The sequence below is a fragment of the Hyaena hyaena genome, unplaced genomic scaffold, assembly GCF_003009895.1.
Source record: "Hyaena hyaena isolate Hyena2069 unplaced genomic scaffold, ASM300989v1 scaffold_158, whole genome shotgun sequence".
Taxonomy (NCBI): Eukaryota; Metazoa; Chordata; class Mammalia; order Carnivora; family Hyaenidae; genus Hyaena; species Hyaena hyaena.
The window spans coordinates 635,419-700,249 of NW_024080790.1; the positions used below are offsets into that span (position 1 = coordinate 635,419).

A 64,831-nucleotide genomic window follows, 5' to 3' on the forward strand; every position below is an offset into this window, starting at 1 on the left:
CTGTGTATCTGTACTGTGTTTTCAATAAAAGTAGTTTGGAAAAGTGTCATATTTGATGCCACTTTAAACTACAAGGATTTTTGTTGTTTTTGTTGTTGTTGTTATTGCTTCAGGCATAATCACAGGTACACTTTATTTTTCTTGCAAGAAAACAGGTGAATGCCATGAATTATCCAGAGAGAATTGCATTCTCCTGCAGGGCAGGAACCATGGCTGTTTTGTTCAAGGCATCCCCAATGCTCTATCTAGCATAGAGCTTGGCATACAGTGAGCACTTGATAAGTTTCGCTGGATGAATAAATGAATGCTTGAGTGAATGAATGAGAGCAATAGCATCCATTTCTGTGGGGCTGTTCCCAGGGGAGGTATGATGGAAGACACTCATTCTGAGGGTCCTCGATGGAAGCTGCAGGTGCAGGGATCAGAGACGTCTCTAGGGAGCAGCGGGAGGCAAAGGAAGTTTAAGGTTCTAGTTAGGGAGACTGACTGAGTCCCCATTCACTTTATTTAAGATTTATTTATTTTTGCAAGAGAGCGGGTGTAAGTGGGGAAAGGGCAAAGAGAGAGAGGGGGACAGATGATCGAAAGCAGGCTTTGTTCTGACAGCAGTGAGCTCATTGTGGGCTCAGACTCACAACCCATTAGATCATGACCTGAGCCAAAGTCAGATGCTCAACCAACTGAGCCACCTGGTGTCCTCCCCACCCCCCGCCACGTTCACTCAAACAGACTATCTTTTTTAGAACAGTTTTAGGTTCATAGTAAAATTAGGTTCATAGTAAAATTAAACAGAAAGTATAGAGAGTTATCATACAGTCCCCACCTAGCCTTCCCCCAGCCTCCCCACTGTCAGCATCACCCACCAGAGCAATACGTTTGTCATAGCTGATGAGCCTACACCAACACACCATGATCACTCAATGCCCATAGTTCACGTTAGGGTTCCCTCTTGTACATGTTATGGGTCTCGGCAAATGTGTATTGATAGGCACTCACGATTACGGTATCATTCAGAATAGTTTCACCGCTCTAAAAATCTTTTGTGCCCCACCTGTCTCTCCTTCCCTCCCGGTTATCCCTGGAAACAACTGATCTTTTTACTGTGTCCATAGTTTGCTTTTCCCAGAATGTCATGTAGTTGGAACCATGTAGTATGTAGCCTTTTCAAATTGACTTCTTTCACTTAATAACATACATTTAAGGTTCCTTCATGTCTTTTCATGGCTTGATAGCTCATTCCTTTTTTGTACTGAATAATATTCTGTTGTCTGGGTATACCACAGTTTATTTATCCATTCATCTACTGAAGGCCTTAGACTTCTTTCATGTGTCCAGTACCAGACTCTATATCTCTCAGACTCTAGGGGTATATACTAAGCTTTCTGAATGGTTCTATTCAGGCTAATCTAATTTAATATGGTAGTCAGAATAATGGCCCCAAAGATGTCTACATTCTAATTCCCAGAACCTGAGTGGAATTAGGGCTGATAATCAGCTAGCTGGATTTAAGGTAGGGAAATTATCCTGGGTTATCTGGGTAGGTCCAATAAAAAGGTCCTTAAAAGTAGAAACAAAAGGCAGAAGCCTCTTTGTCAGAATGATGAGATGTGATAGGAACTCAATGTGCTGATGCTATGAACCAAGCAATGTGGGGATGAAAAAGCAGGGGGCGGGGGGGGGCTCATTTCCCAAAGGAAGGGAACTTCGGTATCAGAAATGGGATTGGGAAGGATGCTGTGGAAAATAAGCAGAAGCTCTCCTGGTAGATACTTTTTTAATTTATGTAGATAGTTAGATGTAGCTATGGACACACACACACACACACACACACACACATATGCATACATGTAGACAAAAAAGAATAAATTGCACAGATTTTCTTTTATGGTAGGTAATTTTTTTATTTTTGCTTACCTGGATTTTTTTCTGTAATAAATAGCATTAGTGATAAATAAATAAATAATTTAAAAAGAAACTAGGCAGGGGTGCCTGGGTGGCTCAGTGGGTTAGGTGTCTGATTTCAGCTCAGGTCAGGAGCTCACAGTTTGTGAGTTTGAGCCCTGCATTGGGCTGCACACTGGCAGTGCCGAGCCTGCTTAGGATTCTCTCTCTCTCTCTTCCCCTCTCCAACTTGTGCATGCTCTCTCTCTCTCTTTCTCTGTCAAAATAAATAAATAAACTTAAAAAAAAAACTAGGCATACTTTTCCCAACAGCCCTTTGTTACTCTCCTGACATGAATCTGCCTTTCCTACTAAGGTCACAGGCAAGAGCTCTTTGGTTTGGATGGTTCAGAGCAACTTCCTCTGCCCAAAACATGGTGATCTTTCTATGTAATTGGGCTACTCACCCATATCCATACCACACCAGATGCCACCAGATGTACCGGCCTGCCCACTGAGGTCTGCCCCATTGTCATTGTTCCAAAGAAACCTGCCCCTATATAATGTCCCATTCCCAAGATCAAGGGAGACCTAGAGAGGCTTCCTGCACTGTACTTGGTCCTTTAATCCTTCCCAGAATTAAAGATACACATTTTAAAAAATGTTTTATTTATTTCTAGGAGAGAGAGAGACAGCGTGAGCAGGGGAGGGTCAGAGAGAGAGGGAGACACAGAATTGGAAACTGAGCTGGCTGTCAGCACAGAGCCTGACGCGGGGCTTGAACCCACGAACCGTGAGATCATGACTTAAGCGAAAGTCGGACGCTTAACCGACTAAGCCACCCAGGCGCCCCAAAGATACACATTTTTTTCAACAAGAGGAACACTATTTCTGGAGACAGGGCTTCTAGCTGTCTTTCTTCTTGCACCTGGTGCAAAGTGGGCATCCTAGGAGAACTGAAGGATGAATGGTACCCCCACCACTACTTTCGTACTGGTTTCTGTGCCCTGTCCCTTGTTGCTGGGACACATACCTAGAAGGTAGCCTAGAGTCTCTTGGTTATCTGGATCCTTGGTTATCTGCTGGTCAAACCTGGCATCACATTATACACAAGAGTCCCTTCTGAGGCCATGGAAAGCCTGTCCAGATGTCACAGTGTCTTCTTTCTCACTTCATAGCCATTCTCCCCTCTCCTCTCTGCACCCTGCTCTCATACCTCCACATCCCCTTTCCCAGTGTGTTGTCCACTCTAGTTTCCTCTAGGCCTTGACTGGAGGGATTGGGATTACTATCCTTAGGGATGACTCTTGGCCCTGCTGGGCCATTTCAAAGCAACTCAGGTCTCTTTTCCACTTCCACTGATTATGTCCATGGTCTATCTCCAAGCAGAAGGAGAATCCCAACCAGAGAAGGCGAAAGGTGGCCAGACTGTTTCCTTCCTCCACTCTTCTCCAGAGAAAGTCTTAGAACCCCAGAGGCATGGCAAATGGGGAAACAGAGAAGTGAGCATGGACTTCCCTTTCTCTCACACAGCAGTGATTTTTGGTCACTCTAAGTCTGGCCCAAAGTTCCTCCTCTGTTTAGAAGAGCTGGGATTTCCTGAGTGTTTAGGAGAGCCTCCCGTTTTCCTGGCAGGAAAGTACGGCTGAGGTACTCGCCTCCTGCTTTGTCTTTTTCCTCCCAGGCTGTTAGGTCAGGGGTCTGATAGACACCCAGCAGGATGCATGGGACGTGCTTAGTCAGTACCTGCAGACAGATGAGCGTGGCTATAGGAAAATAGTATGTGACTCTGTCCTTCCCCACAAAATGGGAAATGAAACCTCTCATGGCTGGGACTTTTACATCCACCATCTCTGGAACCCCAGTGGGCTCACAGCTCAGGATTCTAGTTGCTTCTTGCTTAGCTTCCTTGTGCTGGATCAACAGAACATCTATGTGAGGCTCCCATTCCCATCACTCAGAGTAGATGCCCTCTAGCCCAGCCCCTTCTTATGCAGTGAGCTCCAGCTTGGTGAAGCCTCTGGACTTCCTGGGACTAGTGAGAGGCATGTAGGTGTTTCATTAGTACCTCATGCTACAAACCAGCAGAGGTTTGGGAAAAGCCAAGTCTTGGACACGGAGGAAAGAGTCCACACACTCCAGGTCAGGCAGCCTCTCTCTCCCACATGCTTCAGGAGGAGACCAGGACCTCAAAGGCCCCTTCTACCAGAGCCTTGAGTAACTTGGCTTCTTCTCCACCCCAGGCTCTGGATTATGACAGGCAGTAAATGTAGGGCCAGGGGCCAGGAGCAGAAGGGGTGAGGCATCTCAGGCGTTTGACTGGGGTACAAGCATAAGATTCTAGAACAGAACATTCTAAGCCCTTCTGAACACTGGTGGTACCAAGGTTCTGCAACCAAATGAGCAGCCTGAAGAGAGTGGGGTATAGTCATAAATGTTCAGAGAGAGTGAGTTAGAGTGAGGCTTTCAATTTGGGGAATTAGGTAATGTCAAAGGTTAGAACAGGTAGCAGTCCTGGAAGGTACAGACAGAATGTGGGTGCGGAGAAGATTAGATAGGGTGGAAGGCCACCACCTTGTTGCCCAGCTTCTTTCCCACCACTTGGGGAGTATGGTGAGGAGCCCTCTCTGGTCCTCCTCATCCAGTCAGAGGAGGGGCTCCAGTCTGAGGCCTACTCAGCCTGGAGGGAGAGCAGCAAGGGGCCTCTGCAAGGATAGGGAGCTCTGTCCTTGGCTCTTCTCATTTATTTCCAACCTGTGCCCTGAAACCACCCTGTTGTCCACATCCATTGGCTTACATTAAGCAAGCCTAGGCCAGTTTTCTAGTCCTTTGGCTACAATTTTCATGGATTTTTGAGTCGGGTGTAAATCATACTTCTCTCATGTCTTTGCTGTGGAAATGAATGATAATGGCTGGAAAGAAGCAGTAGCTTCTGGAAGACAGATCCCAATCCACAGACTCTAGGTTTCAGAATTGAGTAATGATCAGTCATCAGCTCCCATCCACTAATCTTCCATTTATCCAGCCAGCCAGCCAACCATCTGTCCATCTATCTAATTATCTGGACCAACTCCCTTCCTTTTATCCTTCCCTCCCTGTATCCTTTCCTCACTTCCATGCTTTCTTTCCTATCTTCCAAGTAATATTTGTTTAGAATGTGTTATGTCCCAGGTTTCTCTGATGTCATGGACTTTTTCAAAGCATGAGAAGTTTCCCAGGAGAGAGCTTAGTCCTTCACTGAGCCCTGATCAGCTCCTATTTGCCCTTAGCGTCTCCCACATATGAAAGAACACTTCCTGGTCTGATGGTGCTGAGCCTCCCCACTTTGAGAAGCTCATAAGTGCAGGAAGCAGGGAGGAGAACCCACATCTTACATTTACATTTTGAATCTCCAAACCCCACTTTTATAAAGGGATGCTGTATCGTCTAAGATGCCTTGGTAACAGGAAGTGTTTTATTTCAGTGGTCTTCTTACTGGTCTCCCTGCTTCCAGGCTTTCCACACCCTGTTCTATGCTCCTTGCCGCCACCAGAGTAAACTTTTGCAGTGTCCCTGCCCTTGTCTCTCTCCTGGCTGAAGTTCTTCATTGGCTCCATGTCACCCATAAACCAAAGTTCAAGCTCCTTAATATAACCCAAGAAGATCTTCATGATCTGACCCCAGGTTTCTCTTTAGCCCCATGACCTTCCCACTCCTGTCATACTCTTTACACTCCAACACCATCAAACGGCACCCTGTGCTGTCTTATGCTCCCATACTTCTGAGTATGCTGATCCTTCTATCTGGAGCTTTTACCATTATTCCATTCTTTGTACTTCCTTTGGACAGTACACATTCTTCTATTGTTATGCTCATAACACTGTATTGTAATTTATTTGCTCAGGTCTGTCTTTCCTACCAGATTATAAGCCTCTAGAGTACAGACTGTGAGTTAGTCATCTTTGTGGCCCAGTCCCTGTACAGTGCCTGGTACCTAGGAGGTACGCCATATATATTTGTGGGATGAACACCTGCTTGGATGGATGATGGATGAGGGGAATCTTCTAAGAGAAATAGAGTAGTGTTGGGACAATATGGTTAAAGTGTCCATGCAACAGGCCCCTGGGAGAAGATGAGTGGCTTCTCCCTGAGAGCTCAGACCTTTGTGGAGAGGACTGAACTGCGGCTGAGGCCAGGCAAAATGTCTAAGCCAGAATGGGGAACTTTGGGGTGACATGACGACCTCCTGTGGGACTCACTTCCCATTTTTTCTAGATAAAACGCCCTTCGGGAGACAGCCAGCCAGAAGGTACCCGTGCTGCAGATGTGAGTGTGCAGGATGAAGGCTGCTGAGAGCGAGGTCCCGGATGTGCACTTCAGTGTAGATAAACAGAACATCTCCCTCTGGCCCCGAGGCAAGCACCAGCCTCCACTCAGAATCTACTTGGTGCTCTATGGTGTGCTGTTGGTGGGTCCTTCAACGCATGTTTTCTTCTTCTTCTGGCAGAGCCTCCTCCCAAGACGGGTCTTTCTCTGGTTCCGAGGAAATCTCTCACAATCCGGGCTGCAGTCATCATCCTGACGCTGGGCCTGGCCACCACCATCTTGCTGCAGGCAGCTCTCTGTAAGTCCTCACGTTCTATCTATCATCCAAGCCTGGTCCTTCTCCATGGTCAGCTGGCTCCCTCAACATCCAGACCTGCTGGCCAGTTGTATCTCCCACCTCTGGCTTTTCCATTTGTCTCATTTCCCCTCTTCCTGGGTGTAGTTTCAGGGTCCCCTGTTCCCAGTAAGATGAGCTGCTGCTCTCTGCTTCCCAATCCCAAGGAGGTTTTCCAGATTGAGATCAGCACTTGCATGCTTGGGCTCAAGGATATGCTCCTTTGTCCCGAGGAAACATTCATCCATTTCTTTATCCCATATCATCCCCACCCTCCCCCACCCCCCAAGCTGTGTAGCTCTTTTTGTATAGAGCCTTGTGGGAAGCTGCTAACAGTGAACAAAATGTTTCCTGACCCCACAAAAGAAGGACTTCCAACTGCATTCAGCCCCAACCGACTAGGTGGAGAGTCTGCCAATGAGCCAACAGGTCTCCTGGTTCACCACTCTCACGAGGACCCCTTCACACTTCCTTCATTCTTCTTCCCGTTCCTGCTGAGGTCATGTCAAGGGAGACATCCTACTTGTTCACTGTTTGTGTGACTTATCTTTCCTTCTCTTCTGCTCTGCCTAGCCCCTCATGTTCTCTGCTAGCAGAGCCTTTTTCCTCCCATCAGGTCTCCAGAAAGCAGGGCGGGGTCAACATCTGTCTTCTCCCTTCAAAGCATTGGGACATATTTGGTCTCAGACTTGGAGTCTCTGAGTAGAGTTTCCTCTTGGTTTGTTTTTGGTCTCCTCTCCCCCACCTGAGCCTGTAACCTCAGCAGTGTCATGGTGGGTGGGGTAAGGGAAGGGGAGAAACGGTTTTGTAATTCCTTCTTTCCATATTCTCTGGAGAAGTCACTTCCAGATTGGAATCCTGCATGCCTGGCCCCCATCATGGCCACAAAAGGCCTGTGGGTAGATGTGGGAAGGTGCTGCCCTAGTGGATGCCACTGTAGAGGCCTCTGAAAGGAGGAGCTGGGAATTAAGTGATGGAGCCCCTAGGAATGCAACAGGGAAGTAACTGAGGGCATCCTTTTATCAAATGTGCCCTGAACATGCAAAGCAAATTTAGGACTGGGTGCTAATCCCTGCTTCTGCTTGCCTATGAGGTCCTCCAATAGACGGCCTGTGTTTTATCAATCTGTGCGTTACCTGCATCTGCAAGAGCTCCCAGCAAGAACTAGGTGCCCATCACATGTTTGTTGAATGAATACATTATGAATGAAAGGAGAGCAACAGGTCTCTGCGTAGCTTAAGCCTATCCCTTCCTTTCCCTTCCTTTTATCACCCTGACAGCACTCCCGGTTCCTAGGAGTTCCCTTTCCCTGACCTCTTAACTTTTTCAAATTCAGATCCCTGGTTTATGCGTACAATATCAGATGTAAAGACCAATGCTCAGTTGCTGAAAGGCCGTGTGGACAACATCAGCGCTCTGGACTCTGAGATTAAGAGGAATAGAGGAGGCATGGAGGCAGCGGGCATTCAGGTCCAGAAGGTGAATGCCAGCCTGGATCACGTGCGTTCTCAGATCTGGAAGTTGGAAACCGGCGTGAAGGAAGCCAATGCACGGATCCAGATGTTAACAAGCAGTTGGGAGGCGGTCAATGACTTAAATACCCAAATTCCAGAGTTAAAAAGAAATTTGGATAAAGCCAGTTCTTTAAATGTCAAGGTCCGGGGACTCCAGACCAGTTTGGAGAATATCAGCAAGTTGCTCAAACAGCAAAGTAAGTGATTCAGAAAAGAACATTGCAAGCTGACCAGTGGCCTGTGGAGCCACAGGCATGAGGTGTTGGGCTGGCACATGTGGAGGGAAGGGGATGAGGAGCCAGGCAGGCATGGTTGGAAACTTAAGAAACGAGGGCTCAGCAGTGGGCTCCGAGGACTTAGGGGCTGTTCAAGAGAAAAGGGACCAGGGACCAGCATAGGATCTCACCCCAAGGCACAGAATATGAAGGCACTAGGGAGTCTCTCTGTCCTGGCCATTTATCCATTAAGTTCCATCCCTGGAGCCCAGGGTCTCAGCCACTTGTGATGGCCAACAGAGAATTGTGTCCTCTTAGTGGGAGGGACCGATTCTTGATCAATATCTCTAACTCTCCCCTATCTGAGCCCAGAGACTCTACTACTCTCAGCCAGACCTTCAGCATGTGAGACACTATCCCCATTTACTGCTGTCTTGGGGATCCTACTTGAGAACCAATCCCAGCCAACACCCAGAGGGAACAGGAATCCCAGTGTTCCCCTTTCACCCTTGTTCTCCAGATGACATTCTGCAGATGGTTTCTCAAGGCTGGAAGTACTTCAAGGGGAACTTTTATTACTTTTCCAAAGTCCCAAAGACCTGGTACAGTGCCCAGCAGTTCTGTATGTCCAGGGATTCACACCTGACCTCAGTGACCTCAGAGAGTGAACAGGTAAGTGCTGTTCCAATGGGCTCTAGGAAGGGGGTGTATTAATAGCTATATCAGGAAGGATGAGCAAGATTATGATGCAGTGACAAAAATCCCCAATACCAGGGACCCAACAATGAAGGATTACTTCTCAGTTGCACTACATGTCTAGCAAGGGCCTGCAAGGAGTTCTGCCCATGTGATCACTCAGGGACCTTGGCCAAAGGAGACTCCATCTCACTGTATGTGTCCACAGTTGCTGAAGCAGGGAAGGAGAACATGGCAAATGGTATGTTGGCTCTTAAGCTTCTGCCTGGCAATAACAGGTCTCACTTTTGCTCACATTTCATTGGCCAAAGCAAATGATGCAGTGGTCCCAGCTTCAGGGAGGGGAGGGAGGTAAAATCTTTCCATATGCCCAGGAAACAAAAACATTTAATAGCCGTAATAACACTACGGAACCCAAGAATTTCCTACCTAGTGAGCAGAATATTGAACAAGCCCCTCTCATCTGGGAGGTGGACTAGTAGAGCAGGTAAGAGTGTGTGCTCTGGAGTTGAGAGCCCTAACCCTGCTCCTAACTAGTCCCAGAGCCCTGGGTAGTTATTGAGCTTCATTAGATCAGCCTATTGATCAATGACACACACATGATAATAGTACCTGATTCAGAGAACAGCTGACTAGATGCATATACGTGCATGGTGCCTTGCACATACTAAGTGCTCACTCCATTTCAGTTATTAGTATCTGGGCCCTTCTCCTGGGGTCTCTGCTCTGGGGTTTAGCTGAGTCTTTCTTGTACTCCAGCATCTGCTTCCTGAGGGGCAGAAAGGCCTGAGACCTTGAGACCTGAGTCTGTTAGTTGTGGGACAAAGATAAATCAGACTTTGGAAGATGGACTCTGGGCAGGGACAGGAAGGGGCTTGAGAGAGGTCAGTGTGTGTGGTGTATCTGTGGGGCTGTCACTGAGGACAGGTGAAGAACACCCGGAGAGACAGATGTTCTACCTGTGCATTGTGGCAGGTGCCTCCCTCTTTCTCTTTCCCTACAGGAGTTTCTGTACAAGATGGCAGGTGGACTTTCCTACTGGATTGGCCTGACCAAAGCCGGGAGTGAGGGGGACTGGTACTGGGCAGATGATACTCCATTCAACAAGGTCCAGAGTGCAAGGTAAGCCCCAGAGCCTCCTTCTCAGCCTGACTTTCCTTGGCCAGGACCAGAGCCTGCAGGACAGAGTGACTGTGGTTCTGTCCTCAGGCAGTAGGATCACTGAACCGAGAGCTAGCTCACCTCTGCCACTAATTTCCTGTGGGACTAGGGACAAATCTGTGGCTTCTCCATGTTGTCTCAGGTTTGGTGTCATGGCCTTCTGCCCGTTCTCAGCAGGGCCCCTCTTCTACATCTCCGTCTTTGCGGTGTGGGTTTGTGTAGGGCCTTGAGAGCGGTGGGCTGGCTTGGCCCTAAGTTGGGAGAGTGATTTAAGGCTTTGAGGTTGACTTTTCACCAGTCGCCTTCCTCTCAGGCGTGGGTACAAAAACTTGTGATACTATTACTCAGGACCAAAGCTGGGATTGAAGTCACTCATTTCTTCATTGGATATAAGTTTTTCCTTGTTTTTTTCCTTTGGTAGGTTCTGGATTCCAGGTGAGCCCAATAATGCTGGGAACAATGAACACTGTGCCAATATAAAGATGTCCTCTCTTCAGTCATGGAATGATGCCTCCTGTGATAATAAGTTCCTTTTCATCTGCAAACGGCCCTACATCCCATCAGAACCATGACGGGACCGGTCCCAAGCTTGCACGTTGAGCTCCGATGCTTGTTGAACTAGAGGAAATGCCTTTCTTTCTTCCGTATTCCAGGGTGACTCTGCACCTTCACTTTTCTGGCTCTCAGAGGCATCCTGTTGTTCATCTGCTTTGGCTGGGAATCCTCTGACCCCACAGAAGCAGTTGGAGTAGAAGGGAGATCTTGGAAAAGGAGAGGAGGGCAGAGAGGATTTAAAAGTCCAAACTGCCTTAATAAGATGATCAGAACCTTGAGGTTCCCTTTCCCTTCCGAGAAGCCTCAGTTTTATCATATGCAAGTTGCTTCAGACCACCCAAGTGGTTTTCCTGATACTGATGTTCAGGGCTTTTCCACTTGATCCCCCAGAATTCCCAGTTGCCTGCTTAGGGGGCCGTGTTCTCGGTGGGAAGAGCTCGGCTCTTAGAGACCCTGTCCAGCCTGTGTTCCCATTGCTCTCTCCATCCATGCCCCCTGAGGTCTGAGTCCCTTCTTCTCTGAGATAGGAGCAACTGGTTCAGCTCAGGGGCCAGCATGGCAATGAGTCTCCTTTAGAGCTGGGCCAGCATCCATGCTCCTTCTCGCTCCCCTTCACTCAGCAAACTCCATGGCCCAGGTCTGTCTTCTACAGCCCTCTGCCTAGCCCCTCTATCTCACCTCCTGCATATCCTCTTTCACTTACATATCCCCTCTTCCTTTTAGGGACAGAGTTCACTGCAAGCTTCATTAGAATAAAATGCTGCCTGGGGAAAGCATGTTTTACCTCCATGAGCATGTTTTATTCCCGGCTGTACAGGTGAATGTGCCGGCAAGGGCATCTGCTCTGCCGGACATGGAGTTCTGGGGTATCCCCAGGAAACAGTTGGAGGCTCCAAAACGACAAGAGGTAGAGAAGATTCAGCTCTGGAAATGCCCCAGACTATGAGCAATACTTACCCCTGGTTTTTACTGAACTGAAGGAGGGTGGGGTCTGCAGTGCCATGTCCCTCTTGGTGGTCTTTCATCTCAGATGCTCAATGGACAGTCTCCTGTTGCCTGGCTTTAGTCCTGAAGGGGACACTTGACAATGTTTCCCTCTCTTCATGAAGACCCTGTTTGTGGATATCAGATCCAAAACCTGGTCCAGTGGCCGAGGCAGGGATCTAGTCAGGGGTGTACCCACCAGGAGCAGAGCAGAGAGGGAGAAGGAAGGAGGTGGTATAAGCACAGGGGTGGGCTCAACAGAGTGCCCTCCTCTCCTTCAGGTCCTCATTAGGGCTCTCAGTAAGGTCCTTGGGACAGGATGTTTTCCTTCAATGACTGTGACCAGCAGGTGGTGTTCTGAGTGCAAAGGAGTCAGGCAGGGACATTAGGAAGAAGCTTGAAGAGACATGGGACAAATGGGATTTTTAAAATATGGCAATGGCGGGGTATGTGGGTGGCTCAGTTGGTTAAGTGTCCAACTTCTGCTCAGGTCATGATCTCATAGTTTGTGAGTTCGAGCCCTACATTGGGCTCTGTGCTATCAGCCAGAGGATGCTTCGAATCCTCTGTCTGTCTCTCTCTATGCACCTCCCCTGCTCGTGCTCTTTCTCTTTCTCAAAAATAAATAGACATTAAAAAAATATGGCAATGAGGGTGCCTGTGTGGCTCCATCTATTAAGCGTCTGACTTGATCTCAGCTAAGGTCTTGATCCTAGGGTAATGAGTTCAACTCCCTCACTGGGCTCTGTGCTTGTCGTGAAGCCTACTTAAAAATAATAAAATAAAATAAAATAAAATAAAATAAAATAAAATAAAATAAAATAAAATAAATAAAATAAAATAGACATCGGAGGAGGGATAGGCAGTTGGTGATCATGTCCATGCAGGAGCGTTTGCAGGCCAGTCCCAGAGACTGCTGAAGTCTGAGGGGGTGAGTGTCTCCGGGCAGAGAAGATAGACAAGCCAATGGGCTGCTGCAGGCATGAAAGAATTCTTCTACATTTTCACTAAGAAACATTTTGTTGTTCGTACTCCTCATAATTCCAAGTAGCAAATTATGGGAGAATTTTATTTCTTCCCAGTGTTGGCCCTTCAGTCATAGCATGAGCTGATACAGAAATTAAATACAGGCTGCTTCTAGGAGCTATCCCACTGTGTTTCCGAATGTTTCGCTTTCCCACTTGACGTGTTTGTCCTGATCTCTGGGCTGCCACGTTGAGTAGTGTGTGACCCTGCTCCACATTCTGCCTTCCTCCCTCAGTGGCACTTATCACCAGGCCAGCTGATTCCGAGGCTTGTATCATAAGGCCTAAAATTTCATGTGCTGCTGTGACATCTTTGAGCCCCAAAGCCTAACTATGCATTCCCCTGCTCTTACCAGATATGTCCCCCTACCTGGCTAGTTCCTATATCCATCGGACCAGCTGCACTGCACCCAACTTTCAACCTAATGGATTCCACTAACCCACTCACCAACCTGGGAAACTATTCCAGCAAGACAGTCACATCCTCCTGCAGGAATCGGGGCCCCAGTATCTTTTTGTTACTGTAATGCCTGCCCACCGCAGTCCTTGCTGGTTCACTGTTCTCGCGGGCATAACCCCTGTGGGGCCCTGCATGGCATGTGGTGTCCTCCTCTCTAGACTGCGAGTATATGACCAATAAACTACTGCTCAGTGTTAAGTGTCATCCATTTGGTCATCATCCACTATTTAGGGCGGGAGATCCCTCCTCACTGCTATAGACGGAATGGTTGTGTGTCCTCAAAATTCATGTGTTAGAATTTTTAAAAAAAATTTCCCACTGATTTATTTTTTTTAATGCTTTATTTATTTCTGAGAGAGAGAGAGAGAGAGAGAGCAGGGGAGGGTCAGAGAGAGAGGGAGACACAGAATCTGAAAAAGACTCCAGGCTCTGAGCTAGCTGTTAGCACAAAGCCCATTGCGGGGCTTGAACCCACCAACTGTGAGATCATGACCTGAGCCGAAGTCAGACGCTTAACCGACTGAGCTACCCGGATGCCCCTTATGTGTTAGAATTCTAACCTCCAATGTGATAGTGTTAGGAGGTGGGACCTTTAGGAGGTAATTAGGTCATGAGGGCTCCACCTTCATGATGGGATTAGGGCCTGTATAAAAAGAGACACTAGCACTTGCTTTTCTTTCTCTGCCAGGTGAAGATACAATGAGGAGATGGCAGTCTGCCCACCAGGAAGAGAGCTCTCTGCAGGAACTGAATAGCCAGCAGCCTGACCTTGGACTTTTCAGCCTCCAGAACTGTGAGAAGTAGGTTTCCCTAGTGTAAGCCTCTTAGTCTATAGTATTCTTGTTACAGGAGCTTGAAATGACTGAGTCACTCACCACTGGGGTGAACGGGGCGGAGGGGGCGGGGCGGCGATCGGAACATGGCTGCTCAGGGATCTCTGCTTGGTCCTGGGTGAGGAGGTGAGCAGGACAATCTGACCACTTCTCTGGGACAGAACTTGGCTGTGGAAATACCCAGGGGATGGGGCAGCTAACAGGGAAGTCAGCTGGAAGGCCCTTGGTTAGAGAAGGGCTGACAGCCATCATGGGGCACCTGAAGAACAAGTGGTAAGCAGAAGCTATGAGGCAGAAACGTAAAGCACACATATGGAAGGATACGGAAGGATGTCTGGCAGGGGAAAGAGAAAGGCGCAGAGGAGAGAGTAGCTGAGATGCAGAGGGAGGGCAGCAGAGTGAAAGCCCAAGGACTCTGGCAGCTGAAGTTCCTTAGATCCAGCCCAGCCCAGCTCTCCTGATCCTCCCCGGTCCTGTGCATGTGGATCCTGTGACAAGACTTGCCCATGTCTACCCTGTTGCCTTTTTTTTTCCCAGATGGAAAAAGCCTAAGTCAGTGAGGAGTCTGTGCCTCATCTTGTAGCCAACCAGAATAGTGTTACCCCACAGCCTCCACACCTCATGAAGTGAGGATGGCTACTGCTTTGCCTTGTCTTGTGATCTTGGCTCAGTTGCCCCACATGCTGGGCTCACTTCTCCAGGGAGGTCACTTCATGGGTACCTGCCTTTCTGCTGGCGGTGGGGCCTCCCCCAGGAAATCCTGGCATCGGTAGTACTTTAGTCCCTATTTCAAGTGGAGGGTGGGCATCATCAGTACCTAGCTCTTCAGGTCACAGACACCATACTATTTCTTAAAAAAAAAAAGTTTATTTTTGAGAGAGAGGGTGGGGAGGGGCAGAGAGAGAAAGAGAGAATCTGAAGCAGGCTCTGCACTGTCAGCACAGAGCCCTCTGTGGGGCTCAAACTCACAAACCGTGAGATCATGAGCTGAGCTGAAATCAGGATTCAGACACTTAACCGGCAGCCACCCAGGTGCCCCAACACCATAATATTTCTAATGAAATTCTACGAATTTTTCCTTTGTCAGATGGAAAGTTGGGAGCCAAGAATGGATGAGAACTTTGTCACAGCAAGCTTATATATTTGTTTCATTATGGTAGTTTTTTTCCTGATTCAGTAGGCTAACATTCTGGACCTGTCCCCTCTCGATGTTATAATAAAGTACTCTTGAAATAGATACACTTTTGTATTTGGATATAAAAGAAGAGGAGAAAAAAAATTTTGACTTTTACTGATTGACTGATCTAGATCTTAAGAACAGATACATACTATTATATTTTATTTCTCTATTTTTATACTCCATCCATATCTGTCTGTATGTATGTTCATTCTATCCTCTGTCTACCTTTCTTTTTCTTTCTCTCTCTCTCCCTCCTCTCTTTCTTTCTTTCTTTCTTTCTTTCTTTCTTTCTTTCTTTCTTTCTTTCTTTCTTTTCTTTCTTTTATCTCCCTTACTCCCTCCTTCCTTCCTTTCTTTCCTTCTTTCTTTCTCTCTTCCCCTCCCTCCCTCCCTCCCTCCCTCCCTTCCTTCCTTCCTTCCTTCCTTCCTTCCTTCCTTCCTTCCTTCCTTCCTTCCTTCCTTCCTTCCTTCCTTCCTATCTCTGTCTCTCTCTTCAATTTTCTCTGCATTTACCATGCTTGTAATCCTTTCACAATGAGCAGCCTCCTGTTTAAGTAACTTCCTGTTTCAAGTCCTGTCTTCCCAAGTTAGCAGTAGAAGTTGCATGTGCAGCTGTCCTTGCAGAGAGGTGCAGGCATGTGGTCCGGGCCCCACTGAGCAGCTTCAGCCAGGAGAGACCTTAGATTTGGTCTTGCTGTTTGTCCAGGGTTCAGGCAGGGTTTGGTGTTGCTGTGCCTTAGAGGCACCTCCGTGATGTCAGAACATTCTTCCTGCCAGCCTCCCTTCTACAGTCTGCCTCTCTGCTCTCCTGAGATCCCATAAACTACCTGATATCTTTTTTTAAACAACTTTAAAAATAGAATAATTTAAGCTTTACAGAAAAATTGTGAAGGTAATACCTAGAGCTCTCAAATACTTCTGCCCATTTCCTTGATTATTATTATCTTACATTAACAGGGTACTTTCATCATAATTAGTGAACCAATATTGATACATTATTACTAAGTAATGTCCATACTTTATTCAGATGTCCACTGTTTTCCCTAGTGCCCTTTCTCTGTCCTGGGGTTTCATTTAGGGTCCCATATTACATTTAGTCATCCTGTCTTCTTAGGCTCCTCTTGGCTGTGATAGTTTCTCAGACTTTCCTTTTTTTTTTTATTATTAAAAAAATTTTTTTATGCTCAAGTTAGTTAACATACAGTATAGTCTTAGCTTCAAGAGTAGAGCCCACTGATTCATCTCTTACATATGACACCTAGTGTTCATCCCGAAAAGTACCCTCGTTAATGCCCATCACCCATTTAATCCCCCTATCCGCATCAACCCTCAGTTTGTTCTCTGTATTTAAGAGTCTCTAATGATTTACCTTCCTCTGTTTTAATCTTATTATTCCTTCCTTCCCTTATGTTCATCTGTTAAGTTTCTCAAATTCCCATATGAGTGAAACCATATAATCTCTGTCTTTCTATGACTGACTTATTTTGCTTAGCATAATGCCCTCCAGTTTCATTCACATTGTTGCAGATGGCAAGATTTCATTCTTTTTCATCGCTGAGTGGTATTTCAGTGTGTGTGTGTGTGTGTGTGTGTGAGTGTGTATACACCACATCTTCTTTATCCATTTGTCAGTTGATGGACATTTAGGCTCTTTCCATAATTTGGCTCTTGTTGAAAGCACTGCTATAGACATTGGAGTGCATGTGCCCCTTTGAATCAGCATTTTACTTTACGTAAATTCCTAATAGTGCAAATGCTGGGTTGTAGGGTAGTTCTTTTTTAATTTTTAGAGGAACTCTGTTTTACAGAGTGGCTGCACCAGTATGCATTCCTACCAACAGTGCAAAGGTTCCCCTTTCTCAACATCCTTGCCAAAACCTGTTGTTTCTTGTGTTGTTAATTTTAGCCATTCTCACAGATGTGAGGTGGTATCTCATTGCAGTTTTGATTTGTATTTCCCTGATGATGAGTGATGTCAAGCATCTTTTCATGTGCCTATTTGCCATTTGTATGTCTTCTTTGTTTTTTTTTTAATTTTTTTAATTTAATTTTATTTATTTTTCTATGTAATTGAGATTTTAAAAAATAGTTTATTGTCAAGTTAGTTTCTATATAATACCCAGTGCTCATCCCCACAAGTGCCCTCTTCCATGCCATTCACCCCCCTTCCCCTCCCCCCATACCCATCAGTCCTCAGTTTGTTGTCAGCATTCAAGAGTCTCTCATGGTTTGCCTCTCTCCCTCTCCCCCCCTACATCCCCCCTTCTTCTCCTCCACTGTCCTCAATTAAGTTCCTCCTAATCCTCCTATACGTGCAAGCATATGGTAGCTGTCCTTCTCTGCCTGACTTATTTTGCTCAGCATAACACTCTCAAGTTCCATCTACGTTGCTACACATGGCCAGATTTCATTCTTTCTTATTGCCATGTAGTATTCCATTGTATAGATAAACCACATCTTCTTGATCCATTTGTCAGTTGGTGGACACTTAGGCTCTTTCCATATTTTGGCTATTGTTGAGAGTGCTGCTATGAACATTGGGGGACATGTGCTTCTATGCATCATCGCTTCTGTATCCCTTGGGGAAGTTCTTAGCAGTGCTATTGCTAGGTCCTAGGGGAGTTCTATTGTTCATTTTTTGAGGAACCTCCACACTGTTTTCCAGAGGGGCTGCACCAGTTTCCATTCCCACCAACAGTGTAGGAGGGTGCCTTTTTCTCCACATCCTCGCCAGCATCTAGAGTCCTCTGATTTGCTCATTGTAGCCACTCTGACCGGCGTGAGGTGGTATCTCAGTATGGTTTTGATTTGTATTTCCCTGATGAGGAGGGATGCTGAGCATCGTTTCATGTGTCTGTTGACCATCTGGATGTCCTCTTTGGAGAAGTGTCTGTTCATATCTTCTGCCCATTTCTTCACTGGGTTGTTTGTTTTTAGGGTGTGGAGTTTGGTGAGTTCCTTACAGATTTTGGATACTAGCCCTTTATCTGATATGTCATTTGCAACTATCTTTTCCCATTCCGTCGGTTGCCTGTTCGTTTTGTGGATTGTTTCCTTTGACGTGCAGAAGCTTTTTATATCGATAGGTCCCAATAGTTCATTTTTGCTCTTGATTCCCTTGCCTTTGGGGATGTGTCAAGTAAGAAATTGCTGTGGTTGAGGTCAAGGAGGTTGTTTCCTGCTTTCTCCTCTAGGAATTTGATGGTTTCCTGTCTCACATTCAGGTCTTTTATCCATTTTGAGTTTATTTTTGTGCATGGTGTGAGAAAATAATCTAGTTTCATTCTTCTGCATGTTGCTGTCCAGTTCTCCCAGCACCATCTGTTAAAACAGCTGTCTTTTTTCCATTGGATACTCTTTCCTGTTTTGTCAAAGATTAGTTGGCTGTACATTTCTGGGTCCATTTCTTAGTTCTCTATTCTATTCTATCGGTCTGTGTGTCTGTTTTTGTGCCAATACCATACTGTCTTGATGATGACAGCTTTGTAGTAGAGGCTAAAGTCTGGGATGGTGATGCCTCCCGTTTTGGTTTTCTTATTCAATATTACTTTGGCTATTCGGGGTCTTTTGTGGTTCCATACAAATTTTAGGATAGTTTGTTCCAGTTTTGAGAAGAATGCTGGTGCAATTTTGATTGGGATTGCATTGAGTATGTAGAGTGCTTTGGGTAGTAATGACGTTTTAACTATATTTTTTCTTCCAATCCATGAGCATGGAATGTTTTTCCATTTCTTTGTGTCTTCTTCAATTTCCTTCATAAGTTTTCTATTTTTCATCATACAGATCCTTCTATATTTGGCTAGGTTTATTCCTAGTTATTTTATGTGTTTTTTGTGCAACTGTGAATGGGATCAGTTTCTTAATTTCTCTTTCTGTTGCTTCATTGTTGGTGTATAAAAATGCAACCGATTTCTGTACATTGATTTTGTATCCTGTAACTTTGCTGAGTTCATGGAAGAGTTCTAGTAGGCTTCTGGTGAAGTCTGTCTGGTTTTCTATGTAGAGTATCATGTTGTCTGCGAAAAGTGAGAGTTTGACTTCTTTGCCAATTCTGATGCCTTTTATTTCCTTTTGTTGTCTGATGGCTGATGCTAGGACTTCCAGCACTATGTTAAACAACAGTGGTGAGAGTGGACATCCCTGTCGTGTTCCTGATCTTAGGGGGAAAGCTCTCATATTTTCCCCATTGAGGATAATGTTAGCTGAGGGCTTCTCATAGATGGCTTTTATGATGTTTAAGTAAGTTCCTTCTATCCCTACTTTCTTGAGGGTCTTTATTAAGAAGATTTGCTGTATTTTGTCAAATGTTTTTTCTGCATCTATCGACAGGATCATATGGTTTTTATCTTTTCTTTTGTTGATGTGCTGTATCATATCGATTGATTTGTGAATATTGAATCAGCCCTGTAATCCAGGAATGAATCCCACTTGATCTTGATGGATACTTCTTTTTATGGGCTGTTGAATTTGATTTGCAAGTATCTCGTTGAGGATTTTTGCATCTGTATTCATCAAGGATACTGGCCTGTAGTTCTCTTTTTTTGCTGGGTCTCTGTCTGGCTTGGGAATCAAAGTGATGCTGGCTTCATAAAATGAGTCTGGAAGTTTTCCTTTGATTTTAATTTTTTGGAATAGCTTGAGAAGAATGGGTATTAATTCTGTTTTAAATGTCTGGTAGAATTCCCCAGGGAAGCCATCTGGCTCAGGGCTCTTATTTGTTGGGAGATTTTTGATAACTGATTCTATTTCTTCACTAGTTATGGGTCTGTTCAGATTTTCTATCTCTTCCCGTGTGAATTTGGGTAGTGAGTGTGTGTTTAGGAATTTGTCTATTTTTTCTAAGTTGTCCAATTTGTTGGCATATAATTTTTTATAGTATTCCCTGATAATTGCTTGTATTTCTGAGGGGTTGGTTGTAATAAGTCCATTTTCATTCATGATTTTGTCTATTTGTTTGCTCTCTCTCTTCTTTTTGAGAAGCCTGGCTAGAGGTTTGTCAAATTTTTTTTATTTTTTCAAAAAACCAACTCTTGGTTTCATGGATCTGTTCAATTGTTTCTTTGGTTTCTATATTGTTTATTTCTGCTCTGATTTTTATTATTTCTCTTCTCCTACTGTGTTTGGAGTGCTCTTGTTGTTCTGCCTCTAGTTCCTTTAGGTGAGCTGTTAGATTTTGTACTTGTGCTTTTTCTAATTTCTTGAAATAGGCCTGGAGTGCAATGTACTTTCCTCTTAGGACTTCCTTTGTTGCATCCCATAGAGTTTGGATTGTTGTGTTTTCATTTTCATTTGTTTCCATGTATTTTTAATTTCTTCTCTAATTGCCTGATTGGCCCATTCAGTCCTTAGTAGGGTGTTCTTTAACCTCCATGTTTTTGGAGGTTTTCCAGACTTCTTCCTGTGATTGATTTCAAGTTTCATAGCATTGTGATCTGAAAGTGTGCATGGTATGATCTCAATTCTTTTATATTTATTGAGGGCTGCTTTATGTCCCAGTATGTGATCTATCTTGGAGAATGTTCCATGCGCACTTGAGAAGGAAGTGAATTCAATGGCCTCAGGGTTTAGAGTTCTAAATATATCTGTCAGATCCATCTGGTCCAATGTGTCATTCAAGTCCATTGTTTCTTTAGTGATTTTCTGTCTAGTTGATCTATCCATTGTTGTAAGTGGAGTATTAAAGTCCCCTGCTATTAGCACATTCTTATCTATAAGCTTGTTTCTGTTTGTGATTAATTGTTTTAGATATTTAGGTGCTCCCATATTCGGTGCATAGACATTTATTATTGTTAGTTCTTCCTGATGGATAGACCCTGTAATTATTATATAATTCCCTTCTTCATCCCTTGTTACTGTCTTTACTTTAAAGTCCAGTTTGTCTGATATAAGTATAGCTACTCCAGCTTTCTTTTGACTTCTAGTAGCATGATACATATTTCTCAAACCCCTTACTTTTAATCTGAAGGTGTCCTCCAGTCTAAAATGCATTTCTTGTAGACAGCAAATAGATGGATTTTGTTTTTTTATCCATTCTGCTACCCTATGTCTTTTGATTGGAGCATTCAGCCCATTTACATTCAGTGTTATTATTGAAATATATGTGTTTAGAGTCATGTGTCATTTGTGGGATTCATGCTTATGGTGGTGTCTCAAGTATCTTGCATTCCTTGCAACATTTCCCTCAGAGAGTCCCCCTCAGGATTTCTTGTAGAGCTGGTTTAGTGGTGACAAATTCTTTCAATTTTTGTTTATTTGGAAAGAGTTTTATCTCTCCTTCTATTCTGAATGAGAGGCTTGCTGGATAACAGGATTCTTGGCTGCATATTTTTTCTGTTCATCACATTGAAGATTTCCTGCCATTCCTTTCTGGCCTGCCAAGTTTCAGTAGATAGGTCTGTAACCATTTAGATAGGTTTCCCTTTGTATGTTAGGGCCCTTTTCTCCCTAGCTGCTTTCAAAATTCTCTTTTTGTCTTTATATTTTGCCAATTTCACTATGATATGCCATGCAGAAGATCGATTCAAGTTACATCTGAGGTGAGTTCTCTGTGCTTCTTGAATTTCAACATCTACTTCCCTCCCCAGGTTGGGGAAGTTCTCTGCTATAATTGTTCAAGGGTTCCTTCAGCACATTTCCCTCTCTCTTCCTCTTCTGGGATTCCTATGATTCAGATATTGTTCTATTTGATTGTATCGCTGAGCTCTCGAACTCTTCTTTCGTGTTCCTGGATCAGTTTATCTCTCTTTTTCTCAGCTTCCTCTTTTTCTAGAATTGTGTCTTCTAAATAACTTATTCTCCTTTCTGCCTCTTCAATCCGTGCATTGGATGCCTCCATTTTATTATGTATCACATTTATAGCATTTTTTAATTCATCATAACTATTTTTGAGTTCCATAGTGTTTGTAGCAATAGTTTCTCTGATGTCTTTCATGCTTTTCTCAAGCCCAGCAATTAATTTTATGACTATTGTTCTAAATTCTTGTTCAGTTATGTTGCTTATATCTGTTTTGAGCAGTTCTTTAGCTGTCATTTCTTCCTGGAATTTCTTTGGAGGAGAATTCTTCCATATAATCATTTTGGTTAGATTTCTATCTCTTGTTAATTTTAAAAGCTTGTTGTACACTCTGCCCTTGCGAATCCTGCTGTATTAAAGAGGACTCTTTGACTGTTCAGGGCCTGTCTGTTCAGGAGGTGTTCTTTGAATGGTGTCTCTCGGTTTCTTTTGTTGAGAGTTTGGTTATTTTGTTTCCCTACTCGTAGCAGTATTTGGGACTCTCCACCATGTACACTTTGGCTTGTTTCTTGAGGTAGCCCTGGAAAAAGAAAGCAGACAACCACACAGGGAACAAAGGTACAAAAATGCACAGACAAAACCAATAAACACAAAAACTGAACGGGAAAAAGAAAAAGAAGAAAAAAGGAGGGGACAAAATACAAAACAATTCAAAAAAGAAAAAAGAGGAAGGAGGGAATAAAAGTAATAAAAATTCAAATTAATAAAAAAATTGAAAAACGAAGAAAAGAAAAAAAGAAAAAACCTAAAAGACAAAGGACAGTCTAAAGGCATAAAACCAGAATTCCCAGCTACAAATAAAGAGCCAGGTGTGTGCGGTGTTGATGGAAGAGCATATACAAAGAGAAAAATAACAGGGTGGGGAGGAAGCGAAATTGGAAATGAAATGACCAGGTAGAGAGACCAGGAGGCACTCAGAAAAACTATATAGTCTGATTACTCCAGAGAGAGAGATAAAGGTAGTGGTGGAGGTGTAGCGTGTACATCTAAAGAATAGATTAAATGTGGCTGCTTAAGCCAACCAGTGACCAGAGTGCCCCGACCAGCAGAGTGGAGGGTTACAAATGAGAAAAGGGAGATTGTATCTGAATCCAAAGGATTATCTAGGATTAATCATGGCGGTGCATCCATGTTGGTCTTGCCCCAGGCTCAGGTAAAACAACAACAACAACAGAACTCTTTGGCGGGGATGGGCCTGGTTTGGTGTAGGCAGGCCTGGCCTCCACTGTGTCCTGATGGCCACTCCCTGAGGCCCTGCCTTGGTGGTTGTGGGGAGAAAAATGGCATCGCCTCAGTCCCTTTTCAACCAAGCGTTGCAAATCACTCTTTTGGGTCCGATCTCCCTGTGCTGAGGACGTAGCCAAGGTGGGCTGAGTTCTATGCCCCACTCCCTGCCTCGTTTCCAGGTCCCAGTCTGAGGGCTTTCCACAGGTTGCTGCTTCCCTGGTGCCAGGGGTTGAGTGGGGGTGGGGGAAGTGTCACAGCCTCAGATCCGCCGGGGTCAAGCAGCGATACAACCTGGGATCCGAAGCCTCTGTGCCCCGTTTCCGTGTGGGGAACGTAGCAGCTTCAGGCCCACAGCGTCCACCCCATTGCCACCAGTGGCTGGGATGGTGCCTGGAGCACTGCAGAGCAGTTTTTTCTGGCACCTTCTGGGACCAGGGGCACCTAGTTCAAAGTCAGCACCCCAGCCAGAACTAAAAAACACTTTCTTTCCAAGCCGAGATTTTTCTCTATTCCAGGGACAGTTCTATGAGCAGTCTCAGCTTCTCTTTCCTTTCCCCTGGACTCACCACAGCTCATCACTCACCGCAACTGCACGCAGGGAGGGTTCCCTCCCCTCTCTCCATATCGCTGGTCCCAGCCACTTTTATCTTCCCCAGTTCGCTCTCATGCACTTATGAGGTTTCCTTCCCAGTGCATTCTGTCTGTTTCTCTTCCCAAACTCCTGTGGCTCAGTGTCCTATGACTTCAGGCCTTCTCTGTTTGAGAGATGGGGTGCAGGCAAAATGCACGGAGCTCCCTACTTCTCCGCCATCTTGCCGGCTCCCCTCTCAGGTCAGCTTTCAATGGACAGCCAATGGATGATGGCTCTACACTCTACACACACACACACACACACACACACACACACACACACTGCCATGGCGTCATGAAGTGGGTATACAGGCAGCCACCCCCTTCCTCACCCTGATTATCAGCTGTGCACTCAGCTAGCTGCTGGCTGAGTTGACAGTAGCATCCATGACACGAGCTCCTATTAGATGGAAGCTGCTCTCCTGACCTTGCCTTGGGACGAGGCACCTGCAGGATGGCTTCTCCACCACTGCATTTGGCGGAGGCTTCTTAGCGCTCAGAGGGCTTGTGGGAGGCTGACTCCAGGATTTGAGAACAGGATGTAGAAACTGAGAGTGAAAATTGGAAAAAGCAACATAATAAGGATGGCACAAGCCATTCGCAAGGTAGAACTGACATCTTGTAAGTGGGTTACTGGTGAGATAAAGGACAAATATATAATTAGACTTTTATGAGTTAGAGAAAATGTGATCCATTTTGATAAAATTATAACCATCTGAAGTAGTGGGGAACCAAGGAACAAGAATCCACCATTAACCTCAGAACTGACTTAGGGAAGGGTGCCTTGACCAGCTGGTGGAAGTATTGATTCTGTTCAGCTGTTTACCCCCTTTCAGGGCTGGGGACTTTGGGCTCGCATGGCTCCACCAGGATGCCTCACTTCCCTGTTTTCTAAGTCCAGACCCATAAGCAGCAGGGACCCCCTGAAGCAGGGAAGTTACAGGTCTCACTGCAAAGCAGCACATTGGCTTATCCATCAGTTTCTTTTTCAGTTAGTCCCAAACTCAGTCGACTCAAGGGAGCATGTATCCAATCAGCTAGAGGTGCAAAACTGGATCAAGTTGGTTCCTATTTGCTGTTTTCTGATACCAACCAATTCTCTGACATCTACTGGATATTCTACACTTCAAGTCAATTCTCGCAAGGGCTTTTGGAATCAGCACAGACGCCACAGATGAAGGGCTCAGTCCCACAAGATTGCCCCCACTTCAGATTCCAGTTGTAAGTGGGGTCTCTAGGCAACCCACACATCTGCCCAGCCAACTGCAAATCTGGGGACTCCTGTGACCCTCCCTAGCTTTGATAATTCACTAGAATGACTCGCAGAACTCAGGAAAACACTGTGTTTATGATTACAGATTATAATAAAGGATATAAATGAAAGGCTAGATGAAGAGATATGAAGAGATATGTAGGGCGAGGTCCAGAAGAGTCCAGAGCACAGTAGCCTCTGTTCCTGTGGAGATGGGATGTGACATCCTCTGGCACGTGGATGTATTCACCAAAGAGGAAAGTCCTTGAAAGTTCCTCAAAGCTTTTGTAACCTGTTCTCCAGGCCCCTTCTTCTACCTGGAAGTCTGGGGTGGGGGTGCGGTTGGATAGGTGGGAGTTTGGTTTTTCTGGGATCAGTTCCTATCCTGAAACTATCTAGGGGGCCATCCTGAGTCACTCATTAGCATAAACTCAAGTACGCTTAAAAGGGGCTCTTTATGAAAAATAAAAGATACTTCTATCACTTGGGAAATTCTGAGGAACTGGACAAAGACCAAAAATACTTTCTAAAAAAATGTTTATTTTTTTTTAGAGAGAGAGAGTGGGGAAGGGCCAGAGAGGGAGAAGGGCAGAGGGGGGCCAGAGAGGAGGAGGGGTAGAGAGAGGGGACAGAGGATCTGAAAAATGTTTAGAAATTTTATTTTAGAATCTGAAACAGGCTCCAGGCTCTGAGCTGGCAGTCAGGACAGAGCCCGATGCGGGGCTCGAACCCACGAACTTGAGCTGAAGTCGAGCTGAAGTCAGATGCTTAACCGACTGAGCCTCCCAGGCGCCCTGAAATATTTATTTATTTTTGAGAGAGACCATGGGGAGGGGCAGAGAGAGAGGGTTGAGGCAGAGTGGGGGGAGGGGCAGAGAGAGGGAAACAGGATCTGAAGCAGTCTCTGTGCTGACAGCTCAATGTAGGGCTCAAACTCAGCGGTAAGATCCTGACCTGAGCCAAAGTCAGATGCTTAACCGCTGAGCCATCCAGGTGCCCCAAGAACAAATATACTTTTTTATTCCACCACAGACCCTTGCCTCCCCTGCCAGTTGTGAGGTCCTAAGTGGGCAAGAGTCACCTCAGCCCTTCCTTTGACCTGCAAATCCCTGCTGCACTGACCCAGCTCCTCCCCTTACCTGACTTCCCGTTAGTTTCAAGGGTCTGGGGCTAGGATTAAGGACCAGCCACCCGTCACAAGGATGTTTTTCCATGAAACCGAGGACCCCCATCCCCTCCCGACCTCCGCCCCCTCCCGAGTGGCTGGTGAAACAACATTTGAGGCTAGCTTTGGGAGCTTTGCTGGAAAGTGGCGGTGCGGTGATGGGCTTGAGGGGAGGGCGGAGCAGACTGGCGCCTGGGAGCTTGGAGGGGAGGGACCTTGCTGGGGTGATTCTGCACAATCAGCAGGGGTGAGACAGAGCTTCCAGGGTGGTCAGGCCCTGCTCAGGGCTATATAAGTCCGGGGTATCTAGGCTTCGCTTCCCACCCCTAGTGGCCCACTGGACAGCCCGTTGGATTCCGCAGCAGAGGGGAGCATTGGAAGATAAAGGAAAAAGATATGAATTTTGACAAGGTCCACTTTTACACAGACAACCAGAGTGTCTCCCTGCAGCCCCAAGGTGAGAAAACTGAGGCATGAGCCTATCCTCATTAGGGACTGGCTTACTTGTCTCCCAGCTCCCTGGCAGGCCAGAGCTTGGCTCATCGCTGTCTCAGCCTCGGGAATAAACAGGCAAGGGCTGAACGTGGATTAGGTGAGAACAGAGAGCCTGGCGCACACCCACACCCTAGTGAACCTCCCCAGACCCTTTTGCTTGGGGATGGCAACCTGTCAGGAGAAAGAGTAAGCTTTGAATTAAGAGGGTCCTGTTTTTTTTTTTTTAATTTTTAATGTTTATTTATTTTTGAGAGAGGGACAGAGTGTGAGCAGGGGAGGGGCAGAGAGAGAGGGAGACACAGAATCCAAAACAGGCTCCAGGCTCCAAGCTGTCTGTCAGAACAGACCCTGACGTGGGGCTCGAACCTACAAGCTGTGAGATCATGACCTGAGCCGAAGTCAGACGCTTAACCGACTAAGCCACCCAGGTGCCCCCAGAGGGACCTGGTTTCAAGTCCCCTCTCTGCATGCTGGGCTGGCCCTGCAAGACCTCAGGGGCTCCAGGCTGATGTTTCTTCCCCTTAGAATGGATTTCTCTGTACACTATTTATCCCTAAGCATACCTGCACTCTCCTAGGACCTCCATGCAGGGCTTTATGACACTGCAGAGGGAGGCCCCAGCACTGACCTATGATTGTGGGAGAGGCTGTGGTCCCAAAGGGCTGAGTTCATGAGCAAGCCTAGCCCTGGGACTCAGGTCAGGTTCCTGCTCTGTCCCTCCCTGTCTCCCTCCTTTCTTCTTTCACGTGCACTGCACGTTCTACGGGTTCTGTGTCCTGTGTGTCTCCTCTAGGTTCTGGGCTGTGGTCTTCTCTTTACCTTTGTGTTGCTACCACACCCCCAGTTAGGTCTAGTGATTGCATCCAAGTGCTTTATTTCCCACCCCCATGATAAGTGTGGCCAGTGTTCTCATTCTCATCAGACAGTTCAAGAGACTGCGACCATGGGCGAATCCCGCCTAGTCCACACAACACATTCTCCTGTACACTGGCTTCTCCTTTGCAGGGCTGGACTCTGCTGCAGGGGCCCCTCCAGCCCCCAGGAGGCCAAGACTTTTTCCAACCACCCTGGTAGTTATGGCTGTGACTGTTGCCTCCTTGCTGGTGGTTCTTTTTGTTATGGGTAAGTTTGTAGGGGACCTGAACCCTCACCGACTCTCTCCATCTTCCTGCATAAAAGTCCCACAGGGACCAGATGCATGCCCTCTGCTCCCAGAAGAGTCAGTCTGCCTCTGGCCCCAGGCCTGACCCAGATCTTTCCCAGGACTCAACTAAGGTCTCTGTCCAAGAGGAGCCTCCCGAGAGCTGAGGCCCATGGAGGAAAGTCTGAGAGATCCTCAGTGCCATCTTCCTCCTTCTGGAACCCCCGGGGGTTGGGCAGCCTGTTCTCCCAGACCTAGTGCAGAGAGACTGTACTGACCCAGGAATGGGCATCTCAGTTCTACAGAAGCCAAGACCTCCATCAGAGTCTCTAGCCATGACTGCTGAAGAGGACAACACAACTCGGCAGTTACCTGGAGAGGACAACACAACTCGGCAGTTACCTGTGGAACCCTACGGCGAGTAGCCAGGGCAGGGCGGGTGGGGTGGGGGAGCTGGGGCATTCAGATACCCAGACTCTAAGAGGAGCCTCTCCTCTGACACCCCCAGACCCCCGAATGGGTTCCATACTTCTCACAGAAAGACATGATCTTTTTTAAAAAAAAACAACTTTATTGAGGTGTAATTGACAGATAATAGATTACAATATTGAAAGTATACAATCAGATAAGTTTTGATTTACGGGTATGCCCATGAAACCATCACCACAACCATCAAGATAATAAACATATTCCTCCTCTTCCTCCCAGGGTTTACTTGTGCCCTTTGTCATCTTTCCCTCTCCCCTCCTCCCTTCATCCCCAGGCAATCACTGATCTACTTGCACTAATACAGATTAATTGGCCTTTTTAAGTTTTATGTAAAACAGATCATATAGTGTACCCTTTTTGGTCCTTTATCAGTCATGTAATTTACAAATATTTTCTCTCAGCTTGTGGCCTGTCTTTTTGTTCTCTTAACCAGATTTAAATTTTAATAAAGTCTAATTTATCTTTTTTTTTCTTTTATGGACTGTACTTTTGGTTTCACGTTAGAAACCTATCCCAAGGTCACAAAGACATTTTCCTTTGTTTCCTTCTGGAAATTTTATACTTGTTGGCTTTACATTTAGGTCTATGATCAATTTTGAGTTGAGTTTTATATAATGTTGTGAAGGACGAAGTTAATTTTTATTTTTCATGTGGATAGACAATTGTTGCCACACTGTTGAAAAGATTGTCATGTCTTTGTTGAAAATCAATTATCCCTATATATGTGGGTTTATTTCTGGATTCTCTGTTCTGTTCCATCGATGTATTTGTGTATCTTTACAAGGCACCTGCAAAGGCCACCTGGCCTCACCTGGCCTTAACTCAGCATAGTGGCTGAGGCCTCATATGCTTACCTCAATAGGGCATGAGGCATAGGGCAGGGATCTTCCAACAAGGGTCCCTGCCTACTTGGGTTCTTCTTCCTATTCCTGAGAGAAGGCTGGAATCAAGAGTCTTGGACCATGAAAGTCTGAGATAAGGTCTTAGCTTGTGAGGTGAACGAAAGGTTCACCAGAGGCAGCTGCAAATGGGTCTGGTGGGAGAGACCATGCAGATGAAAGGGGCTGTGAGTTCCCTGAACGACCCCACTGATCAGGGTTCTCACTCAGGTCTCAACTTCTTCTGTTGGGACTATTGCTCAATGTAATACTCAGTGTGCCAGCCCTTTAAAAAGGTTCTAGGGTCTAGTATCACCTGGAGGATCTCCACAATGGCCCTGGAGCTTGAACAGTGCTTCCTCCCACAGGTACATGTGTTGTTTAGTTTCTGGAATTTGTGGTCAGAAAACTGTTTGTGTTCTACACAGTTTTTAGGAAGAACCAATGATGAATCAAGAGGCACTGTGCTTGGTGTGCAAATATAGTAGGAAACTAAACATGGGCTTTACTCATACCTATTTTCTTTTTCATAATGACCCATCTAATGGTGAAATTTTAGTGTAGCTAAGCTTCAGCAGCTCTAAATGATATAATCAGTTACTTTCAAGTTCAATTACAATGGCAAAATAATCCAAGCTTGACCAGCATGACTCTTATGGGTAGCCAGTGTACAGTAGGCAAATATTTTAATCCTCTGCCCCTAATTAAATTAGGCCTTTAATTTTTGGCTCACCATCTCAGCTTGCCCATCTCCAGGGTCTGGGTGGCTGCAGTGAGCAAGAGACAGCCTGAGGAGCACTCGGGGCTGTGCCTTAGACATTTCCCTCAGAAATGTCAAGAATACTATGGTTGGCCCATATAATTAATTGTTCCCTTCGCAATAGGCCTCTGTGACTACCTTCTCCCTTTCTTCCCTCCAGATTCCCCTCACTCTGGCAAGGTGGCAGAGTGGCAAGAGACTATCCAGATGTTTAAAGGCCATGTGGAAAATTCCAGCACTTGGAGCATGGAGATGCAGACGTTGACTTGTAGAATGGACAATGTCAGTTCTCAGATCCAGGTGCTCCGTGGTCATCTGGAAAATGCCAATGCTGACATCCAGATGGTAAAAGGCGTTCTACAGGATGCCAATACCTTGAGTTTCCAGACCCAAATGTTAAGGAGTTCCATGGAAGGTGCCAGTGCTGAGATCCGGAAGCTGAAAGGAGATCTGGAAAAGGCAAATGCTTTAAATTCCCAGACCCACAGTTTCTTAAGAAACAGTTTAGAAAATGCCAGCAGTGATCTCCACATGTTGAATGGAGGCTTAGAAAATGCCAACACTGAAATTCAGATACTGAAGGCAGGGTTGGAAATGGCAAACACCCAGGCCCAGTTGGCAAACAGTAGCTTAAAGAATGCTAATGCTCAGATCCATGTTTTGAGAGGCCAACTGGATAGTGTCCATGATTTAAGGGCCCAGAATCAGGTTTTAAGAAGCAATTTGGAAGGAGCCAATGCTGAGATCCAGAGGGTAAAGGGAAGCCTGCAAAATATAAATGCTTTAAACTCCCAGACCCAGACTTTTCTGAAAGGCCATTTAGACAACACCAGCGCTGAGATCCAGTTATTAAGAGGCCATTTCAAAAGGGCTGGTGATGAGATTAATTTGTTAAAAAGAGATTTAGAAACTGTCACTGCCCAGACCCAAGAAGCAAGCCACCATCTGGAGCAGGCAGATGCTCAGATCCAGTTATTAAAAACAAAGCTAGAAAATGTCAATGCCTTAGATTCCAAGATTCAGGTGTTAAATGGTTATTTGAAAAATGCCAGCAGGGAGATACAGACCCTAAAACAAGGAATGAAGGCTGCTGCAGCAGCCTTAGATTCCAAGAGCCAAGTGTTAGAGAGCAATCTGCAGAAGGCCAGTGCTGAGATCCAGAGGTTAAAAGGGGATCTACAGAACACCAAAACACTAACTACAAGAATCCAGGAGGAGCAGAGTCACCTGGAGACACTCTGTGTGGCCTTTGGCTCCCAGGAGCAGCTACAGAAGACACAAAGTAAGTGGGAGGGGAGGGCTTGGCCGGGAGGTATAGTCTCTTGGGTGGCCAGAGTTTTCTGTCCCTTCAGTCTTTTGCTTACTTCAGCATGCATCCCCTTAGGAAGGAGGCTGGGTGCTGGAGAAGGGCTGAATCCTAGGCAGTGGTAGAGATGGCATAAGGCAGCTGACTCTGCTCTCAAGTTGTTTGTCATCTGGTCAGAGTGACAAAACAACACTTGAGGATAAATAATGTGTGGAAGACATGCAGAGATGTGCAAGAGGTGTTAGGTAAGGGGCAGCTCTAGGAAATGGGGTGGAGAGGAGCAAAGAGGAGAGAGAAGGGATCTTCTGAGGTTGATGTCCTCTGACATAGAAAAGGGATCTTCTGCAGGGGGAACATTTTTTGGGAGAAAAAGGATCAAAAGATGTTTTGTGGAGAAGATGGCCCTTGAACTGAACCCTGAAGGACTAGTAGGTGTTTGCCAAACAAGTAGGGTAAGAGGGTGGCAGGTTCATAGTCATGAACGTGTGAAACCATGAGGCTCAGAAAACTTCAGGAAGTTCTGTGACTGGACTGTGGCCAAGAGGGCAGTTGATGAAGTTGATGAGACGTTAGTAGGCAGGGGCCAGGACGGTGGCTTTCAAAGCATTTTGAATATAAGCACAGCCTCTATTCTAGCATGCACATGGTTTTCAATGACTACATCTTCAACACCCTTTTTACATCTGTCTTGTTTACTAAGTTCATTGAGGACATGAATCATGTCTTACTGGTCTTTGTATAATAGTCCCTGATTCACAGTTAAAAAGCATTGAACCATTGATGTTGAATAAGAGAATAAATGAATGAATAAGTGATTCTGTTATGGCCCCATTTCAAATAGCTGTGGTACAGATGATGTTAGAAAGCAGAGTGTTATCGTGGGGAGGGATGAAAGAGCTGAGAACACAAGATGCTTGTGTTCATGGGATGAGCCATTAGAGCTTGAAATTTGGAGGTCAGGTAGAGCAGTCCCAAGTATGGTCCTGGGTGTGGGCAGCTGAAGTGGATGGAGATGAAGTCAAGGAAAAGCTGACACTATGGGATGGCTGTAAAGTCTTCTAGGGAGATGGCAGGAGCTGAGGTGCAGAAGACTGTCAGGTGATAGTGCTGGGGAAAGAACGTAGTGGAGCCAGAAAGCAAGAGACTGGAAAGAAAGTGTTGCCCAGGTAGCAAAGCTATCTGCAAATCTCTGGGGAGATGGAGCCAGGTGTCTTGAGCTGCTTTCTGTTGTATTGGGTATCAGGCTGGGGGTGCAGCCTCTGAGGTCTTGCCCCGGAGCACTGGGCATCAAGCACTGCGTGGGCTTGTGACTCTTGGTGGCCAGTCCCTGGAGAGGCCAGGAAGGGCAGCTCCCAGGCATCCCTAGCCAGCCGCTGGTTCTCTTTCTTCCCCAACCTTTGCTCCAGATCAACTTCTTCAGCTGATCCTGCAAGGCTGGAATGCCTACAGCGGGAGCTTGTATTACTTTTCTCACGTCAAGAAGTCTTGGCATGAGGCTGAGCAGTTCTGTGTGTCCCAGGGAGCCCACCTGGCCTCGGTGACTTCTGAGGAGGAGCAGGTCAGAGCTGCTGGCTTGGGGTGGTGCTGATGGGCTTGGTGTGGGATAAGGGACCTTGGCGCTTTGGCCTTCCTCCTCTTGCAGCAGTCCGGGCAGAGACCTGCATGTTTCCTCTGTCGGTCAGGGAACAAGTATTTATTGGGTTCTGATAAGCATCTTGTTCAAAAGCACTGACAGCAAGCCTCAATGTCCTCGATGAATGAGGGAGACACCCAGAGGCCCACAGATGTCAACAGTGAGGAAGGGCAAAGACAGGTGGCATGGGTGACTGCCCTTAAAGTGTTGGGAGCATATGTCCCTCCCCACTCCTCATTTTCCCCTCAGTATCTTCTCTAGTAGTCATTCCTGAGTTTAATAACCATTAATCCAGTGGCTGTGAAGGCCCATGAGCAGGAGACCCAGGTTTCTTGGGAAAGTCAGACACAGAAGCTTGAAGACCACCAACGGCAACATAGACCCTGGGTGGCCCATTTGCTGAAGGTGCTTACCAGAATTCTTGTTGAAGGACCATAATGAGTTTGGTCCATTTCAATGTACAGAACTGCCCATCCTTTGTGGTTCTCCTGAGGCTGTTCTTGTATGTCTGTCAAAGGGCATGCTATTTTTATAAAATACATCTCTTTAATAAACTGTGGCCAGGTCAGTCTTTGTCCCAGTGAAGGCACACTCATCGCATCAAATTGGGAGAAGATGGATTTTCTCTGAGGGGACCTGGGTCCTGCCCTCAATCCTGGACAAATCATGGATTTGTCATCCCAGCTGTAGGGAGGGGCTCAGCCCCTGCAGAGGAGTAGACCTCATGCCCCAGGACCAGGGAGAGGACAGCCTAGATTCCTATCCCACATGTCCAGATGAACCAGCTCCTCACATAGGGTTAAACATTGCCTTTTCTCTGCAGGCATTTCTTGTAAAGTTCACGAGTACCTCCTACCACTGGATTGGCCTCACTGACAGGGGCAAGGAGGGCTTCTGGCGCTGGGTGGATGGGACACCATTCAATGCTTTCCGGAGCAGAGCGTGAGTCCAGCACTGTCTGGTGCTGTCCTAGGCAGAGCCAGGGGCAGGCCTGGCTAGACACTGTTGTGTGTCCTTGTCTCGTGTGTGTATTCCTGCCCAGCATGTGTTACTATTGTGTCTGTTATATGTGTATGATGTGTATGTGCAATGTGTGCATAAAGAGTGGATATATGGTTGTGTATGTGATGTATGTGTGATGTGTGGTATGTATATATGTATAACATGTGTGTATGTATGATGTGTATAATGTGTATGGGGTATGTATAATACACATTGGCATAATTGTGGTCCTTGCGTGGACCCCTCCACAGATGGGCGTCAGAACAAGACAGGTTCTGGGGCTGGAAGGTGGCCTATGAGTGGGTCTTCCTGCCTTTTTGTTGTTGTTGTTATTGTTCTTTGTTTGTTTGGTTGTTGCCTGTCCTGTACTCTTTGAAGGCCCTGCCTTCGCCAGAAGGTGTCTGAATGTGACTTCTGGGGTGGGGGCTTACAGCTTCAGACACCCTTCTTATCCCTTGATCCTCAGTAACTAAAGACAACCTCAACAGAGCCACCCTTAGCACACTCTTGGGCCCAGCTCTGTCCCCCTCCAGGGCCGCCAGGAGATTAGGGACCTGTGTCACTTCAGCTCCTTATGCCATAGTCAGGGGAAGGGACACTTCCTTTGTCTGGCAGAATAAAGCCCTCTTGTTTCCAGGTTTTGGGGTACCAATCAGCCAGACAACTGGCGGCACGTGGACGGGCAGACAGAAGACTGTGTCCACATTGAGCAGAAGTGGAATGACATGCACTGTGACACCCCCTATCACTGGGTCTGTAAGAAGCCCATCAACCAGGATGTGGCCTGAGACAGGCCAGATCTGAGAGGTCACTGCCGCTGCCAGCTCTGGACCCTCCCCACCTGATGCCTTGTGAACCTCTGAACTCAGCTTGTTCTCTGGGACTTTCCATTTGGCTGTTTGTGTTTCCTGCTCTGTCCTTTCATTTAACCCTTCAAACATATTTACCCCACGTGGCCCATCGGGATCAAGGGCTCTTCAGGGCTGGAGGCTTGCTGTGCCTCTGTATCCCCCTCAGCCACCAGCACGGGCCTGTCGGGCCATGAGTCCCCAATAAATACTCACTGAATACACAAAAGTGTACTTGTCTCTGCGATGGCCATCAGTCTCTTTTCTCCCTGGATTGGTTCTCCTTCCTCAATATCCCTTCTGTCCTGAGACAGGTGTATCTTTGTTTAAGGGCTTTATAGGTATGAATGTTTAGTTGGTTCCTTGACAAACAGCAGAGGTTTAACATAAACTACAGGGACATCTTACAGGGGCACGAATTCCCAAAAAGTGGTGGTCATCCCAGGTGTTCCTGCATTTCCTCTGTTGCAGGTGGGGCTGGAGCTCGATTTTTCCAGGCCTTGAAACCACTCCAAAAACTTCTTTCTGTCCTGTGGCTGGCCTCATCTCATTTCCCGACTGTTACTCTTGATGTTGTATCTCTGGCTTCGGCCTCCTCTTGCAGCCACACTCCCATTCTGGGGACTGGGCTCTCTGCCAGCTCAATTTAGAATGAGAATTTCTAGAGCAGCTCTTTGCCCAGCCTCGTGGAGTCCTGTCCTATGCCTGCATGCACAGGGAGCCCAGTGCAGGTTTCTGTGGCTCTTCCTCGATACAACAGCCTCCTTCATGCTCCTCCCCAAATCCCAGCACTCGCAGTCTCCCCCAACTCCCATCTTCCTCTCCCCATACTTAGTGTGACTATGATTCCCCATGTGGGACCTTCCTCCCTGCACTGGGGTCTGGCAAGAGACTCCAGGAAGAGGCCCAGGGAGCTGGTGGGCTCAGCCTGTCTGCTTCCCTAGCTAGGAACTTGGATTGCAGTTGTCCAATGTCTGAAAACAATTGTTCATCAATTGTTTCATGAGTTTTGTCCAGTTTTCCAGTTGCTGACAGCAAAAGGACTGGTCCAGCTACTCAATGGAAATCTATTCTACCTGCTATGATATCATTGGCTGAGCAGGACTTTAATCTGTTCGTATTCATATTTTCCTTTTGGCTTTCCTTTTGGCCTTTTCTTTTATGGCTTCTTAGCTTTTTTTTTTTTTTTAAACATTTCAGCCCTAGGGGGCATTTTATTTATTTATTTTTTAAGATTTTTTTTTTATACTTTATTTATTTTTGAGACAGAGAGAGACAGAGCATGAGTGGGGAAGGTGCAGAGAGAGAGGGAGACACAGAATCCAAAGCAGCCTCCAGTCTCTGAGCTGTCAGCACGAAGCCTGACGCGGGGCTCGAACCCACAAACCGTGAGATCATGACCTGAGCCAAAGTCAGACGCTCAACCGACTGAGCCACCCTGACGCCCCATGGCTTCTTAGCTTTTTATCAATCTTAGAAACTTCTCTATCACAGGCTTGAAATAACATTTTGCTGTATTTCTTTTAAGCACCTTTATTATTATTATTTTTAGACTTACATATGTTGCAGGGTTTGATTTCCTGATAGTTTATTCCTTGGAGGTTTACACTATAGCAATATAGATATATAGGGATGGGTTTATTGTTTTCTTTTATGTGTTTCTATTCTTTGTTTTAGGGTTTTCCTAGCCTGTGCAAAAACAGGTAGGAGCCAATATTAATACGTCCCACTTTTGCGGGATTTACAGAGATTTTCTTTATGGCCTAGTAGCATCTGCTCACCTTTTATAAATATCCCACAGGTATATTTATTAGAATAGTCTTGTGATTTTCATTATTAGGATATTCAATATCCTTATTTATATGTAGTCCATACAACCTGTCAATTTCTCTAGGAGGATTTGTGTTAACTCTCCCATGTAGAACATTATTATGTTTATTATCTTGTCATATTCTTATATTTCTAATAGCTTTTGATTTATGTATTTTGTATTACTTTAATGTCTAAAGATGCATAACCATTAAGTCTACTTGAAGACTTATTTTTTTTAATCAATATTCATGCAATCAAGGACTATTTATTGTGCCTCTACCATGTAGCAAGTGCTAATCTAGGTTTTCAGGATTCAAAAGTGAATGAAATGTAAAATTCCACCCTACCCCCACCCTTGAAGCCAGCATTCTAGGAGGGAGGAGAGGTACTTAGGACATCCCGCCCCTTCTCATAGCCACAGGAAGAATCCTCAGAAGCCTGAAACCTGGTGGTGACATTCTGGAGTAGCAAGCTAGCTGTTGGTTATCTATCTAACCAACCATGGTCTGTGGCCTAAAGCTAATGGAACAGGGACAGGTAAACATGCTCACACTCCAGGGTCAATTCTCTTGCCCGGGCTGGCCCTTTCTTTCCTATAGGGAAGTTTCTGAAAGCTGAAATTTCCCCCCAAGAGTCAGAAAGGCAGAGGACTCAGGTTCTCTACAGACTGAGTGGCGCCATCTGGGGAGACAGAATGAAGTCCTCAGTGTTCCTGGAGGAAGTGGTTAGCTTGTCACCCTGGAGTGACAGCCTGCTCCACCCAGCCTCCACTAAATAGCTGCTACTCTCGGTGACCATGGATAATGTTGGTGACAGATATAGGCTGTAATAGACAGTTGCCACCACATGCGTGCCCACAGCTTTCCCCCCCAGAGCTATGGTTTCCAGTCTTTTAGGGTATGAGGGCCCAACCTGAGAGAGGCTGGAGTCCACACATTATGAGTTAGGGAGACCCCAGCTCTAGCATAGGGAGAAGAAGGCATAGACTCTTTGGCTGTCATGAAATGACCTCCCAGGCTTGGTTTTCTAAGGGAAGGGAACAATTTCTTAGTCAGGAGAGTGAGCATATTCTGGAAGCAGATATCACAGCATTTTGAGGATGATGCAAGTCGTTAATTCAGAAAAATCTCTACCTATGCTTATGGATGGCAACTCTGAGTGTTCTCTACCAGCTAATGCCCCAGCCCTTTATACTCGGGAATTCTTACCCAGATTTGCGCCTGGGTATTTGTCCGACTCCCTTTGTCCAACTCCTTGCCCTACACCATGCCTACTGGGAAGACCCTCTCCCTTTGTGTTGCTCTTGCTTATAAGGGCCAGTTATAAGTGGCTCTGCTCCTATATTCTGCTATCGATTCCTACAGCTCAAAGCCAACCAAGCCCAGGCACCCTTGCCACCAGTAAAAGCCCCAGCACCAGGGAGAGTGATGGAAGAGTAAGAAGGCCTGGGCTCCTCTTGGGAGAGGTGGCTTAGGACAGAAGAGGGTCTGCTAGCTGGGCCTCAGGAAGGATTCTTCCTGCAAGACAAGGCCACACGAAGCAGAGTATCCACAACACAGCGATGCCTCTGTTCCACATGCTCTCGCCAAAGCAGCCTGTAGCTTACTTCCTCTTGAATCTCCTCAAAGCCCTGCTTTTGTTGCAATCTTACCCTTATTAGATATGATAAGCATTTCCCACTCCAGCTGGTCCCAGGACAAAGGGTCCAGGCCATCTTCAAGGTGGCCCCAACAAGCCTTTCATGATGTCTCTGCTATGGGGTCACCAGAACCAAGCCCTGGACCTCAGCGTCTCCTCAACCAGCTCTGACTGCAACTTCTGCACTTTTTCTCAGAACACCCTCTGTCTGGGTCACTTATGTGAATAGCCAAGTTTCTGGACATTCTACCTGGTTCATATATCATAGTTGCTACTTACAATGTGGTAGGAATTATGTGAGGCAGGAGGGATTGGTCATTATAGACTGTTACAGTCTGCGGCCAGACTGCCTGGGTCTGAGCCCAGCTTTTCCCCTGTCTAGCTGGAAAAGTGGGTTACTTGACTTGTGTGTCTCAGTTTCCTCTTCTGTGAAAAAGTTGAGTACCTCTTTCTTGAGGCTGTTGTGTGATTAAGAAAGCGAATCCATAAAATGAGCTTAGAAAAGTTCATGGCACATGGGTCTCATTATACAAGCGTTAGCTGTTACTTTTGTGCCAATGGCCTAATTGACTCCTTGCTACAACTCTGAGGAAGGTTCTACCACAGTCTCCAATTTACAGATGGCAAGATGAGGCCTAGAGTGTTCGAATGTCTTGCCTGCAATCCTATGAACTCCTGTGCTGCAGAAGCTCTTCGTGTTGGATCCACAACTAATCCTGAGGCCCTGTAGGTCTCCATTCTTCTGTGAGGCCCCATAGCCTGCAGGGCTCCAGGCTTGGTCTATTCTTTCCTGAGGCTGCCAGGCATCTTTCTGCATCTTGTCAAAACTGGAGGCTACTAGCTGCTGCTGAGCACAGTGGCAAAAATGGGAAGGACTTGAGCTGGGGGGGGGGGGTTGGGGGGGGCTGACCTTTTACCAGCTTCCTGGGGACAAAGCCTGTGGGTCTGTTTCCCTTCTCTGTTTTTGGCAGAGAAGCACTTCTGACCCACAGTTAACTCTGGTGGTGATGTGGCCAAGATAGTAACCCCAGCTCAGGCCCAGTGGGAGTGGAGGAGGAGGAGCCTCCAGGGAAGTGAAGTGTGGGGCATGGAAAGCAGGGCCTGTGTGCTGGTGGACCAGGTCAGTTGGAAGTGTGGGATTTCCATACAGGTCTATCCCTGGTGACCCTGGGATAGAGGCCATTCAGATTTCAAGGAGAAGCTGACCAGTGTAGCCTTAGCTAGTCACTCAACTTCTCTGGCATTGATTTTCTCATCTGTACAATGAGAGTAAAGTCAGGTTCCCGGGAATATGGTGAGATAAAATAATACATAGTATGTAATAATAATATGAATTTACATTCGTATGAGTAATAATATGAAATTGCCAAATTGATATAGATAGACATTCTGGGCAATGCAGATTTGCCTCTATAGTTTCTGATCCATTTTAAAAATGTCATTCTTTGTCTGCCCTCATTAAAGCTGTTTGTTAGCAGCTCTTTAATGTTTTGACTGAGCTACAGAGATGAAGGCTACTGTGTCTGAGCCAAAAACTGCTCAGTGTGATGAGGAGCTGCCAAAGATCCAGGCAGATATGGGGAGTGTTCCTCTGAGCTGGGTCCCAGGGTAGGAAACAGGATTGATGAGGTGAATCTGCTGGAGCAAGAGATGTAGCAAGGGCTAGTTTCTGTGTGTCTCAGGTGGAAGAGACAGTGGATTAGTACCCCTCCCCTTCTTTCTTCCTCCTTCCCTTCCTCCAGGGTGCCTCTTTGCATTGTAGAGGCAGAAGGCTGAAATTCCATTTATTAGAACTCCTTATTCTCAGGGTTCTGGATGTCAATTAAGCAGACCTCCTTAGAAACAGGTGTGTGAGATGGTGAGCATGGACATCAGGCAGAGCTTATGTCCCTCTCCTTCTGTCTATTTTCTGTGGACAAGCCTGGGGGTGGGGACTTGGCATTTCTCTGCAGCTGTGTTCCAGAGCCTCTTTCCCAGCTTTGGGGGAGTTGAGTGGCAGTTACGGTGACATTGGCTTCTGTTCCCTGGATTGCAGCTTTGGTGGTATGTTCTCAAACTGAACTTCTCCTGCTTCACCAGCTCTCCCGGTGATTGCGTTAAGCACCTAAATCCCCGATTTAAAACACTTGGTTCTGCTTGGAATACCTAGAATTTCTGATCCTGTTCTGAATCTTGATTGGGGTGAATGGTTCGAGGACTTTGCTGCCACTGGGCATTGACAATAGCAGAGGCCTCTAGTAGGACATCTCCATTTTTGGAAATGCCACTCAGGAGCAATGATTTGGAAGGAACCTAAGTCCCTGGGTAACCATGAGGAACAGAGATGCACCACTGACCTATGACTTTCACACTGCCAGAGGAGAGAAAAATTAACCATTTTGTTTACTAAGCCATTGCATCTTTGGGTAATGGCAAGGTAGAAGCACCACGTCACTGTCAGGTATAACACCTTGGCTCAGATTAGTTCGTGTGATTGCTCTCCCTCAGAACATATGGCCCAATATATGAATCTAACAGACAAGAGGCCAGCAAGTTACAGTTGCAGTTGATGGAGGGGGAGCAAGTATGAAGGATTAATTCTGGGGTTCTCACACTGGTTCCTGATACATATCAGCTTGTCCATGCAAGGGTTTATCAATAAATTAGAAAATGTCAATAATGTCCTTTTTTTTTTTTTTTTTTTTTACAAATAGTTTATTGTCAAATTGGTTTCCATATAGCACCCAGTGCTCATCCAATAATGTCCTTTTTGATACTCAAGGAAATTTAGGAAAATGGGTAAACTATCTCCATTTTAAGATTTCCACACATTTGGCTGTTGTTACCTTCTATCTGTTTGTCAGCAGACAACACCAAATAAATTCAGAGCAAAAAAATTATTTTCCTTCTTAAATATATACATGCATATAGTATTTATATACACACACACACATATAAACTATAGAAGTGACCCACACTTATTGTGAAAAATTCAAGAAATATAGAAGATATGAGGTACAGATCTTCCTATCATTCCCAGGCCTACTGCTCAGGGAATGCCAGTTAAACATGTGGTGTATCCTCTTCTCTTCCCTTGCCCTTCCTTTGCAGGCAGTGCCATGGCGGGAGATGAGGTGAGGAGGTGGCCGATGTGGCTGGATATGTACGAGAGTTGAGCAAATAAATAAATAAATAAATATACTGAGGATAACGGAAGTTGGGTTTCTCACTGTTGGAGAAGGGAGTTACAAATTAGGGAGAAACGAGAGAGAACACTGAGCTGTTGGATTGGAATTGGAGATATTAGTGTGAACTCCTGGTTTTTAAATCTCTATCATCTATCTATCTACACAGAAATATAGATATAGCTGTGTGTGTGTGCTTGTGTGTATGCATATACATATTTCCTGTCTGCTAAAAGGGCTTAGAAGCATTGACATCCCAAAAGGAATGAACAATCTAGCATCCAAATCTTTGTTTCTAAATTCCATCTTCCACTAGAAGAATTGACTGATTCCACTTCTGGGCTGGGAAAATTCAAGATGAGCCTCAAACATGTCATGCCTTTCTGGCACAAGTAAGAAAGCATGCAAAGAATGACGGGGTCATGTTAAAAGAACAGCGAAGCCAGCATAAAGGGGACTCCTACAGGCCAAATCTGGAACTATTTGAGCATTGAAAATAGTAATATGAATAAATTACATCTTATTGAATAAAATATAAAGTCATGAGTTCATGCTGAGGTAAATATAAAATGAATAGATAAATGAGAAGGAAAAGCTCTTCCCCCCCAATAGGATGTCAACCATTTGGCCACAAACTAGTGGTTAATTTAGGCAGGAGTCAGCGATGGATGCTAAGGATATTGGTGATTTCCTCACAAAAATATTTATCAATCAAAAGGAAAAGTTAGTCCATTTATGGTGAAGGAAGCTGGCAGACACCACCTTGACTGAGTGATCAAGGTTAACTTTACCAGTGGTGGGACCGGTCAGCATCATGTATCTCCTGATGGGATGCACTGAGAAAAACCCAGCATCTTTTCTGTGGAGTCTTTGCCAAGAAGGGATGGCCTAGGTCTGGACATGAGGGAACATTGGGCAAAACCCAGGTGAGGGAAATCCTTCAGAATGAAAGACTTCTCCTCTTTGAAACTGTCAAGGTCAGGATGACGGTGCAAGACTTAGGAAATGCTTCAGAAAAAGAGTAATGAAAATGCGAATGTTCCTAGAGAGAAAGAGGGCAATGGAGTAAATGTGGGAAAATGTTAACAAGTAGAGAACCGAGGTGAAGGGGCTGCTGGACCTCTTGGTTACTGCTCTTGCAACGTTTATTGATTTCAAAATGATTTTGTAAAGTTTTCTTTGTAGCCAGCAAATTTTTCTGGTAAATATATATGTGTACATAAGTATATTTGCATACATGTGTATACATGTATCCAGAAGCTCAGTCCCCAGCCTGACTGATCAAATTAGAATTCTGGGAATTGGAATCCAGGCACCGGATTAAGAAAAACCCAATTCCCCAGGTGATTCCACTGTGCAGCCAAATTTGAGAACCGGTGCTGTCTTGTATTCCAGTGTTCACCAAAATCACCTGTGGAGCTCGTGAACCGCAGCTCCCCGAGCGGGGCCCGACTTGCGTTAGGCCAGGGTAGGGGAACCGGGACAGGTGGTCCCGGCCCCAGGCTCCGCCCCCGTGCCCCGCAGCTCGTGCGGCCCCAGGTGCGGAGATGAAAGGCTGCGCCGCCCCCCGCCCCCTGCCCTCCGCCATGGAAGCAGCGCCGGCGCGGACTCTCCTGGGCGTCCCGCAGGCCGAGGTGCTGGAGGACGTGCTGCGGGAGCAGTTCGGGCCACTCCCCCAGCTGGCCGCCATCTGCCGGCTCAAGCGGCTGCCCTCGGGCGGCTACTCCTCGACCGAGGACCTCCAGTTGGTCCTGGAGCGCCGGCGCGTGGCCAACGCCAAGGAGCGCGAGCGGGTGAGCGCCCTGCTCCGCGCGGGTCCCCGAGGCCACCCGGGCTCGGCCGCCTCAGGACCCGCTGCTCACCACCAAACACCAGGCCAGTAACCGGTGCGCCCATTTACCGCCCACCCGCAGGGCTCGGAGGCGACTCGAACCTCCCGAGGTCTGGCTCGGCTCCCTCGTCCGGGAGACGTTCGTTGACGCTCGGATGGCCTCCTCACCTGCTAACCACCCAGGACGGGGTCTGGGGGTGGGAGTCGGGGCACGCGAGGCCCCTGACAACGTTAAAAATGTCTCCCCTTGGCAAGTGCTTTCAAAAAAGGTTAGCGCCCAGGAGTCGTGCTTCAATCTTCCAACCGCTCGCGCTGGGTGGGCGCTTGTGGTGCAAAGGGCTCCCCCACCCCTTTCCCTTCTGCATCTCTGCCTCGAAGCAAGTATGGGGTGACGGGGCCCAGTGGCAGTTACTCTTTTTCTTGTTTAGAGTAGGGAAACGGGGTGCAGGGCGGTGCACGGGACTCGCACTCCACCAGTCTTGTTTCCCAACCAGGCTGGGATGCCGCGAATCACAACGCGGAGCGACCCCGTGCGCCGTAGTCCGAGCGGCATCTACTGGTGGCTTTCAGTATTTCTAACTGAAACTGGGCCCCTAAAGTTGTCTAATCTGGCCTCCCTTCTGCTCTTTACACACCTGGGGTTTGGCCGAACCCGAGGAGGTCCGAGAGAGGGAAGGACGGGGGGGGGGGGGGGGGGGGCGGAGTGGGGATGCGGAGGACTGAGGGCGCGACTTCAGGTTTGGGACTTGAGGAGGAGGTTCTGCTACACGCGCCCGGGTCCCCTGGAAGTGTAGCCCCGGTGAATCCGCTAGGAACTTTGGGAAAGGGCGGGAGGAGAAAGGACCAAGTCAAAGTAGAAGACAGTTGAAGTTGGGGTAAACTGAGCGAGTAGAAAAGTGTGGTTTCACCAGGCACGGACCCTTTGTGAAAATAACCATGGAATTGCACGTGATGATGTGGCTTCAAACAAGAGTCTGATCCAGTAGTTTGCATTTTATATGGGCTTTCCCATCAGGAAGGAATTGCTTTCTGCAGAGATTTCGTCCTGGTTTTACCCTCTCTTTTAAAGCTAATGACCTTCATCCTTTTTTACAACGATAAAATTAATACACCTGGACTAGGAAACACACACCTAAGACACAGATGTAACTACCATGAATTAACATTATTGTATATATCCTCTCCGTCTTTTTCTAGTTATGCATGTGCTATATATGATTTTATAAAATTGTGAGCTAGTATATATATTTTTTTCCACTTAACATTATCAAAAACATTTCCTCATCTTAAGCACTCTTTTAGCCTTTTACTGCATAGTCTGTCGTATAAATGGAAGCTAACTTATGCAGTCTTTATGCTTTTTGCAGCTTTTTCTTGGTCTATAAATCTATGTGTATGTCTGACAATTGCTCTCAAAATACTAGAAATGGAATTACTGGAACATAGAACCTATACAGTCTCACAAGTTGTGATACATGTTGCTCAATTGCTTTACTAATTTTCATTCCTTCTTACAGGATATAGGATGGTTCCCTCTGTCCATCTCCAATGCTGGGTATGATTAACAAAACAACGTTACCAGTTTGGCACATGAAAAATGGCATTAAATTTCTGTTTTATTTTGTAGTTCTTTCATCAGAGTTCCACATTTTCATACATTTGTTGGTCTTTGTTTTCTGCTGTAATGAGATGACTATATCCATTGTTGACTTTGATCTGGAGTGGGAGAGGGTTCTCAATCAACAGGAGCATATTGGCTTTATGGTGGTGGAAGCCAGTTTTTTCCAAGGCCTCTTTACCTCAGGGGTTTGGTCATCAGAGTTCTAGCCCTTGCAAGCTGAAGGACTGGGCCCTGGAGAATTATAAATAAATAGATAGCCTTATTCTGCCTTTCAAGTCTTGTCAACATGCAGACTCTCTAGACTCTAACACTTGACTTGGCTGGGAAAGAGGTTGAAGAGTTGATGGCACAGTGCTCAAGTAGACCAGTGTTTGCACATTTTATTCATTATCAGTACCACATATTGAGGACTTCCTATGCACCAGGTCAGGAAGAAGAGTTTCATGTATAATTGTGTTAATTACCACAAAGAAGTTTACAAGGTGGGTATCTTCTACTTAGCAGATCAACCATAGCTGGCCGTATGAAATCTCCTACACCTTCTTATAAAGCTAGTATGTGGTGGAGCTGGGTTCTAAATCCTGGTGTATTGACTTAGAGCTTTTAGCCACTACCCCACTGCCTGAACACTACAGTGCAGCAGGTATGTTCTAAGAGGAGAAGGAGAGGGTTCAGCCAGAACACAGACCTCCCCCCCTCCCAGCCTAGTGCTGAGTTTCTGCTGCTCTTTCCTCCATTGCCAGGAGCTGTACTGCCAGTGGAGTGGGGACTCTGGCATGTGCCTGCTTGGGTTCACCACCCAGACCTGAGCTGTGAAAACAACCCCTCTGAACCCTCATCTGTGGTTTGAGGGGTATCTGTACAAATTAGCTTTTCTCTGTGTCATTGTGCGTTTTTGTTTTCCAGATAAAAAATCTCAACCGTGGTTTTGCCAAACTCAAGGCGCTTGTGCCATTTCTTCCCCAAAGCAGGAAGCCTAGTAAGGTTGATATCCTTAAAGGCGCAACTGAATACATACAAGTTCTCAGTGATGTTTTGGAAGGAGCCAAAGACTCGGAGGTAAAAGTTTAAGAATTTAGAACAATATCCATCATTTATTGAGCCCTTTCCATGTGCCAGGCAATTTATATGTTCCTGTTAGTTTGTAACAATCCTAGGAGTTATTTATGACCCATGTTTTACAGAGAAGGAAACCAAAATACAAGTAAAGGCTACATATCTGAGAAACTTCAGGACTGGGGTTTGAATCCAGATCTGTGTGAGCTTTGGAGCCAAGCTTCTGATTATGTGCTTACTTCCTGTCACTGTCCAGGGCACCTAGCTCCTAATTGGTGAACCTTTAACAGAACATTGATACCTAGGGTGTGTCAGGTCTTCCATAAACCCCCTCTGTAGAGGTGCTTTCCCATGGGGCAGGATACAGAAAGGAAGCAGCATTTCCCTTGCAGAGGTGCTCTCTGAAGGACCACTCTGGTAGAATGCTCAGTGATGGTTGGGGATACCAGTCTCCTGGGGTTTGCAACCAGTCAGTGGGATGAACTAAATGAGCCTGCTTTGCAAACTGAAGCACATGGTGTCAGCACCATTATCGGGGTAGAGCTCACAAGTGTCCATTAGGCAGTGGAAGTTGTTGGCTAGTTATATGGGCTCATTGCATGATCAGGCAAGACTCGAATGCCTGTAAGTGGATTAGTCATCAGAGGAAGTAAGATACAAAAAGAGAAAGGCCTTAGAAATGAGCCCTGAGTGACACCATTGACAGGAGGAAAGAGGAGCCACTGGAGAGGAGAATGTGACAGGAAGGTGGAGAAGCAAGATTGGTCCTAAAGTTAGGCAGAGGAGAATCTTGGGAAGCTAAGGGTGGGAAGTAGTGCAAGAAGCTATGGAGAGGCATGTGAGGTGTGGGATAGGGGTTGGCTGGAAGTCAGGTTAGTAGGGGAGTAAGGGGTTGAGGGTATGTAGGTGTCAAGTCTAGGCAGAGCACAATGGCAAACTTCAAGTCCATTAAATCTGGAAATCAACCCTGGAAATAAGGATCAAAAGGATGGAAGAAGAAAAGAGGTTAGATCAGTAGAAGGAAGTCTTTCTAAGTAGCAATGTGATTGTGTTTAGGGACAGAAGAGAAGGACTGATACTAGAGAGTAGAGAAACCTAGTCATTCTAGAAACTTAGGCTGGGAATAGCCAGGTTTTATAATAGTGCTTTTCATTTTTTTTCCTTGTCCACTCACTAGTCCTACTTGGGTGACTCCTGAGGGGATAAATTCTGCAATGGTGGGAATGGATTGTCCTGTGAGCCAATCGAATGCTTGGTTGTGGCATGGTCATAGTGTTTGCACATGAGCAGGTGGCTGCCTTAGTTTTTCCTTGCATGTGTAACAGACTGCTTTTATTTTGTGTTGCATTCATTATAAAATACAGGATCTGTGCCATGGGATAATATATTTTTTTTTTGCTGTATAGATAAAGTTTAATTATTTACCTCTTCAACTATATAATTTGATTCTATAGTCAGCAGTCATTTCCTTCTAAATTCCAACATGAATGAATTCCTCATTTAAAATATTAGAGGAGGAAAGAGGCAAACCATGTTCTCTTGAATGCTGAGAACAAACTGAGGACTGATGGGTATGGGGGCCATGGGGGAGATGGGTATGGAGGAGGGCACTTGTGGGGATGAGCACTGGGTGTTATATGGAAACCAACTTGACAATAAACTATTTGTAAAATAAAATAAAATATTAGAGGAAAATCTCAATAAATCTTAGAGTTTTCTAATGAATTTGGCAAATACTACATGCTAAATACCATGACTCAATGGTACTAGAATATCTGGCTTTTGACAGATATTATTTTTTCCTTTCTCTTTTTTTAAATTTACATCCAAGTTATCATATAGTGCAACAATGATTTCGGGAGTAGATTCCTTAATGCCCCTTACCATTTGCCCATCCCCCCTCCAGCAACCCTCTGTTTGTTCTCCATATTTAAGAGTGTCTTCTGTTTTGTCCCCCTCCCTGTTTTTATGTTATTTTTGCTTCCCTTCCCTTATGTTCATATGTTATGTGTCTTAAGGTCCTTATATGAGTGAAGTCATGTGATGTTTGTCTTTCTCTAATTTCACTTAGCATAATGCCCTCTAGTTCCAACCACGTAGTTGCAAATGCAAGATTTCATTCTTTTTGATTGCCGAGTAATCCTCCATTGTATATGTATACCGCATCTTCTTGATCATTCATCCATCGATGGGCATTTGGGCTCTTTCCATACTTTGGCTGTTGTTGATAGTGCTGCTATAAACATTGGGGTGCATGTGCTCCTTTGAAACAGCATACCTGTATCCCTTGGATAAATACCTAGTTATGCACTTGCTAGTTTGTAGAGTAGTTCTATTTTTAATTCTGAGGAAACTCCATACTGCTTTCCAGAGTGGCTGCATCAGTTTGCATTCCCACCAGCAGTGCAAAAGAGATCCTCTTACTCTGCATCCTTGCCAATATCTCTTGTTGCCTGAGTTGTTAATGTTAGCCATTCTGACAGGTGTGAGGTGGTATCTCACTGTGATTTTGATTTGTATTTCCCTGATGAGTGATGTTGAGCATTTTTTCATGTGTCAGTTGGCCATCTGGATGTTTTCTTTGGAGAAGTGTCTATTCATGTCTTTTATCCATTTCTTCACTGGATTATTTAATTTTCTTGGGGGGGGGTGTTGAGTTTGATAAGTTCTTTATAGATTTTGGATATTAACCCTTTAATATGTCATTTGCAAATATCTTCATGGGATAATCTTTTTAATCCATTTGCCAATTGCACAACATCTCAAGTTTATAGAAAAATAAATACAGTCTACTGAGTGGTGATTTTTTTTTTTTCCTCCATCCATGATAACTTAAGAGTTGCCCTTATCACTTAAATACAACTTCATTGGTTAAAATTTTGGAATATATTGATTTACATCTTCAGACTCTTGACTGCCATACTGTTTGACAACTACATATGGTTTCTAGAGACAAAATCTGGATCACCAGAGCTATAGCAACAATGCTTCTGAACCTAGAGATCTATCGAGAAACATCATCCAACATGCCAGCTGTACTGTGGGCTTGAAGAATGAGGAGGAAAGGCCCTGGGCAGATGGTGGCAGTGGTGAGTCAGCATACACTTGTCGCCAGAGCGTGATGTCTACGACTGGAGTTCTCTCCCCAACCAAGAGTCTGGTAAAGTGTTTCTTGTTAAATAGCCACATAGATGTCAAAAAACTCAAAATATTTTCCTTGAAGTATGTGGCATTTTCCATGCTAAAAGATGATTAAAACAAGATCATTTTTTAAATTAATTTTTTAAAAATTTATTTCTAGGGGAGAGAGAGAGACAGAGAGAGACGGAGACAGTGGGAGCAGGGGAGGGTCAGAGAGAGAGGGAGTCACAGACTCTGAAACAGGCTCCAGGCTCTGAGCTGGCAGTCAGCACAGAGCCCGACAGGGGCTCGAACCCACGAACCACGAGATCATGACCTAAGAGAAAGTCAGACGCTTAACCGACTAAACCACCCAGGCGCCTCAAAACAAGATCATTTTTTGAAAGTACCTAGGTGGGAAGGTGGAGTTTGCTAGTTTGGAAAATTTATTATGTTTCCAAATCAATAGGTAAGCAACTCAAGGGAAGGCAACTCTTCCAGAATTCCCCATTTCATACCGAAGTTTACTTTTTTATGACCCTAAATAGCTCATCCAAGGGTTTTCTGACTCCCACGTCCTCTAGAAAAAGAAAGAAGTAGCTTGCCATACATAAAGATACATGGTGATAACACATACACATGCAAATGTGTGCACACACCCTTTCTTTTCTTTTCTTTTTTTGAGTTGGCTTTATTGTAAGGCAGCCAAAAGTGGAAAGAAGAGTTTATTTAATAGCTCTTCTTACTTTGCCAAACTATTGAAGCTGCTAGGTAGAAGTAGCAGTCTCCTTCTTCAAGTCATTTAGCCCTTGTGACTGTGTTACTCTGATGAGACCCCTTGGTCTGTCCTGCAACACCACTGTTCTAGACACAAGAATGGCCTGTAGGAACTGTAACCAAGTGTACTGCAACAAGCAAATTGCTTAGTGTGATGTAAGGGACAGTGGAAGCTGTGGAGCCAAAAACGATGGTTGGTGGCCAGAGGCAGTTTAGAATAGCAGTTAAGTGCAGGTTCTAGAGAACCAGCACTGGGGTTCAATTGCTGGTTTTACCCCTTGCTAGTTGTGTAACCTTCAGGGAGCTGTTGAATCTAATCCTCAGTTTTCCCATCTGTGGAATGGGAATGAGAATTGTACTGCCTTGTACATCAGAATTGTGAAGCTCAAATGGCATCATGTCAGTGAAGTGTCTAGCACAGTACCTGGCATGTCAATGTTCACTTGGACATACATTATTAAATCTGCTTGACTCATCATGAGCAATTAGTAGTGATTGGTGAGCAATCAACAATAAGCCAAAGGCATTCTAGCTCTGTTTGTAGCAAGTGTTTTGAGTTTTCTCACGTGGCCTTTAGTAATGCTCTACTCTGGTTGGAGGTCTTATGGGCTTTCTGCTAACTGACTGGCCTTGGCTGCCATTTTTGACTTGACTACTGTTCTGTAAGGTTCTACTTTTGTACATGCTCAGTTTTAGATTTCTATATTCTGGCCACTTGACCTATAAACCAAACCTTCCCTTGCCAGTCCATCTTTAGGAAACAGAATTCCTGTTGCTACTACAGCTGACTGGGGATGACTGGGAACAAAAGTAAGGATGCAGATATGATCTGAGCTGAACCTTGAACCTGGCTATCTGTTAATGATAGTAATGTTAGTTTTGGTACACCTGGGTGGCTCAGTCAGCTGAGCATCTGTCTCTTGATTTCAGCTTATGTCATGATCTCACCATTTGTGAGATCGAGCCTCACATTGGGCTCTATGATGACGGCTCTGAGCCTGCTTGGGATTCTCTCTCTATGTCCCCTCTTTCTGGCCCTCCCCTGTTTGCACGTGTGCATGTGCTCACTCACACGCACTCTTTCAAAATAAACTTTTAAAAATAGTAATGTTAATTTTGTATATATACTAGGTATTAAGGCAGGAATCTTACTTGTATTTAATCCTCACCTTAATCCTTGTCAGGTAGGTATCACCATGTCATTCTTGGGGTGAGCTGCCCGGTTATACCTTTCTGTCCATCCCTTTTGGGCCTGGGCTGGGAGTGGAACCTAAAAGAAAGCATGGCAGGCTTCTGCTTAGCACCACCAGTAGCAAGGATGTATAGGAGACCATTGTCTTCCAAGGATAACTGATCCTGGAAATAGGCTATTTGTAGTAAGTAGATTTTTTTTTTTTTTTTGGTAGTAAGTAGATTTAAAGTGGGTACTAACATTTTCTATTAAACAGAAAAGCTCTAACTGGAACTTTCTTTAAAAGAGAGAATAAAACACTTAAATTTTAGGCTTTTCGCTAACTCAGTTTACAGTGCTAGTTGAAAGAGTGTGCTGATTCTTAGAATAAACAAAGAATCATGTTTTTGAGATTTTTATATATGCATGTAACTTCTGCCAAGTGTGACTTTCCAGGCCTGAATGTAAAGAGTCATTTTTGCAGAAATGTCCTAGGATTTCATCAATTTCATCAAAATGAAGGGTCTCTCATTCTTTGACATTCAAATCATTTATTTTTAAAATAAAAGCATTTATTCTGAAACACCTTATAGAAGGGTCACAAATATAGTACAAATAACGTTTTCCTGACTCATTTGAGAGTAAGTCACCGACCTGATCCCCCATCACCCCTAATTAGTATGCATTTCCTATAAATGAGGACATTGTCTTACATGACCACAGTGTGGCCATCAAAATCAGAAAGTTAATGTTGTGGTGTTATTACCACAAAATCCTCAGGCTCCATTCAGGGTTTCACCAACAGTCTGAATGTCCTTTCTAACACAAAGACCAGCTGAGAATCATGAGTTGCATTTAGTTGTCATGTATCTTTAGCCTCTATCTGTTTAGAACATTTTATTGGTCTTTTCATGATTTTTATGACCTTGACACACTGGAAGATTAAGGCCAATTGTTTTGTAGAATGTTTCTTGATTTGAGTTTGTCTCTCCCCCAATTAGATTCAGCTATGCATCTTTGTCATGAATAGCATGGAAGTGATACTGTTTTCTACCCATTGCATCCTATTAGATGGGGTACATTTTGATTTGTCCTAGTGCTAAGGATTTACTTCAATCATTTGCTTAATGTGGTGACTGCCAGGCCTCTCTATTTTAAAGTCAGCCTTTTAAATTTGTAACCTGTGTTTTGTTTGGAGGTGCTCTGAAGCTATCTCGATATCCTATTCTTCATCAAACATTCTGTATCTATGAAACTTCTAATTTTGAAATAATTATAGGTTCATGGGAAGTTACAAAGATAGTATGGAGAAGTCCCATGTACCCTTAACTTGGTTTCCCTCAATGGATGCATCTCCTGAAACTATAGTATAATATCAAAACAAGAAAATCAATATTGGTATGATGTGTGTCTAGTTCCCTGTCATTTTATCACAAGTGTAGATTTGTGGAATCACCACTCCTGTCAAGATCCAGCACTGTTCCACCTCCATAATGCTCCCCTGCCTGCTATCCACCCACTGCCCCCCACATCTCCACTCTCTCTGCCCCCTGGCCACCAGTAATCTGTTCTCCATCTCTCTCTCATTTGGGGAGTGTTCTGTACTACATGGAATCATGCGGTATGTATTCTTTAAAGTCTGGCCTTTTTACTTAGCACAGTGCCCGTTAGATCATCCTAGTGCTTGTATGGAGAGTCCATTCCCACCCCTCCCCTTTCATTGCTGAGTATGGATGTGCCACAGTTTAACTATTATTATAGAACCTTTTGGTTGTTTCTATATTCATTTTTTTAAATACTGTAGACACCTGGTTTTCTATTTAATTCAGTAGATTATTATATCATCATAATATCCTAGTATTTCATTTATTTTGTTATTCAAATTGTCCTCATTGTGGCCAGTGAAAGTCCCTTCAAATGGGCTAACTTTCTGCTTGACCTGTCCCTATCATTCTTTGATCATTTCCTTTTTGGCAGAAGATGTTCTGAGCTCGAGCATCACGTAATTTCCCACCCCTAGCCTTGGAATGAGTCTTTCATCAAGGACCCTCTGTGTGTAACTCCTTTCTCCTCTCTGTGCCATCTCCCCCATGCCTGGCTCTTCTCTTAGCCCCTTCTGGGCTCTAGCACCTGTATAAGTTTGCTAGGGCAGCTGCAACAAAATTCACAGAATAAGTGGTTTAAACAACAGAAATTTATTTCTCGCAGTTCTGGAGGTTGGAAGTAGAAGATGAAGATGTTGGCAAGTTTGATTTCTTCTGAGGCCTCTCTTCTTGGCTTGCAAATGGTCTTTCCTCTGCATGTGTGTGCCCCAACTTTCTCTTAGAAGGACACCAGTCATACTGAATTGGTGCTGACCCTCCATTTTTATTTAATCACTCCTTTTAAGGCCCTATCTCCAAATACAGTCACATTTTGAGGTATGGGGGTTAGGACTTCAACATGTGGATTTTGAAGGGACATTATTCAGCCCATAACAACACTGTGACTAGCTGCCCCTCCCTAAGAACCTTCTCCCTGGCTCTGACCTTCCACTCAGCCCACCCCACATATAGATGTCTCCTCACCCTGCTTGGACTCTGGCTCACCATGTGAGGTCACCTGCACATATGCATGCTTGCTTGATTTGGCATGGGCGGCTTCTCCCCCATGCTATGCTGCCCTCTGCCTGGGCACCCTCCTTACCTAGCTTGGGTCTGACTCCCCATGCCACACTGCTCCTCCAAGGCCCCTCTCCTGCTGATTGGACTTTATCACTTTCCACTGGGCCACCTCACTGTGTGGCCATTCCCCTCATCTGCTTGGTCTCTGACATCCTGTATTAGGCCACCTCCATTTGTGGATGCCATCCTCACCCTGCTAGGTCTCCAATAGTTCTCTCAGGGCCACCATGCTCCTCCCCCCCAATCTCACTGTGAGCTAACGCATTAGGACTGAATTGTTCAGGATGGGAAGGAAGAAGTGATTTTTTTTTTAATTTTTTTTTTAATGTTTTATTTATTTCTAGGAGAGAGAGAGAGACAGCGTGAGCAGGGGAGGGTCAGAGAGAGAGGGAGTCACAGACTGAAGCAGGCTCCAGGCTCTGAGCTGGCAGTCAGCACAGAGCCCGACGCGGGGCTCGAACCCACAAACCGCGAGATCATGACCTAAGCGAAAGTCGGCCGCTTAACCGACTAAGCCACCCAGGCGCCCCAGAAGTGATTTTTTTTTTTCTCTTTTAAGTGCCTACTGTGTGACTATCTTGCCAGTTTTTTCCTTGTTAATAGGTTTAACTCTGAGATCCTAATTTGCATGTGGCTTGAGCAATTATTCAACATCACTTTTACTAACTTTATAAAAGCTTGCATTTGATAATTAGGAACCATGATGAAGTGAGAGGGACCAAGGAAATGAAGCCCAGCCTGACCTTTATTTGCCAAACAATTCTCATAAGGGGTCAGTGTAGTTTACCTGAAGGAGTGACTGTATAAGGTTTCAGGATCCTGGCCAGACACCCTAAACAGAAACCTGGGGATAGCTGATGTGATTCACTGGACCGAAATGCTTATGTACAGAGGGGCTTAGCTTTAGGAGGCAGGCCCCCTTCAGCTTCAGTTTGCAGGAATGGCACCCTTCTTCCTGCCCTTGGAGAAGATCTGAGGAGTGGAATTCTGGTGCTGGCAGAGATGGGCATTTTTGGGGATTTGAGGATGGGGTCAGAACAGGCTGTGCAAGATCAACAACATTCCTGAGAGGCAAAAGTCCCGAATGAAGTACATAAGAATCTGCTGATGGCAGGCATGGAGATTAGCTTCTCGGGCTAGAGCAGGCTCACTTGCAGACTGAATCAGCAAGTATGTGTGCGAATGGAGAGAACCCTGAGCTGTGTGAAGTGGCAGCCTCTGGCCTTGGTAGGAATAGGGATTAATGTCAGGGTCCTGGCAAGGCTCATTTTGGATTGGGTTTTCAGGTGTAGGATTTATCTGTTTTGGGATTGGGCATTGCTGGGTGGCAAGATGTTCACTGACCCACCATTGCTTACTTTTTTTATTTGACACATGTGTTTATGGTTCAGGCATTCCCTATCATGCAAGGCTCTGAGTTTTGTTCACAGCTGCCTATGATCCTGCAGAGGCTGTGTCCCTCGACAAAGGCCATCCTCTGTGTTGGAGTAAGATGCCAATTGAGCTGGGGTCAGAGAGGCTCTGGAAAGGAATATGTGGATGAACATAAGTGCCTGGTGTGGGGCCTGGATGTGCTGCTATCACACACTTCTAAAATTTTGGTCTGTGTAGGAGTATTCCTTGGAAGAGTTTCTGAGAGGAAGAAGCCTATGAGGATGGTAGGTGTCCACTACTCCCTCTGCAGGTTGTGGTAATCTGTGTGTGGAAATTAATCACTGGGAGCATTTCTTCTAATAGCATCTTAAGCTCTGAAACGGGATGGTCTAGCTATCTGGGATGAATTCATTAGCACCCTGGAAAGGCCTTGAAGCAACTGTCTCCTGTCTTCCATCTCCCATTTCACTCGGGAACTGGCTCTATGTGATAGCAAAAATTCTACCACAGTAGTGTGGTGGTCTAGGCTTTTCCCTGGGCATCACATTTGTCTGCCTCAGTGTTCACTGGGGGCCTACAGGGCATATTCTGATGAGCATAGCCAGCAGAATATTTTAAAAATTTGCACTTCCTTACTTGACGGAGGACCAAGGGGGAGAAGAAGGGCAGAAATGGTGGGGGAAAGGGAGAGAGGCAAACCATGAGAGACTCTTGAATGCTGACAAAAACTGAGGACTGATGGATGTGGGGGGGAGGGGGGGATGGGCATGAAGGAGGGCACTTTGGGGATGAGCACTGAGTGTTATGTAGAAACTAATTTGACAATAAACTATTTGTAAAAAAAAAAAAAAAAAATTTGCACTTCCTTTTAACGCAGTGGGTGCTTGATGGGTTGTTGGCCCCCAACCCCCTTGTTGAAGCACCAGTTTGGGTGTTAAACTTTGCAGCCCCAGACCAAGAGTACTGGGACTCAGAGTGTGGAGGTTGCTCTAGTGATTGCATTGGCTCAGTATGTGACTGTCTTCTAAACTCTGGGGGCTTAGGGATTGGTGCTGTGATGATATGGATGCTAGTTGTTTTCCCTTGGACTTTGGAAAAGTGAGATCTAGAGCATAAAGGCCAGGATCCATCTAACCTCAGAGTGATACCACCTCCAGGGGAAGGTTCCCCAGGATGCAACTACTCAGGAAGAGATCCAAGCAGCACCCGAGGAAGACTCTTGAAGCCCAATCTGACCAAGATGAGAATAAAATGTTAGAGGAAAGGTAAATTTCTTCATGAAAATAAGACAGAGGATTTCCTTTGTTGGAACTCTCCATCTTCTGTCCCCACAGAAAAATCAATCATGAAAGTGGGTTTAGTGTATGTGTATGAGGTTTGGTGTGTTTGACAAGATCTCTACCTGGTATGTGCTCCTAACTCTGTCAGTGAGCTGAGCCTAATTCAAGAAAGCCAATTTATATTTCTCTCACATATGACAGGATAGGTGGTTAAATTAGTTGAAGTAAGGGGTGCCTGGGTGGCTCAGTTGGTTAAGTGTCCGACTTCAGCTCTGGTCATGATCTCACAGTTTGTAGGTTCAAGCCTCGCATTGGGCTCTGTGCTGGCAGCTTGGAGCCTGGTGCCTGCTTCAGATTCTGTGTTTCCTCTTTCTCTACCCCTCCCCTGTTCATGTTCTGTCTCTCAAAAATAAATAAATTAAAAAAAATTAAGTCTTGATTTAGTCTAGTGGACTTCTGGAGGGAATTTATATGAGCTTTATAAAAGACCCAGACTTGTTGGTCCCAATGTGGATAGAGAGGAGAGTTGTAAGAATTGGGTGGAAGAGTCTCTCAAAGTTAGAGTCAGGATTCCTCTGATGTGCTGCTGACCTCCCTTGAGACAGACTGCTCTTTGGGGTAGCAGAAAGCCATCAAGTACTAGGATCACATAAAGTAACCCCTCAGGGAGGTCAATGAGCCCTTCTGCCCTCTCCCTTCTCTCCTTATTCTAATCTCTGGGTTATCCAGAATGAATTACCAATGAAATGGACTCCAAAGGCACAGCATTAAAGGTAGATCTTCTAGTAGGAGGGTAAAGGGGCCGTAAATACAGCCTGATTATTTTGGGGGAACTCTTCTGGTCATCTTTGGATCACTCCCTTTTTGGAAGGCTTCCCTCTCAGGAATGTGTCCTTGCAGCAATGCTAGTGTGGAAGATGAGCCTGGGGCACCTGCCTCATTGGGGTGCTCTCAGCTGAGAAGAACCCAGGAGCGGAGTTTCCCTGTATCATGCAATTTGGAATAGGCCCCCAAGGGAAGAGACAGACCATGTGGGGCTTGGTGGCCAAAGCCCTGCTCATTATAAAAGACCTTTATTTGCTGGAAGATCATCTGTACAGCTCTATGACAGGGCTATGGCCACGGTGCTGGGTTCTGATCTCTGGGTCTTGGCTGGACTTGCATACACCAAAGCAGGATTGACCATTCTGAGCACAATTTATATGGGAAGAAATGTAACTTTACTTTCTACACTGTATTCTCCTTGTTTTTGAGAACCCAGTAAGACCTTATGACTCAGATGGTGGAAAGATTCTCTTAGCGCAGTAAGATCTATCTTCTTTGAGTACATACTGTTATCAGGTTAATGTTCAGAATCCCTGTGAGACTCTTTCCCCCATATGTCTTCTCTCCTATGAGATCGTCTTGTCCTCCTTTAGGTACAGCAAGGAGTGTGTGTGCTATGGAGGCTGGAATGGGTACGCTCGTGTGTGTTTCCCCAGCTAATCCTTAGGTCCCCAGTCTTGTTGAGCTGACATCTACTGTGGATGTCCATGACCCCAGTATGGCTTCTCTTCTCTAGGTCAGGCTCACCGGGCCTTCTGCCTTCAGAACCCAGGCATCTTCTTGTCTCTCTGGCTTTCACATTCCTAGATGGGCTATGCAGCTGTCCTCAGGCACATACTTAAAAATTCCTTTAGCCACGTGGTCACTGAACTGTGAGAAGCTACATTCTGAGAAGTGGGTACGAATCTTTGCTTTTCTCAGATTTTTTTTTTTTTTACACTTTTCTTGGGTTCTTTTCCCTTATGTAACTAACTCTTCCTCATCTCTGGGTCAAGGTCTAGGATGGCGTGGTACAGGGGCCCTTCCCAGGGATTAGGGATCAGGCAGCTTCCTCAGGAGAGTTCCAGCCCCTCCAAATAACTATTTCCGTCTGCTTCAACTTTCTTCTCCATTTCGGTTGTAGGAAATCTTCTCCCACATCATATCTTGCCTCCTCCCTGCTTTGTGACCACCTGAGTTGCCATCTGAGCTCTGGCCCACCAGAACCCACATGTTGATTCTCCCTTTCAACAAAGCTTCTTTCAAATGAGAGCCTTGCTTTTCAGACTGTTGTAGCTGGGAACTGAAATCTGAAGCTAAGTGTGGACTTCTGGTTGGTATCTACCTCAGTCCCTGCCTCCTCCCCCAAACCTTGGCTCAGTGGGTGGAGGGAAGGTTACATTGGATAATATGTCAAACCATGCAGCTTTTACAATCAACAACGGGAGCATGCCTGCCTTATCAGAGGGGCTGAGCAGCAAGCTGGGTTTGTTTCTCAGATCACCCTCTTCCTGGACCTTCAACTGCTTAGATGAGGCCAACAGGCATTTTTTTTTTTTTTTAAATGAACTGTAAGAATAAGGCAACATTGATAATCTTCAGCATACTCAGAATATTCCATATTCTGATACTTCTATATTACATTCATGGAATTTTCTAGCTAACACTTAAATCCAAACTAAGACAATGATCTATAATATACTAGACTGTAGGCTATTAGATTAAATTATCCTTTAACTCTGGGTAAACCTAGCAATACATGAATTTGTCTCTTAGGTTTAACGCATTCTGAATATGTGAAAAGTTTAAAAGAATTAAATGAAACTCTTAAAGCTAATTTTGAACTAAAAAAGTTAGCTTAATTACATGCATAGTAGAAAGATTGGATCAAGATCAGAAAAGTTATTGATACTTACTTTGTGATGGACCCTATTCCTGGTGGTGAATACAAAATACCTTTATAATTTTCATGACCACCTGATGTATAATTATATCCATTTTACATGTCAGGAAACTAGAAAACAGAAGTTAAGGAAATTGACCAATATCCAGTGGGTCAGTGAAGGATGGAATCAGAGTCTATGTGTATTAGTGTTAAACTCTCTACTGCCTTTTGTTCTTAAAAAAAACAACCTTACTCTTGAAATATAAATGAGAGTGGGCTAGAAAATAGGTAAATCTGTTTCTATAACCTGAATTAGAGCATGTGACTATAGTACTTTATTATCCACAGTGATAGATTGGAGTGACTTTATTTTAAGTCTTGGATTTGGCTTTTTCTTCAGGTTTAGATTTCAGAATATTAAGACCCAAAGTGATCTTACCATCTTAGTAAAACCACTGATTGAACGTACTAAAATGCTTCTAAAATTTCTTACACAACTGAATTAAGAAATTATCGCAGGCCATACAACACTGTGTTCTGTTTCTTCTATCATTGACAGGTTTGAGGTTACTGTGTAGTCTTTATCACAAGTTTTAATGCTCAATTAAATGGAAGGGTTTTCTAATTTTAGGACATTTGTTTTCAGTTTTTTTGTTCTCGTGAACATAGCAAATAGCCTGATGCATTTACCTCTTTCTGTATTTAAAAAAATTTTTTATTTTGTTTATTTTTAGGATAGATTCCTAGATGTGGAAGTCCTGAGTCACAGGTAGGTACAATTTATGACTCGATGCATGAGGCTAACTTACAATACCACCAGCTCTGAGTGCCGAGTTCACCATATCCTTGCTAACAGTGGGATCTATTAAAATGATAGAATTTTGATAGGTAAAAAAAGGTATCTTTATATTTAAACATTTTTGATTACTAATGAAAAAATTTTTATATAGTTCTTTTGGGAACTATCTCTTCTTATTTAACCATTTATAAGGGGCTTTCTTCTCTGTTTCAGGCTCCCCCAAGTATGAAAAGTGAAAATGCCAGCCCAGGGCTACCTTCTAGAGACAAATAAATGCAGTCTTGAAAGTTTTGAAGTCTCTCAAAAATTGTGATAATTCAAAGCTTAACAATTACCTTTTAAATGGCCTTGCTTGTCACACTTCTACTCAACTCTTTTTCCTTAATTTCATGCTTTGAAGAAATAGGCTTCAGGGTTTTCAGCCTTCATGCTTATCCCTCAACTCCTATGAGGTTTTCATCCTCATCCTTTTAGGACCCATAGCTAATATCTTTCATTGTCTATTTTCATCACTTGAGGAATAAGTGCCTATTACCCTTCTTGGGGAAATTAATAGGAGTATAAACTGAAGCTAGAAAAGTAAGGAGTGGTAAGCATTGGCCATTGGCAGTGAGAATTTTCAAGGCTCTCTAAATACTCAGCTAAATCCATAATACACCTTGTGCAAGTTAGACACCCAAGCACAGTGACTGTCTTGACCACAGAGACCGTCTTTATCTCTACAACAACTACTCAGAGACCTAGCACTTAATATATGCTGTATCTGTTCCCATACTTTCCATATGTTAGCTTTTTCTCATAACAGTCCTATGAGATAGGCATGATTATCCCCATTTTACAGGTGGAGAAACTGAGGCACAGAAAGTATATAGTCTGCTTGGGCTGCCGTAATATAAATCCTGTACTGGGTAGCTTAAACAACAGATTTATTTCCCACAGTCCTAGAGGCTGAGAAGTCCAAGATCAAGCCTGAACGGTTTTGGTTTCTCATGAGGTTGCTCTTCCTGGTTTGCAGATTTTTCATGCGGCCTCACATGGTGGGGGCAGAGAGGGAACAAGCAGTGTGTGTGTGCAGTCAGCAAACTCTTATCTCCCTTCCTCTTACAAGGACACCAATCCTATCGGATTAAGGGCCCAACCTCATTTAACCCTAACAACCACCTAAAACCCTTGACTCTAAGTATAGTCACACTGGGGGTTAGGGCTTTAACATATGAATTTTGGAGGGCACAATTCAGTTGAATGGCTTTTGGTGCCTGACTCCAAAAGTTCATGCCCTTAACACATGCAAAATACATGCATTTCACCTCAACAGCCCTGAAAGTCTTAACTTGTTCAGCATCTCAGTTCTAAATTCTAAAGTCCAAAGTCTCATCTAAAAGTCCTCTAAATCATGTATGGTTGAGACTTGAGGTATGATTCATCTTGAGGTGAAATTCTTCTCTGTGAACCTGTGAAACCAGACAAGTTATGTGCTTCCAAAATAATGGTGAGCAGGCCTGGGGTGGACATTCCCATTCTGTAGGGATGGAATTTCCAAGAAATTGGAAAGAGGAAAGGAGTGGTGGGTCTCAAGAAGGCTCCAGACCTAACAAGGCAAATTCCATTATTAAGCCATCAAAATAATCCTCTTTGGCTCAGTGTCCCACCTTCCAGGTCCACTGTGGTGGAAGCCTCACCCCACACAGCTCTGCAGTGGCCCTGCCCCCTGAATCCAGGAGGTAACAAACTTCACGCCTGGGCCTGTGGTTGGTATGGCAGTGCTGAACTCTGAATCACCTTTGTGGTCATTCTCTTCTTTCCTGGAAGAATAATGTACATTTGCAACCAAATAGCTTTGTGGTCTCCTCTAGTAGAATCCAAGAAGTTCAATAGCCTTCCTTCATTCTATCCTGCTTTCTCTGTTCCCTTTAGTTCAAAATGGCACTGTCTTTGCTGGAAAAACCCATGTCTATTCCTGGCCTCTGCTGAGATGGCTGATTAGGTCCATGAGTTACACCCATGACCTTTTTATCAAATGGTTATTCAGCCACACACTTCATACTCTCTTCAGAACAAGCTTTGTCATGTTTTACAATGTAGGTGGGCTGAGAATTTCCCCAGTCTTCAAGTTCTGGCTCCTTTGTTTAAAGATTCTTCCTTTAATTCATCTCTCCTCTTGCAGTTTACTAGAAATAGTAATAAGGACCCTAGCTGCGCCTTCACGATTTTGCTCAGACATCTCCTCCATTAAATATCTAATTCATCACTTGTAAGTTCTACCTTCTACAAAATACTAGGACACAATTCAGCCAAGTTCTCTGCCACTTTGCATTAAGGACTGCCTTTCTTTTGGAGTCTGGGACCTCCCTACCTCTCCCTGCATGACTCTTCCCTCTGTGACCACGGTTTAGCTGTGTCTTTCTAGTCTGTAATAAGACTGTAAAACTTACTTAGGCTTGGTGTCCTATTTTGTCTGCATGACAACCCTGGATGGTAGGAGACCATTGGTTTTCTAGGGCCACCATAACCAAGTAGCCTGGCCTGGGTGGCTTAAGCATCAGAAGTTTATGTGAGATCAAGAAATCAAGGTGTCAGCAACATTGGTTTTCCTTTCTCCTTGGCTGTTGGTGGTTGACCTCCCCCTGTGTCCTCACCTGGTCTTTCCTCTGTGGCAGCTTGTGCCAACATTTCCTCTTATAAAGACACCTGTCCTAGATTAGAGCCTACTCACATCACCTAATTTTTTCATTTTTTAATTATCTCATTAATTTACCTCATTTTCTCTTTGAAAATCTGCATCTCCAAATACAGCCACATTCTGTGGTTCTGGAGGTTAGGACTTCAATGTAGGGATTGGTGGTGGAGGGCAAGTAGGGGAGCACAGTTCATCCCTTAGTGGAGGGCAAGGGCTGTTACCCTTACTTTACAGTCAGGAAGGGGAGATCTGGGGTCAGTCCTTGCTGAGTCCACACAGTCACTGGGACTGAGATGAGCCCCAGCCCTGGATTCCCAGTTTTGTTGTCTTTCCACATCAGGCCTCAGTCATAGGGTTGGGCACACTTTCACTTGTTGGAAGAGGGGCGTCTTCAGGAGACCTAGACTTAGAATTTATCATTGGTCTTGCTTTGAAAGCACTGTCATTCCCCTACCCCCCGTCTCCTGTCTTAACTTTGATTTCCCTAAAAGTAGGCCATGATTTTGTAGTTTATTTGGGAGACAAGGCCAGGAACCACCAACAAAGGAGTGGGAAAGTAATACAGAGAAGAAAAGCCAGACTATGAAAGATGCATGACTGAGGAGGATACTGCTGGGGGCCACTGGGGCTCAGTCTCGCTGAGGCACTCTGGGAAACTGTGTACAACATGCCTCAGTGGTGTCTTCCAAACACTAAGGAATGAGGAGGGGTGGGCTATTCATCAATTTCTGATGGTCCTTGGTTGAAAGCTGATCCCCTGGGGTGCCAATTACTCCAGCACCTCTGGCTTGTCCTGGGAAAGGCCACTGATAAGTATGCTTTTGCCTGGAGGGTACTAAGGCACTGTATTAGTTATCTATTTTTGTGTAACAAATTACCACAAACCTAGCAACTTAACACGTTCATTATCTCACCATGTCAGTGGGTCAGAAGTCACACCTGGGCATGGTTAGCTGGGTCCTCTGCTTTAAGTTTATGCTCCAGGCAGAAATCAAGATATCAGTCTGGGCTGGGGTCTCAGCTGAAGGCTTGGCTGGGGAAGGATCTGCTTCCAAGCTTATGTGGTTGTTTGCAGAGTTCATTTCCTCTAGGAATTTTGGACTGATGACCTCAGTTTCTAGCTGACTCTTGGCCAGATGTCGCCCTTAATTCCTTGCCATGTAGGTCTTCCTAGCATTGCTATTTGATTAATCAAAGCATGCAAACCAAAAGGTGATCAAGAAAGTCAGCAAGTTGAAGAATCTTATGTAATACAATCACAGAAGTGGCATCCCATCCCCTTTGCTGTACTCCATTGGTTAGGAGTAAGTCACAGGTCCCGCCAGCACCTAAAGGGAGGGCATTTCTCTAGGACGTGAATATCAGGAGGTGGAGACACTGCAGGTGTCTGTCATACTGCCATCTGCTCTCTCTATTAAGTTATTGCTGGCCAGAAACATTTTCTGTCGAGAGACCTGGAGATTAGAAATAATCTTATTAGAAAAAATTTTTTAGTTGCCAGCTAGTTAGAAAATCTACTTTTAATCTGGCTATTGGAGTCTAGCCAAATGTGATTTTTCTGGGTCTGACGTGATATCTTCTATGCTTCCTGTTCCTAGTTAAGGGCTAGGCAGCCTGAGCTTTTTGTGGTGGGGACTCTGAATTCTAGGGATCTTCTCAGGATAGCCTGTATGGACAACTTTTGAAATCCGTTTTTGAAATCCCTTTGTTGGATTTCAAAGTGAATTTGGAATTGAGCAAGAACTTAAGGAACTTCAACTAAGACTCCATATAGACTATCAATAAGGAAATTTATATGTTGAAGTCCTGCTTCCTATCTGATATTTGAACAATTCCTAAAGCCACAGGATGGTGCTAATCTCTCCAGCACTTGTCACATTGAGGTGGCATCTAAGAGAAGCTGGAGGATTTTTTTTTAAGACTGATGAGTAGAACAGAATCACTTTTTTTTTTCTTTTTAGGAAAAGTATGTATATCACCTTATCAACTTTATCAGTGTCTTGTACTAGTTCTGCTTTTTATTATTTTAATTTTTAGAGTATGAGAAGGGGAGAGGGGTGGTGGTGGGGGGTGGATCTTAGGCAGGCTCCATACTCAGCACTGGAGCCAGATGCAGGGCTCAATCCCATGACCCTGGGATCATGACCTAAGTTTTGAAATCAAGAGTTGGATGCTCAACTGACTGAGCCACTAAAGTGCCCCAGTTCTGCTTTTTAATTTTTTTGTCCCCTCCAAGAAGCCATGTGCAAGGTAGTAGTTAGGGTTCATAAGCTCTGAGCTATATTACTTGAGTTTGAATCTTGGATCAACCATCCACTATCTGTGTGACCTTTGGCAAGTTACCTAACCTCTCTGTGCCTCAATCTCTTCAACTGTAAAATAGGAATAATAATAAAA

The 64,831-nt window shown here is 45.1% G+C and overlaps 2 protein-coding genes across 4 annotated transcripts; both read left to right on the forward strand.

The window, feature by feature from the left end:
* The first annotated feature begins 6,199 nt into the window (after positions 1-6,199).
* On the forward strand, positions 6,200-10,678 carry CD207 (CD207 molecule). The gene is made up of 6 exons (XM_039239608.1): positions 6,200-6,275; positions 6,368-6,484; positions 7,857-8,231; positions 8,770-8,921; positions 9,949-10,067; positions 10,528-10,678. Exons 1-6 carry the CDS (start codon positions 6,200-6,202, stop codon positions 10,676-10,678), a joined length of 990 nt encoding a protein of 329 aa, XP_039095539.1.
* A 19,475-nt stretch (positions 10,679-30,153) lies between these two features.
* On the forward strand, positions 30,154-60,037 carry LOC120236649 (factor in the germline alpha-like). 3 transcript variants are annotated; one of them, XM_039239569.1, is made up of 5 exons: positions 30,154-31,255; positions 32,686-32,837; positions 33,736-33,854; positions 59,693-59,727; positions 59,971-59,991. In XM_039239569.1, exons 1-4 carry the CDS (start codon positions 30,181-30,183, stop codon positions 59,703-59,705), a joined length of 1,359 nt encoding a protein of 452 aa, XP_039095500.1. In that variant the 5' UTR covers positions 30,154-30,180; the 3' UTR covers positions 59,706-59,727; positions 59,971-59,991. The 3 variants fall into 3 exon arrangements, with proteins under 3 accessions (XP_039095500.1, XP_039095501.1, XP_039095502.1); XM_039239571.1 differs by lacking the exons at positions 30,154-31,255; positions 32,686-32,837; positions 33,736-33,854 and adding exons at positions 42,924-43,169; positions 45,735-45,887; positions 48,835-49,044 and having other exon boundaries at positions 59,971-60,037; XM_039239570.1 differs by lacking the exons at positions 59,693-59,727; positions 59,971-59,991 and adding an exon at positions 45,735-45,790.
* The last annotated feature ends 4,794 nt before the right edge of the window (positions 60,038-64,831 follow it).

Coding starts and splice junctions, on each gene's coding strand:
- CD207 (XM_039239608.1), top strand. CDS start 6,200: ATGAAGGCTGCTGAGAGCGAGGTCCCGGATGTGCACTTCAGTGTAGAT. Junction 6,485..7,856: donor CTTGCTGCAGGCAGCTCTCT/GTAAGTCCTCAC, acceptor TTTCAAATTCAG/ATCCCTGGTTTATGCGTACA. Junction 8,922..9,948: donor TGACCTCAGAGAGTGAACAG/GTAAGTGCTGTT, acceptor CTTTCCCTACAG/GAGTTTCTGTACAAGATGGC.
- LOC120236649 (XM_039239569.1), top strand. CDS start 30,181: ATGTTTAAAGGCCATGTGGAAAATTCCAGCACTTGGAGCATGGAGATG. Junction 31,256..32,685: donor GCAGCTACAGAAGACACAAA/GTAAGTGGGAGG, acceptor CCTTTGCTCCAG/ATCAACTTCTTCAGCTGATC. Junction 32,838..33,735: donor TGACTTCTGAGGAGGAGCAG/GTCAGAGCTGCT, acceptor TTTTCTCTGCAG/GCATTTCTTGTAAAGTTCAC.